This window comes from Benincasa hispida, chromosome 1 (genome assembly GCF_009727055.1).
Source record: "Benincasa hispida cultivar B227 chromosome 1, ASM972705v1, whole genome shotgun sequence".
Classification (NCBI taxonomy): Eukaryota; Viridiplantae; Streptophyta; class Magnoliopsida; order Cucurbitales; family Cucurbitaceae; genus Benincasa; species Benincasa hispida.
This window is the reverse complement of record NC_052349.1, coordinates 47,775,457-47,847,545: the sequence shown is the minus strand read 5'-3', so window position 1 is coordinate 47,847,545 and position 72,089 is coordinate 47,775,457. Positions and strand designations below refer to the sequence as shown.

The following is a 72,089-nucleotide window of genomic DNA, read 5'->3' as shown; positions in this document are numbered from 1 at the left end:
ATTCTCAACTATAATCTTCTCCAAATCTCATTTCCCCATTCAAGACACTTCTTTATTGATAACTTGTAGAAATACAAGTTATTTAGACTGCCTTATCTAGATATTGCAGCCAAAAGTTAGTGAATATGCGTTAATTGTATGAAAATTAGCTCAGAATTACAATAATTATAAATTATCGCAATTACACCCACTAACATTTTTAAGCTGGAAGAAAAGGAGATTTTACTCTGTTTTGCAGGAAACCAAGTCACCGCTTGCGCTTAAGGCTCAAGAAGAACTGATCAACGCATCTCTGTCACATTGCGCCCGCCAATCAACAATGAAGAGACGATTAACGCAATGACGGCGCAATGCGATAGTCGATCCATAGCTGACTTTCAACTGCATGCGGTAATAAAAACAAACACCGCATGTGAACTCATGATCAAAAGATGCAGATGAGCAACGCAAAAGCGGAGGATTAAGACACGTGTACAACTAACGGTTGTGCAGAATTGACGGTCTGATTGCATAAGAGAAAGAATAATATCTCTCCATCTTCGGAATTTCCATAACAACAAGTGGGGACCACAAGGCCCGAGTCAAAGATCCTCACCTATAAATACCCCATAGATTTCAAAGAAAACTTATGCTACTGGATACGGGGCTAATTGCTGCCAAAGTGTTGAGAGAAAAGGCTGAGCTGAGTGCTTAATTAAAGAAATTCAAGAAGAAGACTAGACAAAGCCGAGAGGTGAGTCTCAGTTCTATTCTGCCGAATACCCGCCGAGAAGCTCTGTGTTGAGAACCTTGCTACTGGTTGAGCAAGCCTAAGAGGGAAGCTCATCCATCCATCTGATCCATCCAATCCGGCAAGCAGATCTCCACCAGAATCGGTGGCAAGACGTTGACGCTTGTTTGTATCTACTCTATCTCTTTTCATCATTGTATTTCACTTTCTTTATCTCTTCATTCACACACCATGTATCAAACGCTTAATAGACATATTAAAGGTTTCGATTGCTTTCATATTCCATTTTTTGTCTACTTCCATTCCTCCGTGAATCATTTTCTTCTTCTCTTTCTTCTCTCGCAAATTCTTCTTCAAATTGCTCAGAGGCCAGCAATAGACACTGTTCCTCCTTGTGCTTCTGTATCCCTTCAAGTATGGCAAGCTCATTGTTGCGTCACATTTCTTCAAACTCCAATCTTCTTCTTCTATTCCCCTCTGCGATGATGAGCTTGCCCCTCTCCATTTTTTCTTGTTTCTCCTCCTCTTCTTTTCTTTTTCTCTCTTTCTCTTCCAATGCCAAAATTAATCTCTGAGGGTCAATAGTGGACCCTTGCGGTGCATTCTCCTTGCGACGCCGCATTAGGGGGGTTCCCTCTGCTTCTTCTCCTTCATCGATCGCAACCATTTGCATTATTTCGGGTTGCGTTGGGTTCATCAACTGTGCCTTTTCCCTCTTATCCTCCCTTACGGAGGTTGATTCTCCATCTATCTCCGGGCTCGTAGCCCTTTGCCTCGCTTCCTCTTCTTTTCTCAGGCGCCTCATTCATGCCGGCGCATTTTCTTTTCTTCTTTCTCCTTCTTCTTTCTTTCCTTCCTGGCCTTCATATCTTCATCATCATCCTTTTTCTCTTTATTCTTATCTTCTTTGCGATGATGGGAAGATTCAGCCTCCCCAGCATTTTTTCCCTTGTTGTTGTTGTTCTTCTTCTTTTTCTCTTCAGCCACCTCTGGTTGCGCCTCTCCTACAACCTCCTCCAACGCAACTTCAGCCTCCTTGGCCTCTTCCATCGCAATCTCTTCTTCTTCTCTTCTTGGCGGTCCATCATAGGCTTCTACGTTGGCAATTTCTTCAGGAATCTCTAGGGCCAGAACATCTTTTCCCATTTCTTCTTCAGTCGCCACTGCCTCCGCCACCATTACTCTATCCGCTACCACTACAGTCTCCTCCTCCGTAGGTAGTGGTTGATTTACAACCCCAGCCTCGGGCAGTCCATCTCCTAGCTCCAAGGTACTAAGAATATTGCCAAACACTTCCGTATCGTCATGTCTCTTCCTTTCACTTTCAGTCGAGATGGCAGGTGTTGGTGATGGAAGACTACCATGGTGAATCTTAATCGAAAAGTTAATGAATTTGAAGGAAAACAAAAGGTTGTTTGAAGGTTCGGGAAAAATTGAACAAGGTGAAATGTTGAGCTAATTTTAGGTTGTTGAAAAGGATTTAGGAGCTAAAAAACAAAGGTTAGTTAGTTTAAAGGTTGTTTAAGAAATCTATTTAAGAAACTTGTGTTCAATTTGGTTAGAAATGGTGAAATTTGTACTAGCGAAACAGGGGTGTTAAGTAGAGCTTGTCGGCTAGAAATTGAAGAAGATAAACTCAGTAGGCACATCACTCAACACTCTATGCCTGCGTTCGCACGCCTTATATGTTGCCTTGTGCCCGCGCTAGTCGCGTACACTCCACGCCTACTGTGTGTCTAGCAGTGCCCACCCATGCATCCAACATCACATACACCTACATGCCCAACGCCTAGCAACGCACACCTCACTTGCTAAGTTCGACACCTAGCACACCTTGCATCCAACGCCTAACACACATCTCATAGCGCTTAATGCATAGCTTGTGCGTGTGCTCAGTATCACGGTCATGCTTGTCCAGGGCCTGTTGCCCATGGCCGCATGCCCGATCCAACCCCCTTCTAGCATACTTTCATATCTTGTATTGTATTAGCTTAGTTAGCTTGCTTTCTTTATATTTTCATTGTAAGTGACCACTCGCCCTTTTGCATATGCAAGGGCGCCAGTTGGCTTTTTGTTCAGAATGTACTATATAGGGATAAGACTAATCATCACTTTCCCATACCCGGAGTAGTACTCTATAAAGCTGTTGTAACTTCCATTTAAAAAACAATAAACAAAAAGTTACTTTACCCCTTTTTACTTTTCATGAGAAATTGGCTAAACTAAGGAAAAAGAAAAAAGAAATAGCATTAAAATATATTTTTATTGACCAATCAGAATTGCCTCCTAGGATCTATAATTGCCTCAAAAGGTCCAATATACATACATTATTTGACCTTTTGAATAATAGTCCAGACGAACTTATGAAAATAAAACATTTTCGCATAGAAGACGTAAAACATATATTAGACATTCTCGAAATGGAAAAGAATTTTGCATAAATTGGAAATCCATTGGATTTTTTTGTAGAAAAACTTTATAAAAAAAAACGGAAATCCGTTATACTCATACTCAAAATAAATAAAAAATTTCATTAAATAAATGTTGTGATCTAGGGGTATGCAGCAAGATTCAAATTGAATGGACATAGAGGGAACAGGGTCTAGTTTCCGTTTTCAGGGTGAAAGCTCGTAATCGAAAAAAGGTTGCTTATTGCTTTCTAGCCTACTACAATCTTTCTTTCTTTATTCACACTCACAAAAACTTCTTACGAAAACCTTTTCTCCAAACCCGTTTTCTTAAAACCATTTTCCCTAAACAGGGTGGAGATTGCGAGAGGCACTCGGTGTGCACCGACAGTCCGTATTCGAGTCGGCTGACTTGTTTGTGAGTGGGAACAAGTGCCGCACAAATCGCTAAGAGAAGCTTCCGAAAGAGCGATTGTGACATTCAACGTGGGTGTACGTGAATGGCTGCTCATCCACCTACCTTTGTGCGGGCGCTTAATGCCTATGTGCGTGAGTTGTCGGCAATCAACCTAATTGTGTGTGTGTTCTAACGCCCACACTCTGCCTTGTTGTGTGTCATGGTTATGCTTGTCCAGGGCGTGTTGCTCATGGCTGCATGTCCACCCCACCCCTTTTTTATCATGCTTTCATCCTATGTATTTCCTTTTGCTAGGTAGTTTACTTTCTATGTAGTTTTCTTAGTGTGTGACAGCTCGCCCATTTCCATATACAAGGGCGGCAGATGTGTTTTTGTTCAAAATGCACTATATGGGGATAAGACTAATCATCATATCCTCATACTAGTGAGTTGTATGCTATAAAGTCGTGTTGTTGCTTATTACTTTCTAACTGTATGACTAATGTTCATTGCTTAATCATGCTTTCAAATGTTTGCGAAAACCTTTTCCTCTAAACCTGTTTTCTAAAACATTTTCTCAAGAATGGGGGTGGAGGTTGTGAGAAACGCCCATTGTGCCATTGGCTATTCGGATTTGGATTGGCTGGTTCGAGGATGAGAACAAGTGTCGCACAATCGCCTTGAGACCTTTACGAAACTACGGTTGTGACAGTTAGTATCAGAGCCAAGTCGGCTCGTGGAGTTGAGAAGTTGTGATCATGTCTGCTACGAAACAGTTGGACAAGTCCCATGTTGACCAGTTGGTCAAGATAGAAGAGCAAATGCTCTATCTAATAGAAGTCCCTAATCAGGCTTGGTTCCTAGAAATTCAGTTACAAAAAGTCTCTGACAAGGCTGAGAAATTGACGTGGTGGCTGGCCACTTAGACGGGTGCTCGTTAGGGAGTTGTTGACAAGGGTTGAGACTCTAGAGGCGAAAACTACGAGAACTAACACTTTTGAGCGTGGGGATGGCTCGTCAAATCCTACTACCCTGTGGAAAAGTGTGTCGAAGAACTAGACAACTCGTAGAAAGTGATAATTCAGATGGAGACTGAGTTATCCAAAGACTTTCGAGCCACTCTCGATTTCGTCCGGGTAGAGATTTCGGATATCAGTGCAAGAGTAAACCTCACCATGAGAGCGATGGGAAATCAAGCCCTAGATGGGGGTGCAGTCCAATTCAATAGGGTAAAAATACCCGAGCCTAAGCCCTTTTATGGGGCTTGTGACACGAAAACACTAGAAAATTTTATCTTTGATATGATGCAAAAGAGCTACGAACACAGTGATTGAAGAGACAAAGATCTCCTTAGCGATGATGAATCTAGCAGAGGATGCCAAGTTATGGTGGAGGTCCCGCTTCATGGACATCTAAGAGGGTCGGTGCACCATCGACACGTGGGAGAGACTGAAGCAAGAGTTATATTCTCAGTTCTTCCTCGAGAATGTTGAAATTTTTGCAAGACGTAAGCTACGAGAATTGAAACATACTTGCACTATTAGAGACTATGTGAAACAATTTTTCGGGTTGATGTTGGACATAAGAGATATGTTCGAAAAGGACAGTTTTTTGTTTTGTCGAAAGTCTGAAACCACGGGCAAAAACAAAATTGTATGAACAGAGAATACAGGATATCCTAACTGCGTATGCAGTGGCTGGACGATTGTTTGACTTAACTGATGAACCTCAAGAGATGAGGCAACACTAGAGATCCCCTAATAGAGGAAGAAAGAGAAATGGTTCGAGCCCATCGAGAAATAGTGGGGAAGACTGGGTAGATAGTTGGGGACATAAGGTGCAATAAGAAATTCACTCCTACCCTCTTTTAGGGATAGTAGAGAGGTTGTTCCCTTAAGTGCTAACTTTGGGTCTTGAACAAGGGGCCTCACCCTCTCATTGGCCGAGAGGACTCGGTTTGTTGATTGGATCACAAATCAATTGTTTATTAGAGGATCAGTGGACTTAAGGAACACGAGGTAATCTCGAGGGTAAAACAGACATTTGACCCAATCGTTATTACGAACAACCTGTGAAGGGTTAACTTACTAATCATAGTTATATCGAATGGGGGTTAATTCAAATATGGGCTTTAGTGGAGTGACCCATTAGTTAACGAATGGGGATTAATTCAGGCTAATGAGTTTAACCAATTAGCGATAACTCTACTGATAGATGTTGAGAGAGTCCCCCGTAATGCTTTTCAATCTCCGCGAAAAAATCTATGGAAACACTCTCCCATGGTCTTTGTGATGGATCGTTGGAGCCCATGATCTGTAGGTCCGCAAGGTCCTCCTACTAGCTCGTAAATGGATTAGCTTTAGAGTAGCGTGATAAGTTAATTTGAAACGTTCAAATTAGAATTAAAGTAATTAGTAATTATATGAGATATAATTACACATTTAATTTTTAATAATTAAACAAAATAAGAGAATTAATATTTAAATATGATTTGAATATATGAAGGTGGATTTGTGTAAAATTAATTTAATATTTGAATATTTAAATGATTATAATTATTTAAATTGTTTAAATAATTATTTATTAATTTTATTGAAAGAAAATTAATTTGTAAAATTAATAACATTTTCAATTTTAGAAATCAAATTGATTTTTGAAATCATTTTGGAAAATTGAAAAAGTTTGAAAAACACAAAAATTAGATTTTGGTTTTTTCCATTACACCTTCAAAGTTGCTCACACAAAACCCACTTCATTTTGGCTTCAATAACTCCAAGCATGAGCTGCATCTCATGCAACCATCTTTTTTGCATAATAGTTTGCAATATATTGAGAAGATTGGAGTGGAATTGAGGTATGCAATCTATAGAATTTTTGTTGAGAAATTCATGTTGAAGAAGGTATTCTTCAAGTGGGTTGCTGCTGTGAGCTATTCTCTAAGTTTCCTTCATTCAAGCTTATTTTGAGTTCCACAACTCAATCTAAAGCTCCAAGAGAATAGTGAGGAAGATCTTGAGGTGATCTATAAAATATTTGGAGAAGTTAGCAGCTGAAAATCGAGTTTTGAAGAAGTTCTACAAAGGTATGACTTGAAACTCACTTGTTACTGTGTAAGCATGCTTTAGTTATTGCAAAAATTAAGGAATTAGAGTGCTTATTGATCCTTGTTGCTTCTGCTGCATGCTGATACATTCCAACAATTAGTATCAGAGCATCATTTAAGCATTCAGTTTAGTTTAATTTTGGTGTGATGGGTGTTTTTCATGAGTTATATGAAACTTGTGCATTGATATGGTTTTCTGAGTTCTGGCATTTTATTTCTATTTGATTTCTTGATTAAATTTGTAATTGGCTCTTGTTTGATGAGCTTTTATGTGTTCTCAAGAGTCTGTAATTTATTTGGAGTCATTAGAGTTGAATTTAAGATGTAATTGAAGAAACAAGTGAAGAAGGCCGAGTTGCAGATTCCAGTTTTTCTAGCCTCTGCTCAAATATCATCATTGAGGTTTAAATGCTAGACGATCATCTAGCTACGAGCGCTAAATGATGTGAAGAAAAGCTAGACGATCGTGTAGCTACGAGCGCTGGTCGTTGTAATGTTGTGCGCTAGACAATTGTGTAGTAGCGCATGCTGAACGATGTGTTGAAGTGCTATACGATGACATTACATGATCGTGTAGCTTTGCGTAGGCACTGAACGATGAGTTGAAGTGTTATACGATAGCACTACACGATTGTGTAGCTNGCTATACGATGACATTACATGATCGTGTAGCTTTGCGTAGGCACTGAACGATGAGTTGAAGTGTTATACGATAGCACTACACGATTGTGTAGCTTTGTGTGGGCGCTGAACTTTGCGTTGAGGCACTATATGATAACATTACACGATCGTGTAGCTTTGTCCAGCGCTAGACGATGGCGATACATGATAGTTAGAAGACGCAAGATGATTCCGCTACACGATCAAGCAGACACTAGATGATCGCACTAGATGATAGTCGTCAGCGCTACACGATGAGCCTTAGCGAGATTTCGAGCATGGAGCGAGAGCAGCCGGTTCAACCGGTTTTCTTGAGGTCCTATCCGATTCAGCCTCAAAAGGTTTTTGGTAGGTCTGATTCAGATTGTTTTGGTTCAGTTCAAGCGGTTCGAGCAGTCCAGAAGCGATTTTGAAGCTGTTTTGTAATAATTGTTTATGCCAAAACTAAAACCATATCACTTTGTGTTTAATTATTTATGCATTTGATGTATGTTATAATTAAATAAATCTTGTATGTGCATACAGTATGCCATGTAGATTTAAAACCCCACTATAGGAAGCATGTTACGGTTTCTTGTATTTAATATAATTGTTATATTAAATATTGAATGCCTTTGATGTATATTGTGGATGTTTAACATGTCTAAAATTTTGTAAGCTGTTATAAAATTGGGTTAGACGATTAAAATCCACAACAAAGTACAGCTGCATGCTCACGTAGGTTAACCACTCGTTTTAAAAGTTAAAATAGTTTAACAAACTTGTAAAACTCGATTACAAACTCAACGGATATATAATCCTGTCGAAGGCTAGGAGTACTTAAGTTCGTCTATGGAACACCTCCTACCTGGGGATTATGGCCGAACTATTGAGCGGCGTTAACCGGTTTTATGAGAATATGTGAGCGATGTGAGGTAATAAAACGGTTTATTACCTAGACATCGTAGGTTTAAATGCATTTATAAGTGTTATACTTGGATAAACCACTGAGACTTAAGGCTGTTTTTATTAGCCGAAAAGAACCTAAGTATAAATTCACCCAATTAATAGAACACTTTAGTGGGAGTTCAATAACTTCTATATGATAAAGTTATTAGAACACTTAAGTAGGAGATTAATAACATATATGATATGTTCAACCATCTTCTTTGCATGATAGTCTGCAATATATTGAGAGATTGAAGTGGAATTGAGGCATGCAATCTATAGAATTTTTGCTGAAAAATTCATGTTGAAGAAGGTATTCTTCAAGTGGGTTGCTGCTGTGAGCCCTTTTCTAAGTTCCCTTCATTCAAGCTTATTTTGAGTCCCACAACTCAATCTAAAGCTCCAAGAGAATAGTGAGGAAGATCTTGAGGAGGTGGTCTACAACAAGATTTGGAGAAGTTAGCAACTAAAAATCGAGCTTTGAAGAAGTTCTACAAAGGTATGACTTGAAACCCACTTGTTACTGTGTAAGCATGCTTTAGTTACTGCCATAATTAATGAATTAGAGCGCTTATTGATCCTTGCTGCTTCCGCTGCTTGCTAATATACTTCAACACTCCAAAAGAATATGAGAGAAACAAAGGAATCCCAAAAAGGTGGACTGATGTATGTAGATGCTTGGGTCAACCATAGATCAGCCAAAAGTACCATGGTTGACTCGGGAGCCACTTAATCTGAAATAGAAGCTAGACGGTTGAACCTCCATTTGGAAGGAGGCACAGGTAAAATGAAAGCAGTGCACTCAGTGGCCTTACCTATTACAAGAATGGTAAAGAGAACAGTCGTAAAGTTGGGAGATTGAAGTGGCCTTATCGACTTCTTGATCGTCAAAATGGATGACTTTGACGTAGTGTTAGGGATGGAATTCTTTCTTGAACACAAGGTAATACCGATACCCCTCGCCAAGTGTCTAGTGATCACAGGGTCTCCGCCTACCGCTATATATATCGGGATCAAACAACCGAATGGGATAAAGATGATCTTGGCCCTCCAGTTGGAGAAAGACCTTACCCACGAGTCAATTAAAACCACCGAAGAGAAGACCCCTCAAGACATTCTGTGTGTCTTGGGAAAATGTCGCGTTGTCGAGCCAGACAGTTTACGCAAGTCTCTGCCTCCAAAGAGAAGGAGAAGAAAGTCCAGATGCTGAGAGTTCCTACCAGGGGGACAAATTTCGAGTAAGATTGTGCCTAAGACAGTTTCAATATCGAGGTCAAAGAGAACGTCGCCTCGTGAGCAGCTATAGAGGACCGGTGGAAGTCATCGAAAAGGTTGGGGAAACCTCTTACCTGCAATTACCATCATGGATGGAGATTCATCCTATCATCCATGTAAGTAGATTGAAACCCTATCACTCCGCCCATGCTGATGAGTGATGTAAAGTGGTGACTCGTCCGCCTGCCACGCCAAAGGGAACGACAGAGGAAGAAGTCAATGGGAGACTTGATGGAAGAAACAATAGAATTGGAAGACGTGGACCATGTTTGGAAGAGTTTCTGGAGAGGTGGAAAAGTTTCCAAGACAAAAAAGTTCGTTAGGAGCACGTAGAAGACCTTAAGGCAACTGCTCAACAATTTGCTGAGTTCGAGCAGAGTCGGTTAACAGGGACGTCAGCCAATTGGGTGGGAGAGAATGTCAGGGTCATGCTCTTCTAGGGCGTGTTGCCCATGGCCGCAGTCTGCCTTCACGTCTTTTTACCATACTTTTATTCTATGTATGTCTTTTTTGCTAGGTAGTTTACTTTTTATGTACTTTTCTTGTGTGTGACCACTCCTCCATTTCCATATACAAGGGCAACAAATATGTTTTTTTTAAGAATACAGTATATGAAGGGTAAGACTAATCATCATATCCTCGTATTAGTGAGTTATATGTTTTAAAGCCGTGTTATTGCTTATTGATTTATAGCTGTACGACTAATGTTCATTGCTTAATCATGCTTTCAAACATTTGTGAAAACCTTTTCCTCTAAATCCATTTTCTAAAATCTTTTCTAAAAAATAGGGGTGGAGGTTGTGTAAACATGTTGGGATTGGTGTCTTAATTCTCCCGGAGTCTCGTTTTGTAAAGATACACATTGTTTAATGAATAAAATTAGTGTTATTTAATTATGGCATTTACTCATATCCAATAAACAAAGCTTCTTGGTTAACTTATGTGAACTTAAGCATGTATATGTGATATATAAGTGGATCACGCCTTAAATATTAACCAAAATAGGTCTGTAGTATAAGGATTAATGTGGGATACCTGATCCTGGTGACTCTACGGATACGACCCGCTTTGTAGAGTTTGCAAGTGTTGTAAACTACTACAGATGGTAGATCCTGACCATTCATGTGGAGACGTGGAATGGGGGTGTCCTATACAAAGAGTTTGTATAAGACCTAGACCACGAGATGACTAGACTCTATATATAACGCCGTTGATACTAGAGATTTGCATCTCACCTAAACGACCATAGGTGACACGACCTCAATCCTGAGTGTTTTAGGAACTCCTGCCTTTGAGGGCGATCCTTTGATTAGTATGGGTGAGAGTGGCCAGATTGCCAACTCAACATGCCTACCTTTTTTAGGACTCGTCTGATCTGGGAGCTGGGAACTCAATCCACAATATGGAATTCACTCATTTCCCAAAGCAGGAATAAGTAGAGAGATTGCTCCCTTAAGGGCTGATTCTGGGGCTTGAACATAGTGGTCATAGTTTCTCTTTGGAAGAGAAGACTCAATCATATTAGGACTATGACTTATGTTCATTAGAGGGATCAGTGGTACTTAAAGAAACAGATGTAATTACAAGGGCATAACGGTTATTGGCCCAACTGTACTTACGAGCGATCTGTGAAGGATTGTCGCACTACTGATTGGTTAAGATGAACACATAATATATCTGTGGTAAGGAAAGTTCAACTGTCGGTCTTTAGTGGAATTCCTGACAGTTAACAGATGGTGGATCCCGTGACTAAAGAGTTTAATCAGTTATTCACTTGCCGTTGGAGCTTCGAGCTACAGGTCAATGTGGTCGCATTGGTAGCTCAATGGGTTCAGTTGAGGATCAGTTCTTGGTGTTGATTTGAAATGTTCAAATTGACAAGAAGTATTTTGATTATATGTGATATAATCGGTTTGATGTATGAGATACGTCTAGTGGAGAATTGATGTAAATGAAATTTACATTAAGTACCATGGAATAGGAAAAGAACTATGGCTTATATGTTTCATAAGATAAAATATTAAAACTATAGGTTATAAATATAGTATGATAAGTTGGTTATCATTTATATTTATAATAATATTAATTATTGGATAATTAATTCTTTTTCTTTTAAATAACCAAAGTATTGGGTGGTTATTGAATCATGGTAACCGTAAGTTTAAAAGGAAAATGGTTTTCCTATTTTGAAAATAAGTTTTACAAAAGAGTTTTTACAAAAGATTTGAAAAAGGTTTTGAGTTTTTTCTCTCGGCAAAAAGAAACTTACGAAGTCATGAAGTAAATACGGATTTACTAAACAACGGCTGGACGAGCTAAACGATCGTGCAATATTTACTAAACGATCGTATAGCTTTGCTCTACGATCGCTGGCCCAAAGTAAACGACTGTGTAGAGTCTGTAGGCGACAGACCGAGCTAAACGATGAGCTAAACGATCGCATAGCTTTTGCTAGACAATCGCTTAGCTTTATTTAAACGATTGGGCATCGACCTATATGATAGGTCTTCACCATCTCCCACTTGCCCAGTCATGTACGCGATCGATGTTTCCTTTGTTCGTCTGCTTCATACCAAGTTCGAACAGAGCCTACCCTCTGGATTCTCACACTGAGAATACCAAGGTAGCCTTGTTGGTGCTGTCAGACTCAACTTGACACCGTCGAGGTTTTCTGGAGGCCTTTCGTGGTGCTACGGAGGAGTTCATGACTGAGGAGATCGTTGAGGATGAGCGCGAAGTGTTTGTGCTGTGTTCATTGCTGTGTTATGGTCGTGTAGATCGAGCGTTCGAAGCTGCTGTTGTTCGAGCGGTCGTACACAAGGAGCGTGGAGACGCTTTTGCCTATGTTCGTACAGAGTTTGCTCTCTATACATTACAAGTGGATCTACAATAGAAAAAGAAGTGTAGATGGAAAGGTGCAAACATTTAAGGCGAGATTAGTAGCGAAAGGTTCTAGCCAGGTTGAGGGAGTGGATTATGAGGAAACTTTCTCGCCTGTTGTTATGCTAAAATTTATCCAAATTCTCTCGTTCATTGCCACATATTATGACTATGAAATATGGAAAATGGATGTCAAGATTACCTTTTTGAATGGTAATCTTGATGGGATAATCTACATGTCTTGGCCACATTTGAGTTTGTTCATGCTGTAATTTCTGCATTTGAATTGTATAACCGCTTGTTAGAAGTCGACTGTAAATATATGTTCATTCATTTGAGTTTGTTCATGTTGTAATTTCTGCATTTGAATTGTATAACCGCTTGTTAGAAGTCGACTGTAAATATATGTTCATTCATGATTGTAATTTGGAATAGTCTTGTTTTGCTGCTCATGGAAATCTCGAGTCCAATTTCCTTAAAAACACTCATTGTGCCATCGGCTTTTCGAATTTGGATTCACTGGCTTGTTCGAGGGTGAGAACAAGTGTTGCACAATCGCCTCGAGACCCTTACGAAAGTGCGGTTGTGACACCGTGCGCCCAGCTACCCATTAGCCTACCCATTTACTTGTCTTGATCATTTGATGCTTGGTAAACTAGTTTGAGTCCATTTAAGATTTTCGTGGGTTTTTGGCCATAAAATGAATAAATATGAACTCTAGGATGATTTAAGGGTATTTGAAGATAATTTAGGAATTACTGGAGTTATAGAATTGCTTAGGGAATAACCAAGAGTTATGGTCTAATTTTCAGGCCAAACAGAGATTGGATTGACTTATAAACCACTAGGAGCCAATCACTGACCGTTAGTGACAATTGTTTGAAAAATAAATTCTTTTATGGTTTATGAAATGATTTATTATGAAAATGAGTTTATGAACTTAGAATGATATGGTTTTGAGCATGATTTACCTAGTAAGAGTTTTATGATCTAATCTTAAAATGCTATGTTTTGAACACAATTTACTTGAATTGAGCTTTGATAGCCAATTATGAAATATTGTGTTTACAAAGGAAAAGAACTTGCTCTTCATGACATTATATCTTCTATGGAATGTTTATGAAATTGCCAAAGAGTGTTGTTAACCGTTTCTATTAAAGAAGAACAGTTTCAAACCATTAGGCTTTGTATCCTAGATATGATTGTCAGGCTTTCAGATACTCAAAAATAGAAGAAGGTATCTAGAAAGTTCAATATTTGAGTATGATATACATCTTTGGGACCCACCCTAGCACATATACAGGCTTTGGGCCGTATGAAAGGGTGCTAAGCCCTTTGGGAGCCTTCTATGTGCATGTATGAGAGCCATCGATATTGAATGTATTGAGTTTACTCTACATCAGCTAAGGCTAACGATCTTGAGAGTATTGAGCTTGCTCTACCTCAACTAAGGTTATTAATACAGGTTTAATGTGAGCTTTATAGATGCTGATGATATAAACCCGATTTACTATATTTTCATGGTTTCCTATTCTTAATGATTTTATACATGATTTATGAACTCTAAGTTTATGAGATGTTCTTCCAGATCATGGAAAGTTATCTTAAATCTTATATTGTTTATAAATGATTATACATTTAGCTCTTTTCAAAACCATCACTCACTAGGCTTTCTAACTCATCCTTTGCTATGTTTTCTTCTCCTAGGTAGGGAAAGAGTTCCTGGTGCTTAGCCTACACAAATCCAATTGCTACTGCATCAAGTTGTCAGATAGCTCAAGTTTTCTTAGGTTTTTGTATGTATATAATTTTGGTCTGGTTTGGCATGTATTTATAATCATCTAGAGTGGAGAGATGAGCTATTTGTTTGTACTTGTTGATATGTTTTATGGGATGTGAGAGGAGTTGGTTTTGTTTATATATATATATATTTGTAAATATCCATGTATGTATGGACCCATATGTAGATTATATGAAGTCCTTGATTGCATATGAGACTACGGGTTATGACGTGAATGCATATGCATATGTTGAATATCATGTTAAATAGGAAGTAGATGGACAATAAATGTCATAAGATGGTTGATGTTTACTATCTTCACAATCTTTCTAGGTTAATAAGGTAATTGGGAGGAGGTGTGACAGTTCTTGCTTTCTCATTATTCAAATATAGTATATTGTGCTCAGAAGGTTGGGGAGAAAAATATGTTCCTACTAACTCACTATTCAAATACAGTGTATTTTCAGAACTTGAACCAATAATAGAGACATGCTCAACAACTACACATATATCATTTTGGGGGCAGTCCGATAAAATAGACATCAACCACAAAATATCCTTATTTTCAACAATCTTAATGGAACTAAAATTGTTGGAACCATCCCGATACATTGTCAACCGAGATATAGTTTGCCAGAGGGAAAAAGCTTACCTTGGATAAAATGTTCCACAAATTATTGAAAGGATGAGTTTGATGAAATTTACGCCTCAATAACCCCAAAATCATGATAATGAGAATTTTCATCCCATGTACCATCAAACAAAGCCTACTTCTATAGTAACATTAACTAGAGAAGAAAGCACGTCAAACCAAAATTAAATTCTAAACTTATGTGTCGATAACAAACACTTTTTTTTTTTCAAAATATTGATTAAGAAAGATTTAGATTAATTTAAATTCGAAAAGAATAGGTATAAAATGTGAAGTTAGTAACAACCAAATTGAAAATTCGAAAATATGAAAAAGATAAAATTAATTTTGACAAAAAATATATAGAAAATAATGAAAAAATATTTAAATAAATCATATATGGTAATAAACATTTAAAAATATTAAAAAAATATTTTTGAAAAAGTAAAATTGAAAATTAGTTTGGACAAATCAGACACGATATTAGAATTTAAATTTATATTTTGGAGAAAAAATCAATAAATTTTTGTTAATCATTATTAATTCAAAAAGTAGCTATATAGAATTTAATTTACTAATATAAAATAAATTTCGAATTTAAATTTGGTGAAAAAAAATCAAGAAGGAATTATTAATTGTTATTTATTGAATCAGCTAGACTGCAATTTGATAACTAAAGCCTTAATAATTACAACAAATTTTTAAGAACACGAACCACAAAACCAACAATTCTATTAGGGACAAAACAGGAATTCAAAAAATATCCCACCCGTGATCTACACTTACTTTTTCAAAAATCTTATTATTTTTCAAACGAAACTTAAATCGTGTCTACATCATTCAATTTCTCCAAATTTTTAAAATCTAACCAACACACAATTAATAGTCGAGATCATGGTTAGGTTGCAACCACATCCAATAATAATTTCTCATATTTATTGCCAATGTCTTTATTTGATCCTTGGGCCGGGAAAAAGACAAGTGGAATAATGTGATCCTAGCCGTTGGATCAAGCAGTGGAGCTAAATTTTAGGGTTATGTTATAATTGATCGGACGGTGATTAGTAGTTGGATTGTGTTGAACATCATGGTCATAGCAGGCATGCCAGAGAACCACATATCCATATCCACTCCAACCAATCAACGTTCTTCATACCCCAAAAAAGAAATTATTTTTTTGTTATTGTTATTTATTATTAATTTATCTTCCTTTTTTTTCAATATAAAATATATATAATATTCATTAGGTCTTGCCAGCTTGACCGAAACATAATTTAAATCATTGGCTCTATATCATATTAGAAAAATGTAAAGTTTCATCTCAAAATTATTTGAGAAAATTTATAGTACTATGATAATATAAAAAAATTCAATTCACCGTTTGCCACAAAAGTAACATTGAAGAATTATGTGAGATTGATGAAATAAATGAACAATAAAATATTAAATCATTTAATGACATGTCAAAAAATGAATGGAATAAGTAGTTAGCATTATGATAGTACTAGATATTTTTCTGAATTGGTAATTATTATGAACTTTATTATTATTGTTATTATTATAAATTTATCAATTGAAATAGCTCATGTATCTTATAAAAGATGTGAGGTCGATTAATATAATTAAATTTATCATAACCTATCAATTTAAACTTTTGAGTTAATTAGTAATTTAATAAGATCTTCAATACCTACTTTTATTTAATGATATTATTATTTAATGTCATTTGATTGAATACCAATGCATCCTTTGTTTAGAAAGGATGTCACGAAGGGTTGCTGCCCTCCAAATTCAGGCATATGGTGGTACATGTATAGTGAAAGGGTTATACTTCCATTACCAACACACTTTGGACTCTCATCTAGAATACCTTGGTATTTATACCTTCTAGGCAATTCTCAATCTATTCATGTGAGACAAAACTTCTCACTCGAACTTTTCCTATCGGCCTAAGCCCAAAAGTCATTTCCAACATCCTTGTCATCCTAATCATCTAATAACATTGAGGATTTGATTTTGCATAATCACTTGCCCTGGAAAAAAAGGAAAAAGGAGGAAAAAAAAAACCCTAGTAGTCCATGGACTATATTTGTTGATGGAAAAATATGGACTATCACTTGACCTTCATGTGCCACCATGTTGAATTTGCATTTTGGGAAAGAGGTCACTTGCAAAATAATAATCAGAATAACACATAAGTGTGTTGTTTGCCATAGACACTTTGATGCTTAAGTTGATTTTTAACATAACGGTCAAAGCAAGCAATTTAGAAAAGAACCTGAACTTAATTATCTCAAACTTATCTATATGAAACTATCATGGTATATTGTTGGCGTCCAAAGAAAAGGAGCAGTGGCCTCGACCTCGAAGGTGGAGAGGACCAATGCTTTGTCTTCTTGTCTTTGACATTTGTCACAATGAGAAGGGCGAGTTGGTGTCGGCCTCCAAAGCGGAGGCGAGTCAATTGCTTCACCCACTCTTCATTGGAATCTTTTATAGACCTATTTCCTATCTTTTGCGGGTCCGTTTGATTTCTTCGCACAAGTTTGAAATTACCTACTATTAGATAACATGAGATTTCATCTCAAAATAAATTGAGAATGAGAGTGGTCCATCTATCTTTTAAACATGGTGAGATCCCTTAATTTTTCGAATGTAGATCTTTTATCATCCACAACAATATTTGTCAATATATCAAAATGCTAATTATTACATCTGTTAAAATGTATAAGTTTGAAAGTTCACCCATTTCCATAAACAAATACTAACATGAAAAACGATAAAATAAAATAAAATAGAAACATAACACTATGAGCTAAGTTTACTAGTTAATTAAGAAGATGATCTACTCTCTGAAGTATAAGGAATTCTGATGCTGGGGAGATATTTACAATACTAAAAACATTAATAATTAAAACACAAACAATAAATTTTATTTGAACCAAAATCACAACGAGAACTTGTGAACTTGGAAAGTTTTCCATGAAGTGAGAGATTTTTCTTAGTATTAATTATTAAAGCAGTACATACGGAACTATATGTGATATTGGGTAATTTTACTCTTTATATATTCAAGAGAAATTTAATCGGTCCAGATTAACTTTTGGTCCTTCAACTTTTATGAAATTAATAATTTAGTCCTTAAACTTTAATCAATAACGATTTAATCAATATACTTTCAAATTTATAACAATTTAATCCCTAATTTTAATAAATAACAATTTAGTCTTTGTACTTTATAATTTATAATTATTTAGTCTCTATCATAAATTTTTTTTTATCACAATTAAGGACTTAGTCTGTATAGCTTATAAATAAATTTGATTCCAAATAATCAATTTATCAATTTACACGTATAAGGAATTTTAATAAATCCTATTAATATTTTTCATGATAGGGACTAAATTATTAGAAATTGTAAAGTACTAGGACTAACTTGTTATCAACTCAAGTTGAGGAATTAAATTGTTTCATAAAAGTTCAAGGATCAAAATAGTTTTTTAATCTTGAAATTAGTTAAATATAATAATAATAATAATAATAATAATTTTTTCATGAAAAAGAAATACAATAGTGTAAATATGTTTCTAAAATGTATAGTAAAAATGTTAATAAATAATAAAAAGTTCTTGAAAAAATCTAACAATAAACTTAGGGGCCGTTTGGTCCTCTGAGTGAAGTTAATAAGTCTGGAATTGATAAATCTGTGTTTGGAAAAGTTGGAGTTACTTTCGATAATTGTGAAAAGTAGAGATAGAGGGGAAGATGAAGTTCATTGATAAATGTAAAAGTACAAAAAGAAGAAAAGACAAAGTTACTTGATAAATATGCAAGCTTTAATAGTATTTATTATTGAAATTGAGTTATTGATAGCATCGAAAATGTGCTATCTTCTTATACTTAACTCGGGGTTGTTTAACTACTTAATTTGGTTAAATTGATTATTTTGTAGGATTTGAGTGTACAAACAGTCAAATTAAGCATTCGGAAAAAAATGCATTAAAATAATGAAGTTAGGAGCCAAATTGAACAAATGAAGAAGGAATGACGAATTTTGCCTTGCCGAGCATCGCAATGCTCTTCATATGCTTAAGTCCAACGCTAGCTCAATGCTAGAAGACAAAATGCTCGGATGCAAGGTAGCGTTGTAACGCTCTGGAGATGTCACAACGCCACCGTCACATCGCTCGCTCAATGCTACACTTCAACGCTCTTAGACAGAATAGGCTATGTTGCAACGCTCTTCCAGAGCGAGCGTTGTGACGCTACGTAGTTTGACGGACGATTAACTCAGCGTGCGTGCAATCGAGCGTCAAGACAACGTTATGACACTTAGCACAATTGCGCTACACGTTGCAACACTATCCCTAGTGTTGCGACACTGCGACAAATCTATAAAAGGATCGTAAGGGGTTCAACCGATTACAACACAATTTACACTCGATTTTGAGTGTCGCCACCCTATTCCAGCTCGGTTTTAGCCTCCCTTTTCATCAAAATTCTACAATAATTTCTTCCCCTTTGAGTATTATATCGATTTTGAAGATGATTCGTGACTAAAGGATAAGAACTTAGCTTAGGTTTTGTAGTTTAATTTCGTTCCAATTCGATTCTTGAGACTTTGTTATCTAATTATGTGAGTTTATTTTGAATTTATGAGAATTTATCTTGTGCTTATTCTTCAATTGTCTTGTATGGGATAATCTGACAAATTAGCAATGCATATATAATTGATTGCTTTGATTGGCCCTAATTTGTAATTGTTGGGTAGTCGTCACCTAGAAGCAAGGGTTAAGTAAGTTTGTTGTGTTAAATTGGGATTCTATTTAGCAAACATTTACTTTCTAGCTTAGATAATTCTCGATCAATTAATCGGTTAGACATGGAAATCAATTATTTGGCTTAGTTTTGCCTTTAATCTTAATCCATGTTGATTGATTGATTAACTGAGGATTCTCGCTTTTCCTTTAGTTAACTTGATTTTATAGACTACCGGTTAGGATTCTAATCGAGTAGGCTAAGTTGCAATTCAAATTTCTCATGCATCTTTTGAATAATCTGTAATAGAATTGAAAAGGAATGAATTAAACTAGAACTACCCAAGCTAAGTATTTTGCTCAATTGATAAATTTTCGCATTCTTTCACATCATGCACTTTTCATTTTCTTGCAATTTTTATTCACAATTTTCACCCCTCCCCCCTCCTTTTTTGGTTACTTCATACAAGTATCAACTTTTTAGGAATCCAAATCGGCTCTGTGGTTCGAATCGGACTTGCCGCTTGTACTACTAGTTAGTATAAGTAGTTAGTTCGGTGCATATAAATATTATTTGTGTAGCACAGGTTCATGGACGATGATGAATTCGGCGGCCTATCAGTTATTTACCCTCAACTTAAGAAATTGGTGGACCAAATGATCTGTTATTAATAACTAAACCTCAAATTTATCAATGTACAAACACATTGTAATTGGACATTTAGGATGTATTTGAGGCACAGACTATCCTAAGACTATAATAATTACCTCTTGGTAGTAAATACTATTTTGTATTCTGGAATTAGCTACTGTCAATACTATTTCAAAACTCCTATTTGTCATAATATTTACTATTTGCTACAGTTTTTACTATTTTACATTAATAATTCTTTTTATTATTTGCTATAATGTTTACTATTTCATTCTCAAACTAAAATAGTTTATATCTCAAACACATACTATTATAATCCAAATTAAAATGATCTACACTTCAAACATAAATTATTATAATTAATCTATAATAACCAACTTTTTGCTCAAAACGTCTCTTTGAAATTTAAGGACCAAAATTTAACAATTTCAATAAAGTCTAGAGATAAAAATAGTATTTTAAGAATATATCAAGCCAAAGTCTTCCAATTATATTATAAAAAGATCACACACATGAAGAACTCGTACTTTAATTATCTCTCTTTTTTCGCAGTCTTATAATATATATATATATATATTATATATATTCCTAATTTCCGAATCGCATACTATCACCATTTCATGGGTATCATCATCTCTCTCTTCTCCATCTCTATTTTCGTCCTTTTCTTCTTCAGATTCCGGGCACTGTCCGGCGACCTTTCTACCCACTCTTCCCCGCCGACGTACCCTCTCGTCGGCTGTCTCCTCTCCTTCTACATTAACCGCAATCGCCTCCTGGATTGGTACACTGAACTCTTGTCGGAATCCACCACCGGCACTATCGTCATCTGCCGTCTCGGCTGCCGTCGGACGGTGGTGACCGTGAACCCGGTTAACGTGGAGTATATTTTGACGACCCATTTCCTTAATTTCCCTAAAGGGAAGCCTTTCACTGAGATCTTGGGCGACTTTCTTGGCTGCGGCATTTTCAACGTCGACGGCGATCAATGGCGAACGCAGCGGAAGCTGGCCAGTCACGAGTTTAGTGCCAAGTCGCTTCAGGAATTTATCGTCGAGACGTTAAAGTTGGAGGTCGAGATGCGGTTGCTGCCTGCCCTTGAGGCGTCGGCCCACGACGCTGCAGTCGTGGACTTGCAGGTAAGGGCGGAGCAAAGAAGGAAAAGTAGGGAGAGATGAAGTATACCACAATTATTTTGCTTTTTTTCGTCGTTTGATTTTTAGTTTTTTATTTTTAAAATTAATACTATTCTTTATCCATATTTTCTTTTAGTTTTTATTTTTAAAATCAATACTATTCTTTATCCATATATTTTTTTTAAAGCAAAAGAGTTTAAATTATTAGACAAATTTTAAAGACAAAAATACATTTTTACTATATTTTAATTTTTAAATTTTGACTTAATTTTTAAAAATATTTGTAAAAGATAAATAGCAAAATGAATTAGAATAAATGTTTATACGGTTTATTTTCAAAAAAAAAAATAAAAAAATCACATTCACATAATTATTTATTATTTATTTTGTACATTTTTAATCAATGTATCATTTTTAATAATTAAGGTCTCGTTTAATAATCATTTTGTTTTTTAAAATTAGCACTATTTCTATCTCTAAATTTCTTTTTTGTTATCTATTTTTTATCAATGGTTTAAAAAACTAAGTCAAATTTTGAAAACTAAAAAAAAGTAGCTTTCAAAGAGTTATTTTTATTTTTGAAATTTGGCTAAGAATTCAACCATTGTAAGAAATGTGGATGAAATAACCTTACTTTTCAAAAACAAAAACAAAAAGCCAAATTATTAATAAACGAGGCCTAAGTTCATTGTCCGCATACATAAATCAATTAGGGAATATATTATTGACATAGATTTGGTAGTGAATTAAGTTACTTTGAGAGGAAAATATGAAATGGTCTGGCATTTTCCTAAAAAGTTGGAGGAAGAGAACAAAAGAAAATTCTCTTTTTTAAATGGCTTATTCTTCTTCTTCAAGATTCTATTTCGATTTACAAAAATATCATGTCATATAAATACATCTGAATAACATAATTGACATAGTTAAAAATATATCGTTAATATGTGGGAGAGAATTAAAACTTTTTAAACGACAAAATTTAATTTCTAAAAAAACGATATGCTTTAAAAAAAAAAAAAAGAAAGAAATTATATAATTAAAAATTTACTCTTTTCCTCTTATTCTTTCCCTAAATCAAAACATCAAGTAAAAACATGAAAGTTTGCATCTAATTTTATAAAAGAAAATTACTTGATAGATCTTATATTACATTTATCTTTGTGTATTTTATCTTATTATCTAATTATAACTTGTCATACGCTAACTTTTCTCATTTTTTTTTTAAAATATTTTTAACTTTTTTATGTGTGATTAGAATAGGATGCACCAAGATTAGTGTATGTAGACGTTCCAATAAGTGAAAATCAACTTCATGAATACAAGACCTTTCATATCCGATCATTATGATTTACGTTAAATAAGTTGATGAATGAAGATAAATTTAATATTACATCTAATATGAACTTACATCATTGCAGGATTTATTGAGAGGATTTGCATTTCGAGTCATTTGTAAGATTGTTTTAGGGAGTGAAGAAGAGACGATTTTCACACTTGAAAAAAGCTTCGACATAGCGTCGGAGGTGAGCGCCGGGCGGGCAATGGAGCCGGTTTACGTGATATGGAAAATGAAGAGATGGTTTGGGGTTGGATCGGAGCGACGGCTGAAGACGGCAGTGGCGGAGGTTCACCGGAAAGTGATGAACATAATTGAGAAAAAAAGGAAGAAGATGAAGATCCATGATATCCATCACAGCGAAGATCTCTTGTCCAGGTAACCAACTACACGATCTTCAAATCATATATTAAAAATATTATTTCACACATGCAATTAATATATATTTCAAACAGAATATTTTACATTTTTGTGTGTACTTCTACTGCCTACTTTTTTAATTTAAAAAAAATTATAAAATGTTTTGAAATCTTGCTCATTTCTTTTTTATAATTTTTAAAAAGTTGATTTGATGGGCATTTTTATTGATGACTATAGGTTTCATTTTTATTGACTTTAGGTTTGATTTTAGTCTTTGATTTATTTTTTTTTCAATCTCTCTCTTTTTTTTTTTGGCTTGTGTTTGTTAATAGCCTTTTTTCTGTAAATGTTTCCAATAAGTAACTTTTGATTGTGTTTAAATTATACATTTTGTTGATTAACTTTGGAATTATATTTGGTCCCAAAATTTTACAACCACAAAAATTACACTCTAAATTGTGATATTTTTTAAATTTGATAAATTTACTAAACACAAAATTGAAAGTCTCTAGTTTTATTACACATAAAAAGATCATATTCATATATGTTAGATCAATTAATTTTTAAAAGTATTGAATTTGTTAAAACTTATTCGACACATATTGGATATTTAAAGACATTAAATACTTTTGAAAGTCTATGAACCAAATAGACACGACTTCAAAGTTCAAAAATTTTTTAAAATAATAATAACAATTTTAATATATTAGTTGATATTTAAAAAAGTAACTGATTATTTATTTATTTGTTCGACAACATAAAAGGAGCACATAACATGATAATAAGTTATTATTCTGCAAACTTCTATTGGTTTTTAGATATTATTTTAGTACCTATACTTTTAGTTTCAGTTTACTTTAGTTACTTTCAAAATGTTGTTTTTATACTTTTGATTTTTGTTCATTTTGATTATTGTTTATCAAATTTGGTTCATTTTGATATTTGAACTTTCAAAAAGTGATCATTTTGATCTTTTAAAAATGAAACAAAAAATGAAAATGAAGAGACAAAAAAATCACTTTTTAAAATAACAAAGATTGAATTATAAGGACTAAAATGAATATTTTAAAAATATAGGGACCAAAATGAACAAAAATTGAAAATATAGAAAACCAAAATAAAAATACAGTGACCAAAATAGTATTCAAACCACTTCTTTTCATTTCTCAAATAGAAAATTAAAATTAAAAATGTTATCGAATAAAAAAGAAGGGGCAAAAAACTTTCAAGTGAGGAAAGAGGCATAACTGCTCTAGGTCAAATTCCCTAAAATTTATTTGTCAAATTCATTTTCATCATTAAAATTGAAAATAAATTTTTGATTAAAAGACCATTTTAATCCATATTGATAATGAAACTTGTTTTTGCTTCAAAATTCAAAATGTGACTAATAGTTATACTTCTCTTCAATAAAAAGAACTTTTCATTGCCAACTTGTTGTCTGTCAATATTAAGCATGATGAACAAAATCTGCATTACGACAGGTTGATCTCGATCGGGCATGACGATGAGGTAATCCGAGACATGACCATTAGCTTCATCATGGCGGGTCGAGACACGACTTCAGCTGCAATGACATGGCTGTTTTGGCTACTCTCCCATCATCCCAACATTGAGAATCAATTAGTAGAAGAGATAGACTTGGAATCGGCATCATCAGTTGAAAAAAAATTGGACTACCAATCTCTTAAGGAGCTCAAATTTCTCAAGGCATGCCTCTGTGAAACCATGAGAATGTATCCACCAGTCCCATGGGATTCCAAGCATGCCATTGCCAACGACTACTTGCCCGACGGGACTCTCATCCGATCCGGAGATAGAGTGACATATTTCCCCTACGGGATGGGTAGAATGGAGGCTTTGTGGGGGAAGGACCAGTTCGAGTTCAAGCCCAGCCGATGGCTTCTCGAACAAGACGCGCATGGTGGCAGCCGGAGAAGAGGGGTGAAATTGGTCAGTCCATACAAGTTTCCAATATTTCAAGCTGGGCCAAGGGTGTGTTTGGGGAAGGAGATGGCTTTCCTTCAGATGAAGTATGTGGTGGCTTCAATTCTTGGCCAATTCAGAATCAAACCTATTGCAGGCGACCGCCCTGTGTTTGTGCCGCTGTTGACGGCACACATGGCCGGCGGCTTCAAGGTTTTGATTCAAAAGAGAGAGAAAGATGACAGACAAAGACGCAATTCAAGACAAACAAACAAAATTTTGAGAAAAATATAAACAATCAGAAGAGTCAACGATTCCAACACAGAATTGACAGACCAGAGTTGAAAAATATAGATTCCAAGTGTCAACAATTGATTGCCTGAATTCAGAGACCAAGAATACAAGATAGAATCAGAGGAACTCTTAATTTCACCATTTCTATTTACTTTGAAACAAAATTTGAGTATTTATATTCCTAATATTCACAGTAATTATGAAACGAATAAAAACTCTATTAACAAAGAAAAAAAAAGGATCATTCAAATCAATTAGATTAATCTCTTCTTTTTTATTTTTGAAGATTCCTTGCTGATTTTAATACATAAAAAGATAATCAATTGGCCTGAACTCACTGCAGGGAGACATCAGAACCACCCCTCATATGGGTCCCTCCAATTTCCACTTTCAAAAAAGATCTCAGCATTTAAATAATCTGGAGAAAATCTTCTCAACAAATAAAAAAGTCTTGGCTATACATCTATGTCAGCAAAACACTGACTGATTTCTATAAGATAATAGTATTAAATCGTTTCAACCTAATCGAGAAATAGATCGACAAGCTCGAATTACCTCAGTTGCACCTTTAAATATCAAGAAACATGATATTTGGTAAAGATAACAAACTACATGTCCAAGGAATGATTGTAAAAGTTCCAAGTGGAATTAACAAATCATGAACTTTCATCTTCACAAAGCTTTACCAGGGAGGAAAAAAAAAAAAAAAAAAAAATCTCAACTTTATATGGTTGCAGATTCTACTACAAGAAATATTCCATACTACAATAAAGGATGGTCTAAGAAAATGACTATGAAGAAACCATATGTTGTTCATGAAGCATTGGCATCACCAGCTAATTGATGATTAATGCTTGGCTTGGACTAAAGAGCATGTTTTGTGTTCACATACCATCTGCGCTAATGAAGCATTTGCACGGCATTGAAATGATCCGGTGTTTGCCACTAAACTAAAGGGTGTCATACATGAATCTTAGCATGCTAATCCAATGAAGCTCCCAACAAAAAATGGCAATCCATAGCAACTCAACAAGATCCCAGTCATGTACTTCCAGGCGCATCGCTCCCTGTGGCTGGTTTTCGATTTATGTACCGGATGACAGCATCTTCAACCCTGTTCAATCAACCATGAATTTAATCAAGCTCAAAATGATTAAAGGAATAAATAGGAAATCCCTAGCCCAATGAAAATTGTGTGAGGGCGCCAGCTAAAAACTTAAAAGAATAATCTCTTTTATTGAAAAAAGAAAAGAAAGAACAATATACAGTATAACTTTTATCAATGATGCAAAAACAGAACAGCTACAGAGGAGGGAAAGTTAGGAATATTCTTTCTGGGTTGAATTCACACACAGAAGCCGGTGAGAAACAAAAAAAAAAAAAAAAAAAGATAGTTGTTAAGAAAAAGAAAAAATAGAAAATTTCAAATCCACTGACATAACCTATGAATTGCAAATGATTAAATACGATGATAAGAAACATAGAGAACAGGTGAAATAGAGAACAAACATACCATGGTTGATTGAAGAAATCTGATCGTCGCTCCTTTTCAGCATTTCGACTAGCTTCTCCTGCAAGAAGTTTCAGATCCTTGCTTTGAGATTCAATCAAGGCATCAATAAACTCCACTGGTGACTGACTGAACCCAAGGAAAAATGCACGTCTCCGTCGATGCTCGTGAATTTTCCTTATAGCGGTACAAATTGCTTCATCACATGCATCAATCTCCTTGTTCTTCTCTGCATTGGCTAATAGAGCAGACAATTCCCTGTGAATTGGGAAAGGCACATCGACCAACACATCGTAACATGCTGTACCTACTGGACTATTCCCCGAAAGCTTAATCTTATGCTCCAGATGTATAGGCTGTGGAGGAAACAAGTGTTGTGATATTCTCTGTGAAACCATTGTGAATTTCAATTTGTCTTCCCCAAATACCTTCTGGAGAGGTGGATCACAATGAAAGAAAGATGGATCATTGGGATTCTGAAGTTTCCTAGCCTTTACATAATGCCAGATTGCAGCTATAATTCTTGGGCGAGTATCAACTTCAATACCAAGAACTTCCATCAAAGCAGGCGACAACTTGAATTTCTCTGGAATATAATTCATTTCTAACCGAATATTAACTGAAAATTCTTTATCCCCTTTTCTCTTTACCTCAAAGCCCTCATGAGGTGCAGGTGATCGAGCATTCTCCCATACTATGATGTGACTATCTGGATATAACCTCTGGTCCAAGGAAATTGTTACTCTCTTGAAGAAAGATGAAAATTTAGGGTACAAAGGGTTTGATCTTTGTACCAACCCAGGATGATCGGGATCTATCCCATCTTCCAAGATCCTACCTATTATCTTAAGAGTCCAGGTAGGAGGATCGGCATTTGGTTTTTTGGGTACTGTGTTAACTTGATTTGCAAATGTGTTGAAGACATAAATTCGAAGAGTTTTCTGAATGCAAGGTGGGTTTTTAAGCGCCTCATGGATGTCAACTTTCTTTCTTGCGAGAGCAGCATCAACACGAGACTCAAACTCAAGCAGCTGAGTGTAGAGAGCAGATTCGGGCAAAATTGCAGCAACTTTATCTTGAAGCTGCTTCTCAGGCAACTTCTGCTTCTTTTTGCGAGCAGCGGGCGTGATTTCCATTGTTTTCAACGGCGAAAATGTGGTACCAGGAGAAAGAATAGGAGGCCGAACTGGCGGCTTTTGAGGAATTCGCTTCACACCAGCAAGACCCGGTGTGGAAAATCCTGGTGAAGGCGAACCCATGTTCCCACCACCAACATTCTGGCTCTGAGTTAGGGACAGCCCTTGAGCTTGTAATTGAGCTTGAAACTGAGCGTGAGCTGCCTGTGCTTGAGCTTGGGCATGAGCGTGAGCCTTTAATTGAGCTTGAGCAAGAACCTGAGCAGTGCACAGCGGAAATGGATTTTGAAACCCAGCTCCTAATTGAGCTTGAGCTTGCGGCTGAGAAAACGATGTGGAATTTGCTGCCATAGATGGCGGAACCATCCCAGAATTTCCAAAAGGCGATGAAGAAGCCCCCCCAAGGCTCTTCGGTGGGTTATTATTGTTAATAGACATTACTATCTAACCAATTACTCCAACCAGAACAGTTGCAAACCAACAAAATCTCAAACCTCTACTATAACATTGCCCCCTCAAGTCCAGCCAGAAGAACCTCAAAACCCCCTAAACAATCAAGCGTATCTCGAACTTTTGATCCAATACACAAAACAACAGGAAGAAGAAAAATACCTACCAGTACAAAATTCCCGCTTCTTCGAAGAAATAGACCAGCAGCAGCAGAACCCAAACCTCAAAATTCCAGCAAATGGAGTCGAGCGTAGCGAAAACCCTAACATTACATCGAGACGTCAAAAACCCTAACCCAAAACAAACAGTCCGCAAGAGGAGAAATGATGCCAATCATGAAGGAAATCGATCAAATTACAAGACCCACATTACAAAAACGAAAGGGGAGGTTGGATTGAAGGGTTTGGGGATGAAATTCAAGAAAAAAAGAAAAAAAAAAAAAAAAAAAACAGAATGGGTCAAAATTAAAATTGAGAAAAAACATAGAGAGGGAAGTGGAGTGAATAGAAGGGCTTACAGTGAGAGATGAAGGAAGTAACTGGAAGTACAAGACCCACATTACAAAAACGAAAGGGGAGGTTGGATTGAAGGGTTTGGGGATGAAATTCAAGAAAAAAAGAAAAAAAAAAAAAAAAAAACAGAATGGGTCAAAATTAAAATTGAGAAAAAACATAGAGAGGGAAGTGGAGTGAATAGAAGGGCTTACAGTGAGAGATGAAGGAAGTAACTGGAAGTAGAGCTTTCTTCTCTTAACTAAGAACAGAAACAGAATGAAAATGGCGGAAAGGTGAGAGAAGCGAGAGAAGAAAGAGAAGGCGCTTTCTCAATGGCTTCCCTCTTCTCACAGTCTTTCTCTGTTTTTCTTTACAACCAAAATTGATTTTTTTTTTTTTTTTTTTTTAATTTTCTCACTGAAATAAATTAAAGAAAAATGGAAACTTAAAGGGTAAAATTGTCCACCGACTCGGGTTCCGACCCACTCGAGTAATAAACTGAACCGATTATTTAAAACTTTTAAAATAAGAATAATCACTATCATTTAGACAAATAATAAAAAAGATACTTTTGAATTATAGCAAAATATATGAATGTTATGTAAATCCAATTTTCTGAAATTTTAAAATATCCTCATCGTCTCTTTTAATTATAGTGTACTTAATTTGATATATTTATTAATAAGACTGTAATTAATTGTTCAACTATATATCCCAATAGATTTTCAAGATTACCAAGATCATCATTCCAAGTAGATAATTTGTCATAAATCTCGTGATTTAATAGTTGTTTTAAATTTTTGTTATTCTTGTACGTCAACTAATTTTAAAATCTTATTTCAAAATTTAAAATATCATATTATATTAATTATTCTAAATGTGATTTGTTATTTTTATTATAATTTCTATTAATTTTAATTAAGATGAACGGGTGTTAATTTATTTTCAACATTATAATTATTATTCTTTTATTTTAAATATAAAATATTAGAATACAGCATGTAGCCCTAGCTTCCTTCATTCTAGTACGCTCTCCATAAATCCCAGTAGACTTTCAACGTCAACTAAGATATCATTTCAAGCGGATAATTTGCCATAAATTTCATGATTTAATAGTTATTTTGAATTTTTGAATAAGATTTAATAGTTGTTTTGAATTTTTTATTTTTATATATCAACTAATTTTCAAATCTTGTTTCAAAATATAAAATATCATATTATATTAATCATTCTAATTGAGATTCGTTATTTTTATTATACTTTCTATTAATCTTAATTAAGATTCACTAGTGTTAAATTATTTTGAAAGTTATATTTATTGTCCTTTTGTTTCAAACATAAAATATTATAATACAATACGTAGCCCTAGCTTTCTTCATCCACGTACTAAACTCTTTCTTGTCATGGCTGTTCAACGATTAAGAGCTTTGTTCAAGGGTGATTGGGATGAAAACAATCACTATCATGACTTCCGATTTATTGAAGTTTCTAGTGCTTCAAACACATCTTTTTCAATTTTCATCTTTTTTTATTGATTTCATTTTTTATTCTCAATCGACGATAAGTCTATTTTAGAGGCTTGACTTAATCAATCAAATTCACGGGTGCATAGAGAAAATGCTCGACTTAATCATCCATCGACCAAGAGTTCAAGTTGCAAAGTCTCTTCTTTTCAAAGTGATTCCTATCAAGCCATTATAAAAATGTAGTCCAAGCATATGGACAGTGTTGATATTAATCCGTTTGTCTTAGGGTTGACCCCAACTTGATAGATTCAATTAAGGAATGATGTATCATCGTCGAATATTATTTGTTTCTTTTCTGTCCATGAGATCTCCACGATTGACATCAACACCATATCATAATTGGTTAGTAATTTCATGATTTTTAATTGAGATTTTGATACTTCAATCTAAATCCGTTTCTTTTTTCATGAATGCAATTATTTAGATAAAGTTTTTATCAGTCTAGCCCTCACTTTCTAAACTGATATTTTAGGTCTAGATAAAGAAAAAGTCATTGTTACTAATTTTGGGTAAGTTCAAAAGCGATTTAGATAGATTTGGTTAATTGATTTTTTTCAAAAGCGATTAGATAGATTTGGTTAATTGATTTTTTTCAAAAGCGATTAGATAGATTTGGTTAATTGATTTTTGATTGTAGTGTATTTGTAGTTTAGTGTATTTGTTGGGTGTAGTTTGGACAGTTTATTTGCAAGTCACGTAAATATCTTATCGAAAGTATCCAAAACTTTCAAAAGACTTTTATGACTACAAAACCTTCATTCGAATTACAGTGTAACTATTTTTTTCCTTTGCACGTTTCTTTTATCATACATCTTTATTTTCTCCTAAAATATTTTCCCTCCTTTAAATCATCAAATCATGTTGTTATTTTTTGTTCAAATATCATTTTAATTATTTGTTGGTTTTTTAAAACTTTTTTCAGCTTATTTTATATTTCTGCATTTTGATTTTTTAATTAGTTTGAAAATTTTATACAATCAAATATTAGGTTTTCTTAATTAGTTTGAAAAATTTAGAGCGAAGAGTGAAGACAGACCAATCGCATTTAAAGTACGATGGAGGAAATTATGTTTGCAATGATAGATTCAGAGACGGTAATTCTACTCACAACATCACCATTGTTAGGAGTTGAGATCGACGACGGAGCATGTGTTTATAGGAGTTGAGATAGAAGGAGATGGAACTGGAGTGGTCACTAGTGGTTCTCAATGAGCAATAAATGAAGTCAATGGAGAAGGAGTCGAAGTCGAAGCTGATGTGAAGTATTGGTGGAAGGAGAGGGGGCCATGCCTGACGGAGCAAGAGATGAAGAGAAAATTCAAGTTAAAGGTCTCACCATTGTTAGTGGAGAAGTCGATTTCATAGAGAAAAATGGCGGCAACTTGGTTGGAGAAGAGGTCGGTGCGAGCATGGCCAACTGATGGTATTTAGATGTTTGTTTTAATTACAGTGTAATTACGAATATTTCTAATAAGTCAATTGCAATATCATCTGTATGGCTAAGGATAGTTTAGCCTTTTATAAATTCGTTTATTTTTTTTTAATTTTTATTTCGTTATAATTTTTACGAATGAAATGTTAATTTGGTATTTTTACAAATGAAAAATTAAAATCTGTCATCCTTCTTGTTAGCCCTTTAAAATATTTTTTGCAAAACTAAAGATCCCTATCATTTTTTTTTTTTTTAAAAAAAACAAAATAAAAAAAGCTAACTTATGCCATTGGTTTCTATTTTAATTGCAACATTTTGAAAGTTGATTTTTGCTCTTAAATTTTAACGAGGTTGCTAAAAAATTTAAGGGGTGTTTGGAGCGTTGAATTGGTTATTATAGTTAGTGAGTTATATTAATATGTATTTGGAGTCTAAACTATTTTAGTCTACATTATAATAGTTTATGTTTGGAATGCAAACTATTTTAGTTTGGGTAAGAAATAGAAACATTATAACAAAGGGAAATAGATGATGAGTAAGAATGGTAAACAAGATAGATTTAAAATAGTAATACTATAGTAATTGTAACTTATAATAGTTGAAAATACCAACTATTGTGAATAGTGCCCCAATCGTAGAGTGAGCTATATTTGAAGTTGGAGTCTAAATACTCTCTAAACTTTTCATAAATAAATTAAGAGATTGAGAATAAGATTAAGACTATGGTCCATTAAAAAGCCGTTATAGATATAAGGACACCTATTCCGATATGAAAAGTCGATAAAAATCCCTCCCACTCTCACAATTGTTCAACTAAAGAAAGCTATTGAAATGTCAAGGACAAAATTCAAACTAACCAAAAGCTTTTTTTTTTATGGCCAAAAGATATATACATATATTTCTTTTAGAGTATTTTACATCACAAATTTGAGGGTGAGATTCAAACTTGAATTTAAATTTTTTTTATAGCAAAATAGAATCCTCTCACTCAACATTTAATCTCATTTGCCAACATGAGTTTGCTCCCCTAATTAAGGTTACCTTCAACTAAGAAGTGAGATGTTGGAATTTCTTATCTTATTTGTCTAACTAAAAAAAATTAATATCATTTGATATTTATTTTAAAAAGTAGTTTGATAATATATTATATAATATAAATTCGTTGTAATAGATATATTATGTATGTCTCTTTTTATTTCAAGTTGAATTTCATAAGAGATGCAAACGATCTATCCCAACATTCTTTGATTATGGAGATTTGAAGTTAATTAGTTTCTATTTTATTATCTAGTGATATTTTTGATCTATGAGAATTGATTAAGATTTTAATTAGTCTCCAAAATTTAAAATTAATTTCTCGAATTGACTGATTATTAATCTAGTGGAATGATAATGTAAAAGCTTAAATATGTACTTTTTAGAGATCAATTCAAAATCTTATAAATCAAAGCATCACTGTTGAAATCTTAAAAGTGAAATAGAAAGTGAATTTAAATCTCAGAGACATGAATATTAGTCTTGAAACTAACCAAATAGAGAACCTAACTTCAAAATTTAGTGTGTTTTACCAACATGGATATATGTTTCAAAATGATTTTTATTCATTTAGGACCATAAGTTCATTTATACACATTTTTAAAGATATCAGCACCATTTTAAAACAAAATGATAGCAGAAAAAAATATCCAAAAATTTGTAGCATAAAAATTTAAAATGACTATGACTCCATTTGGGATTGTTGTAGTTTTTAAAATAATTGTTGTCAATTGTACTTTTTGTAAATTTAACTTTAATATGAAATGTAGCAGTGTTTGGTAAATTTCAACTTTATATTTGAATAAGTTTGTTACATGTGTTTGGTAAATAAATATTAAATTATCGTGTTTTAGATATAATGATTAAAATGAATTTAATATTATTATTTTTTATAATTTATAATTATTAAGTAATTGTTTAAAATAGATGTATAAAATAAGATTTAATTTTAAGCGCTAAATTTAAAATAAATAACAGATTTTAAGAAGTGTGTGAAATAAACATGTGATTTAAATGTAATATTAATGTAATATTAGTAGATTTAATCATATTTTGTTTTATGAAACACAAAAAATTAAGATTTTATTATAATCACTTCTCTTCCTCTCAAAATCAATCCCCAAGTCCATGACAGGTTTGAAAATTATTTTGAAATTGTCAAAAACACTTTTGACATAATTAAAATCGTTCTAAAACATGTATCTAATAATTTAAAATCAATATTATGTTTGGTTTTATACTTTTAAATGTGAATTTCATATTAAAAATTGATTTTGAATGATTAAAGATATATTTAATAATGGTTTTCGTATAGCCAAATCCACTTTTGCCAATACCACCCTCACTTTTCTTCATAAATTTGTTGGTTGTCAAATTTTGAAATTAATTCTAGAAAAATATAAATTTATTTAGAATTGATTTTTGAAGAGCTAGTTGAAATGCGCTTTTAGTGTGATGATGAGGATAATCACCCCCATAAAATTTGTCCCACTTTTTTTAAGTAAAATTTGCCCTCCTCATGTATTGATCATTTTTTAAATAAAAAAATACTTTTTAAAAAGTAATTCTAAAATCACTTAAACCAAACATAATAATTCAAAATTATTTTTAAATATATGAAAATTACTTCTAAAATTTAAAATCAAACATCAATATGATTATAACAAATATAATAATTCAAAATCATTTCTAAACATAATAGTTCTAAATCATTCCTAAATATATGAAAATCGCTTCTAAAGTTTGAAGTCAATATGATTGTAATAAATATAATAATTCAAAATCACTTCTAAATATATAAAAATCACTTCTAGAAGTTGGAATAAAAGATCAATATGATTTTTATCATATTTGAAAAGCACTCACAAACATCCCCTACAACTTTTATCACATAATTTTGTTTCCCAAAAAAAAAGAAAAAGAAAAATCTTCTATAACATAATCAATCAAACACCAAACAATGATCACCCTCTGCCCTGGCGCAGAAGCTTCTTCCCTTACTTTACCTTAGTTAACATGTTCCATTCACAAACATATAGCAAGCTCCCCATCAGTATATTTCAACATTACTTTTCACATTAGAGTTTCCATAGTCTTATCAACAACAACTCTATTTTGGACTCGGCCAATCCCAAAGGATACCAGCAACACACTCAAACCACTGCGGGCCAACACAGCAATAATACTTCTAAATACAATCTGTAGTGTCAACTTTCCACACAAAGGATCTTCCACAAAATAATAATATTAATAACAACCTTCTTGAAAATTTTGACCAAGAAAGGCCACATAACTCAAGAAACAAGAAACCAGAGGAAAAGCTCCTTGAAGGGCTAGAGCCCTAAAACCCAACATCTCTTCTCCTTGGACTCGTGCAAGAGTTGCAACAACCAATGGAGGACCGCCATATTTACAGCTTCTCTATCCGTAAATGGACGACTGAAATCCAAAGAGACCGAAGATGAAGCCGAAAGGAGAGTCTAAAGAGAACACATAGCAAATAGGGTAATCTTCCACCCAACAGTCCTCACTTCCATGCCTAATGCAATTGATGTCGTCCCCAAATGATTCTTCACATCAAACAATTTCTCTTAGACAGAGGGCTTAAACCCTATCAACATCAGTTTTGATAAACGCACCAAATTGTAATAGAATTCGTCAATTTGGGTACATATTGAAAGAAATCCCAAACTATAGTGAAACATTGCAACAACAATGAAGACTGTTGATTCACTGTTGTAATGCAAGCATGAGCAATACAAGTAATAATATGTCAACGAGGTTAATTCGACCAACTATTGTAGAATGATTCTTATTAAATAAATGTGACCTTAATTCCTTCTATAACTAATTTCACAGGAATCCTCTCTCACTATTTTAAAACAAAAAGAAAAGAGATGGACCATTTCCAAAATCCAAGCATCAATATGCCAATTCTGTTGACTTCCATGACATTATCACCTTGCAACAAAATGTTGACTTCCATGATATTATCAACAACATGTTCTATCAGATAGGTCGATTATTTCAATATACCTATGATTCCACTCTTGGTGAAGTTCCAAATAGGATTTGAGGTTATGAATATCAAATGGTTCTTCTATTAAACAATTTCTCTCAATGAGATGGGTTAACAATGACTTCCTCAACAATGCTCAGTAGGTAGGATTGGTTTTACCATATCCCTTAAATCTAAGAACTATATTGCAATCCTTCTATGTTTTATCTACTAGATAGAGAACTAATGGAACAAAATGGGGCAAGGGGGACTATACTTCTCTAGAAAGAAGAAAGTGATACTTGCAAACCTGTGTCCTGTGACAGCCAAAAAGGTGGAGTTTCTTCTTCCGTGCTGTCAAAAGTACGAGATGTAGCAAGTTAGTGCTATTTGAGATCCTACTTGACTTCTTCATATCTAGCATTAATGATGCAAAGGCAAAAAGATGCTAGACAGAGAACACGATTAAATAATCTACGAGTTTATTACTTGAACAGCTGAACTTATAGAGCAGATCCTATTCAAGTAAATGTCAGGGCCCCACATGCTCATACTCAACATCTTCATAAATATCAAAGACATCCATGGATACATGAAAGATGTAGAATGTGCGTCACAATTCAGTTTGGGGTGGGAGAGGGAGGGTCCCTCCGACCGCCAGCAGCGGACATCCCTCTGCATTTTCCTTTAAAGAAAAAGAGTATCATGAAAAAGAGGTACCATGCAGAAGTGTTTGGAAGACATCAAATCTCATACTAGCACAAATATGCTTAAATAAAATATTGAGAACAAAATTACAAACAGTGAGTTTTCTCTTTTATCTCAAAGTTATGATGCAAGTTTACAAATATCTTCATATTCAACAGTCTTAAGCATCCTGCCATCATACACACCCTTCTCTATTTGCACTTTAGCACAAAACTTATCAGTGTCAACGCCTAACAACCTAGCATTTGATCCGCGATATGCCCCATTTACTATCCTTACTAAGCCACCAATTTGAGGTATCACTGTTTCTAATTCTTCTTGATCAACTCTCAACACATGCTTGCCATCAAGCATTTCGATCTCTCCAACATATTTATCAATCACTTTTCGCACAACTCCCTTCTGTTTATAGTATCCCTTCTCAGCCAAATCCTTGCTCATAATCTTTACAATTATTCCCTCACAAAGCCAGTAATCCTTCCTATTAAGCTTCTCCTTCTTCATCTCTTCTTCTCTCATCAATGCCTCCAAAGCTGACAGACCACCACCACCCATCCTATTTTTGGAAGTCTCTTTAGGTTTCCCCTTGGCAGTCTCATATGTCTCATCCTCATCAAAAACCACCCTGGAACTCTCTCCTTTCTCCTTCAATTTTGATGATGTTCCCAAAGCAAATCCTAGCTTAACCCCACTCTCCAATTTCAACTCTCTCGTTTGTTCAGCCTCCAAAGGCTCAGCAGATACAGAAGCCAAAGGTGTTAATTGCTCAGCCCTCTCAATTTGCCTCTTTATCTCTCTCTCTTGCTTCTCTTCTTCAGCTAAATCAGCCCGCATCCTCTTATTCTTCATTCTCTCTTTGAAAAGCGTCTCTGAATCTCTATCTATGTAAGTAATGAACCAACCCTTTGGAGTCTCCTCTACTTTACATTGACCAGTTCGACCCAGATGTTTAACAAACTCAGTAAGAGTAGCCCATTGCGTTGCATTCATATGAATATGATGTCTGTCGTTAATGTATTCATTATAGACCACTGTAGCTGCCACGCGACTGAACCGATGGCTACGCTTAATATGCTCCATGAAAGAACTCTCAAACTCTTCAGAGTAGCCTTCAACAATACGATGAGGATTTTGGCCAAAGATTTGCATCTGGCGCTGGTGGCTTTCACTCATACAGTGACATTTAAAGCCATTCTCATCCCGGCACTGCTTTTGACACATCTGGCAATACCATCTCAGCTTCTGTAGCCCTTTTGCCTTGATTCTGTTCGCGATGGCTTTAGGGGTTAGAAATTCGTTCTTCCCCATTGAAATTTCCTTTGAGAATTAGGGTTTTTTTGTATCTGAAAGGTTGAAGACAATCCGATCCTCCACCAAATCGACCCTGATATCAAAGATTCCAAAGAGGGGAGGGGGGAAGAAAAAGGAAACCTCGGGGGCGAGCGACTGGGAGATGGGGCTCGGCGTCGAGCAGCTGGTGTTGAAGGCAGTGGGCAGTGACGCAGCTGCAGCTGCCGCTGCGGCTGCGGCAGAAGATAGAGTAGCGTGGCGAAGTATGTTGCAGCAGAGAGGGATTAAGAAGGAAAAGGGGGCGTTGGCAGCGTTCCGGCGAGCCGGCGGAGGAGGGAGACTAGCAGAGAAGAAAAGACTCCAGAGAAGGGGACGGGCGACAAATTGACGAAGAAAGTTCAGAATCTCGGATATGGAAACGGGAAATTATTATAATCTCGGCTCGAATACAATTATCTCGCCCGAGATTATATGCGTAGTGCCCCGAGATTGATCATAAAGGGTTTAATCTCGGATGAGAAATTGATAATTTTTTTTATCGTGATTCGCTATCCCTCTAAGATTTTGACGATTTTTTAGTAACTTTTATCTGTTTGACTTTTTTTTTTTTTTTTTTTTTTTTCTTCCAGATACCTTGCATATTTGTTAGTTTCGAGGGCAAATGAAATGAGAACAACAAAGAATATATAAGAGGTCAGTTTAAAATTTTGATTGTAGACAAAGAAATAAAAAGAATTTTTATGGCAAATATATAAAATAAGTGGGATAAATTTTACTGAGTTTGAGTTGGTTACAAGGTATATATAATATTAGGTTGGATGTCTCTACTTTTGTGATTATCAATAATACCTTCATTTTTTCCTTAACCAATGACGATGTGTCTTCAATAGCTCTTGTAAATTAACAATAGGAGCGCAAAACACTAGAAGTACGATACCGTCATTTTCAATCTCAATGGCCCAAAATGTACTCTTACTTCTCTCTCACCTTGATTTTATTCTTGAATACCACATGAATTTCAAATTATGTGTGATCATTAAGTCCATTGAATGATAATGTGGTTTAACTAGAATTGGGAGACAATATAGATGTTTTGTTGAATAGGGAGTTTGTCTTCAATGTAGATATGTCTAAAATAAAGGTATTCGACCACACAATACAACAATGTCACACATGATGTGTCTACAATTCAAAAACAATTAGAAAGTAAAGAGATAAACCAAGAAAGATAAAACGCACAGTTTGGTAACTCAATTCGGTGAAATACCACATATGTCTAGGGAATAATATTCTCGTGGAAAGATACTTTTACCAATATGGAGTTAAACAATTTCAACATTGTACTTATCTATGGACTACACACGAATAGCTCAACTCAATAGACGAACACTTAGGTTCTTCCTAAATGTGAGACATTCTCCCCAGGAAACTTAGGCTCCCCCTAAGTATGTGAATATTAGTAAGCAATTAGTTAGGCTCTTCCTAGGTGTGAGAATACCTCTCAATTGTAATCTTCCCACCTTGTTGTGAAGACCTCCTCACTTAATGAACTTAAGCTCCCCCTAAGTTAGAGAATCAGTTCTTAATCAATAAGGAAATCTAAGACTCACCCTCAGATCAAGAATAACCTTCCCAGCAGATTCCATTTCAATAAGCACTGCTTCACGAACAATAGAAGTCCATAATCTCTTTTCTCACGTTCGGTCGTCATAGAACTCTTCAAACACTGAAGTTGCTCAATCAGAATCGACAACCCTAGCAAGATAGCAACTTATCCTTTAGATGAAACGGAAAAAGGAAACTTGGTCCATTTAATTATCGATAGAAACATAAATAAGGAAAGAATCCTCAAGAGCAAAGAATCACAGGAAAATAAATAAGGAAAAAATAATTCTACAAAAATGGTAACTCAAGAGACATCTTGCAAGACATTTTCAGACTACTATATGACGTTGTTGTCGTAACTTCCATTATTGGTCTACATAGCTTCCAAAGACGCCCCTCTTCCTTGTAGTCCTTTCTTTTTCAACTTCTACTAGGTCGGACTATGGGATGACGTCATCGTTGAAGTCCATAGGGTGCATAATAAGAAAAACTAGTAACCAAACTATTGATGTGTTAAAAAGTATGCATATTTACGACTCAAATTATATCTCGAGCTTTAGGACAATCAATATACCATTGGATGGACTAGTCGTTTCTTCCCCACCTGATGATATATCAACTGGGATATGGGCATCTTGATCATTCCCCTTTGTATCCTCCCTACTTGAATGAATCCAGTCATTGATATTAGCTTTGTTAGGGTAGATGCTCTAAATCTCGTAGAGACGTGTAGTTTGTAATTGTATTGTACAAACATTTTATTTATTTAATAAAATATGAGATGTTTTATTTGACATTTAGTAGCATTAAACTCACAAACCAATAAACTAACATCCAAGGTTATCATCTGTAGCTTAAACATGTATGTAGATGTTGGGATTGGTGTCCTAATTCTCCCGGAGTCTCATTGTTCGTAATGATACACATTGTTTTATGAATAAAATAACTGTTATTTCATTCTGACATTTACTCATATCCAATAAACAATGTTTCATGGTTATCTTATGTAAATTTAAGCATATATATGTGATATACAAATGGATCATGCCTTAAGTGATAACCTAAATAGGTCTGTAGTATAAGGATTAAGATGAGATACTTGATCCTGGTGACTCTATGGATACGACCCGCTTTATAGAGGTTTGCAAGTGTTGTAAACTACTACAGATGGTAGATCCTGACCATTCATGTGGAGATGTGGAGCGGGAGTGTCCTATACAAAGAGTTTGTATAAGACTTAGACCACGAGATGACTAGACTCTGTATATAATGCCGTTGATACTAGAGACTTGCATTTCACCTAAACGACCATAGGTGACACGACCTCAATCCTGAGTGTTTTGGGAACTCCTGCCTTTGAGGGCGGTCCTTTGATTCGTATGGGTGAAAGTAGCCAGATTTCCAACTCAACATGCCTATCTTTTTTAGGACTTGTCTGATCTGGGAGTTGGGAACTCAATCCACAATATGGAATTCACTTCTTTCCCGAAGCAGGGATAAGTAGAGAGATTGCTCTCTTAAGGGCTGATTCCGGGGCTTGAACATAGTGGCCACAGTTTCTCTTTGGAAGAGAAGACTCAGTCATAGTAGGACTATGACTTATGTTCATTAGAGGGATCAGTGATACTTAAAGAGACAGATGTAACTACAGGGGCATAACGGTTATTGGCCCAACTGTGCTTACGAGCGATTTGTGAAGGGTTGTCACACTGCTGATTGGTTAAGATGGATACATAATATATCTGTGGTAAGGAGAGTTCAGCTGTCGGTCTTCAATGGAGTGTCTGACAGTTAACAGATAGTGGATCCTATGACTAAAGAGTTTAGTTAGTTATTCACGTACCATTGGAGCTTCGAGCTACAGGTTCATAAGGTACCCTTGGTAGCTTAATGAATTCAGTTGAGGATCAGTTCTTGGTGTTGATTTGAAATATTCAAATTGACAAGAGGTATTTGATTATATATAATATAATCAGCATGGTGTATGAGATACATCTAGTGGAGGATTAAGTGTCATGGAATAGAAAAATAACTATGGTTTGTATGTTTCATGAGATGAAATATTAAAACTATAGGTTATAAATATATTATGATAAGTTAGTTTCATTTAATTTATAATGATATTAACTATTGGATAATTATCTCTTTTTCTCTAATAACCAATTGAGTGGGAGGTTATTGGTGGTTTCATGGTAACCATGAGATAAAAAGGAAAAATGTTTTCCTAATTTGGGTAATCAAGAATTTGTTGTTTTGAGATTTCCTCTCTCGGAAAAATCTCATGGAAAGTTGTCAAGTAAATTGGATTTACTAAGCGACAGCTTGGAGTTAGCTAAATGATCATGGAGTGTTAGTAGGTGATAGACACTCAGCTAAGCGATGAGCTAAATGATCGCATAGCTTTTACTAGACGATCTCTTAGCTTTTCCTAAACGATTGGGCATCGACCCATACGATAGGTTCTTCCATCTCCCACTTGTTCAATCATTTACACGATTGTGTTTCCTCCGGTCTTCTGCCTCAAACCAAGTCTACACAGAGCCCACCCTCTAGATTCTCACACCGAGAATACCAAGGTAGCCTTCTTGGTAGTGTCATACTCAACTCGACACTGTCGAGGTTCTGTGGAGGCCATTGTTGTGTTCGGGGTGTTCCTGACCTTGGCGATCATTGAGTTTGAGTGCGCAATGTTCGCGCAGTGTAGTAGTCATGTTGTACGAGTGTTCATGTGTAGCTGTGTTGTTGTGATCGAGCATTCGTGATCAAGGAGCTTTGGGATAAGTCGACAAAAGTGTGTTAATCTTGTCCTTGATCATATGTATTACATGTAGTAGTTCTGTATTTAAATGCATGGCCGTATATTTCTATTTGAGATTGTAATTGTAAAGTTCTTATACGATTGTAATTTGGAATGATCTTTCTGCTGCTCATGGAAATCCTCGTGTTTGATTTCCTTCAGTAGAGACATACAGGTGGATCATATTTAAGTGATAACCTAAATGGTTTATAGTAGATGGATAAGGTTGGATACCTTATCCTTGTGACACTATGAATACGACCCACTTTGTAGATGTTACAATTGCATAAAGTGCTACAAATAATTTAATCCTGATCATTCATATAAAGACATGTGAGCGAGGTATTTTATACGAGGGAGTTTGTATAAGACCGAACCACAAAATGATTGGTCTCATTATATACTGCCGTTTATGATTGAGATTTACATTTCACCAAGATGACCATAAGCGTGACTTGAAACCTATGAAGGCGGTCCTTTGATTTGTATGGGTGAGAGTGGCCAAATCTTCGGCTCAATAAGCCTACCCTTTTGAGGATTCGTTTGATTGAGAGTTGGGAACACAACTACACAAGACAAAATTCACTCTTTCTCGAGGTCGGGGTAAGTAGATAAATTGCTCCCTTAAGGACTGATTCCAGGACTTGAACAATGTGGCCGCCAACCCTCTCCTAGGCTGAGAGGGGTTTGGGTCATAGTTAGACTATTACTTATTGTTCATTAGATGGATCATGTTGAATCGATATGGCAACCCTAGAGAGGGGGGGGGGGGTGAATAGGGTTTAATTAAACTTTTTTTCTAAATTAACCCAATTAAACTAATTAATACACTTTTTATAAATAATAAGAAAAATTCAATTTTTGCAACAAATAAGATGACAAAAATATGATAATTTAGTTCTATCAAATTTTAGCAAATATATAAGAACAAACTAAAACATACAATAAATTGCTTAAGCTAATTGCAAAAATAAAAAGGAAAGAGTTAGAGAAGAAGACACCGTAATTTTTATAGTGGTTCGGTCAAACTCGACCTATTCCACTCCCCAAGCTCCTCTTGGGAATTTGAATAAAATCTTTCCTACTCTTTCCACAGATTAGAGCCCAACCGTTACACCATTGCTCATTTTATGGGTTCAAGAGTAAATCCGATCCTTTCCACGGTTTAGGATCAAACCGTTACAAATGTTGGAATTTTTGAAGAACACAATACAACTCTCACTAGAGTGAATTTACAAGTTTAAGCACTTAACAAGTTTATCCTCACAATACAATAACACTCTCTCAGGAATAAGATGAAAAGAAAAAAAATTGGGAACTTAGAGAGAGCAACAATGGAACTTTTGAGTTTTGGAGGATTATGAAAAATAAAATTTGTTGGTTTAAAATTTGGAGAGGAAGATGGTTTATATAGAGATGAAATTTTTTTTAGAAAGCACAATTAATTTGGACCATTGGATTTTGGAAAAGAAAAATCAATGGTGGAGATTTTAAACTAAACTAGTCGTTAGATACAAACAAAATATAATATTAAATTCCTTTTCTTTTGAAATTCATTTTCTTTTTAAAATTAATCCAAAAAAAAAAAAATATATCATGTGTCAAAAACTAGCCGTTAGACACAAACATAAACTAATATTAAATTCATTTTCCTTTTAATTCATTTTCTTTTAAATTTCAATTCTTTTTATTTTAAATCAATCCAAAAATAAAAAGTCCATCATATGTCAATTTCTTAATGATCCACCATTCAACCAATATGTTGCCACGTGTCTACATGCAAATGGTCTGGTTATGCCACGTCATCCACCATGATATTTTCTTCTTAGACTTGTTTCGGTCATATCGTCTTCATTTTAGCTCCAATTTGAGTGATTCAAGAGGTGTTGGAATCGTTGTTCCGAGCTCTACGCTATGGATATATTAAAACACTAAGATTTTCAGTAATTAAAAATTGAGTTTGTTATCATCAAAACATTGATTAATTGATTAATTTGATATTAAGGGCCAAAAAGCCAATAGATCAGTGGTACTTACGGAGTTAAATGAAGCTACAAGGACAAAACGTTAATTTTGGTATAGTTGTACTTACGAGCCACTTGTGAAGGGTTATCCCATTATTGACTGGTTATATTCAATGGACATAAAAATATATCTGTAGTGCGAAGAGTGCAGCTGTTGGTCTTTAGTGAAGTGCCCGACAGTTAATAGATGTTGAATAATTTAATTAAGAGAGTTTAATTAATTATTCAAGTACCATTGGAGTTTCAAGCTATAGGTCCATAAGGTCTCATCTGTAGCTCAACAAGGATTTAATGGGAATCAATTTTGGATTAATTTGAATGGTTCAAATTAATTGAGAGAATTAATTATATGTGATACAATTAATTTAATTTAATTATATATGATATAATTACTATAATGTATTTGATACATTATAATATAAAGTTTATATGAGAGGAAATAAATATTTGAATATGATTCAAATATTAATTATGTGAATGGATTCATATAATTAAATTTAATATAAATGGGATTTATATTTAATATCGTGCATTAATGAGAGAATGGAAACTTTAGGTTATGTTGTATTTGATACAATATTAAACTATAGGTTATATATTATATTTGATATAACATATAGTTTAATGTATATTATATGATAAAGTGGTTATCATATAACTATATATTAAATGGTTTATTAAAATAAAATTTTAATCTATTTAAAAAAACAATGTTTTTGGGAGGGAGTTATAACTTCTTACCCATTTTCTCTCTACTACATGCATGTGTGGGTGAGAATGCTGAATGGTCCGTTTCTTTTTCTTCCTTGAGTTTTTATAAAAAATAGAAGAAGTTTTTTGTTTTTCTCTATGAAAAAGATATTTGCAAGAAATATTTACCAGTGGTTCTTTTCTCTTAATTCCTCTCAATTCCCCTTTCTTCTCCAAAATTCACAGAGCCCATAAACTCTTGTGATTCTCATCCCAGAGAATATAGAAGGCTCTAATTGATGGTGGTCATTAAGGTTTCAAGACTGTTGCAATTCGTGATCAGTTTCGGAGAAGGGGAAATACGCGAAGAAGGTTATTCTTCAAAGGTATCATTTCCTTATCTTTTTTCCCCTTCAAATTGCATGTTGTAAAATTAATTTTAGTTTGATTGCATAATGTTTATTCTATAAAATTCGCTGTTCTAATAAAATTGGATTTGGGAGCGATCTCCGCTTCCGCACTAGACCTTCACCGATTCCTTCAAGCTTCACATTGTTCCTCAGCAGGTGGACCCATATGTATGTGTTATGTAACCTCTGGATCCTTAGTAGGTAGACCCTTTGTAACTCGTGGATCCTCAACAAGTGGATCTATAGGCGACTAGTGTAAAGTATCGTCCCTTATCGCCAGAATACTGTTGAGGATCAACTAATTTACCCTGTAAGATAACAACAAATATAGATCTTAAACCCTAAGATAACAATATATATATATATGTGTGTGTGTGTATAACCTAAACCTTACAAATATAAAGCAACACAGATATAGATCATAAATTAGAGGTGAGCATGATAGACCGAAAAATTTAGTCGACTGATCGAATTGAAGTCAATCGATTGAAAAAGGAGAGGGTTCAATCGGTGTCGATTCGGGAAAACTACAAATGAAAAAATTAAAAAAGAATAAAAGAATAAAATAGATCGATTGATCGACTTTTACTCCTTGATGGTCAAGGTTGATTTGAACATTTAATAAATCGACTATAGTCGGTCCGGTGGTAGTTTGGTCGAAAAACCGACTCTGACCGATCGATGCTCACCCCTATCATAAATTACCTTCAAAAGGTGTTGAGTTTTATGTCGTAAAACTTGAGAAAAAATCAATAAGGTGTTATTGAATAGAAATCCAATAAACCTGAAAATATTTTGACTATGGGATGAGTACTTGAACTTTATGTGAAGACATAAAGGTGAACCAGGTTCGAGTAAATAGTCAAAATGATCTATAGTATATGAATAAGGTTGAGTACCTTATTCTAGTAACACTATTGGATACGACCTGCTCTATAGTTGTTACAAGGAGTTGTAAAGTAATACAAACGAAGTGATCCTAATTCGTTCATATTGGATATGAGGAGTGTGGGTGTCCTTGTGCAAAAGGGTTTGTACAAGATCAGACCACGAAATCAGTCACTCTTACTTTATAATGTTGTTTACTGTTTAAGACTGACTATTTCAAAAGGATGACCTAGGTAACTTGACCTTAATCCTAAGCTAACTATGAACTCCTGTTTATTTGGAATTATCCTTAGATTTTTATAGGTGAGGGTTGGCTCAACAACATCGGCTCAATAAACCTCCCATTTCAGGGGTAAGACTGGATAGATAGTTGGGGATATAGGGTACAAGATGGAATTCACTCCTACCCGCTTTAGGGATAGTAGAGAGGTCGTTCCCTTAAGTGCTGATTCTGGATTTTGAACAAGGGGCCTCACCCTCTCATTGACCTGAGAGGGACTTGGTTTTGTTGATTGGATTACAAAACAATTGTTCATTAGGTGATTAGTAGAGACTTAAGGAACAAAAGGTAATTTCTGAGATAAAATAGAGATTTGACCCAGCCGTTATTACTAATAACCTGTGAAGGGTTGACTTACTAATCATGGTTATATCGAGAGGACATAATATATCTACAGTGAGAGGAGTACAATTATGGGCTTTAGTGGAGTGACCCATTAGTTAATGAATGAGGGTTAGATTGGTCTAATGAGTTTAGTCGATTAATCTCGAATCGTTGGAGCCTAAGATCTGTAGGTCCACGAGGTCCCCCTACTAGCTCGAAAATGGATTAGCCCTAGAGTAGTGTGATAAGTTAATTTGAAACGTTCAAATTAGAATCAAACGAAATTGGAGAAATTTAAATATATGAAGATGGATTTGTGTAAAAATTAATTTAATATTGGATATTAGATTATTTAGAATTGTTTAAATTGTTTAAATAATTATTTATTAATTTTATTAGAAAATTAATTTGTGAAATTAATAAATTTTTATTTTAGAAATAAAATATGATTTTAAAATCATTTTTGGATTTTGGAAATAGAAAAACATAAAATGAAAAAATCGGTTTTTTCATCTTCATCTTCAAACTAGCTCACAAAGAACTCATTATCTTCAACCTTTAATAACTCCAAACATGAGCTGCATCCCATGCAGTAAAATCTCTTTGCATGATAGTCTGCAATATATTGAAGAGAATGGAGTGAAGTTGAAGGGATGACAACCGACTGAATTTTTCTGAAAAATTCGGGTTGAAGAAAGTGTTCTTCATTTTGGGTTGTTGTAGTGAGCATTCTCCAAATTCCCTTTGATTATAGCTTATGAGTCCCACAACTCAATCTAGAGTACCAAGAGAATAGTAGGGAAGATCTTGTGGTGGTCTGCACAAAGATTTGAAAATTTTAGCAGCTGGAAATTAAGATTTCAACGGTTCTTCAAAGGTAGGTCTTAAAACCCATTAAATTCTGTTTAAGCATGCTTTCGTTTTACCAAAATTAATCAATTAGAATGCTTATCAATCCTCGTTGCTTCCGCCGGGTGCTGGTACTTGTCTAACAAAAGGATCATTAGTATGTCCTTGATCGACTTCAACACAGTCGTGACCAATGAATTTAGGTGATCTAATCGATCCTTGAGGTGTTGCAAGTGTTGGCTGCATTCGCACGTCCTCTATTGTCCACTAACTAGAATCATCACAAATGGACCCCTTAGTTGGATGATAAACCCTCTTGGGTGGACCCTTCACAAGTTTTTCCACTATTTTGATGCCCTCACCACTCAATGATAAATTGAAGGAATCAAATTCCTCGCGGAAGTGTATGAATGTAGTGCCTTTGGAGTTCAATTTTGAAAATATAAAATATAGAGAAGAAATAACTGAATAAGCATCGATACAAGAATTCTTTGAGAAGGAAACAAGAAGAGATCATGAGGAAACTCACCCTTGAAGAAAACCTCTTCTTGATTTTCCTCTCCGAAGTGCACGAACACGGAACTGCCCAAACACTGAAAAATCTTTAACACAGGACACCACCACTCGAAGCCTCTGTTATTCTTTGGCAAGGGAAGGGATTGTGGTCTCCTTTAGTGTTTTTGGAAGAAGGGAAAGGTAGAGAGTTTGAGACTGAGTGAGAGACCTTGAGAGGACTTCCCATAAGTTTTCACGTTTCTTCTTCTTCTGTGTTCTCTGTATACTCAATACAATGATGAAGAAGAAAATAGTGGGAGTTACATAACTCCCTCATGTGAGAAACAAAATAACTCTCCTAAAGTGGGGAATTATTAATATTATATTTAAATAATATAATTAATTAATTAATTAACCTTTACTTAATTTGTTATATATTATGTATCTTAATCATATTAAAAGGCAATTCTCTCTTATAACCTATAGTTTTAATATGAATCATATTCACATTAATTTTAACCTATAATATTTATCTGAATCTAATTCATATGAATAATATTTGGATCTTATTCAAATATTTATCTCTCACATATTTTATAGTTTTAATTATAAACATATTTATAATTAGCTATATACTATAATGTATCAACATACATTATACTTTATAATCACATTAATATAATTAACATATTTAATTCCTTCAAATAATTTAAACATTTCAAATTATTCAAAAAATAATTATCTCTTGTTTTATCTTTAGTGAGCTACTAGCAAGGGGGTTTTATGAACCTAAAAATTAAAAGCTCCAACAATACGAGATTAATTAATTAACCAACAATCATTAATTACTGGTCACTCCACTAAAGACCAACAGCTTCACTCTTTGAACTATAGATATATTTTTGTGTCCATGGATATAACCAACGAATAGTAAGTTGACCCTTCATGAATTGCTCGTAAATATAGTTGGATCAAATTACTGTTTTACCCCTTAGTGATATCTAACTCTTTAAGTATCATTGATCCCTCTAATGAACAATTAGTTATAGTCTAACTATAAATTAGATCACTTTTTGGCCAGTGAGAAGGTGAGGGCCCTCATTGCTCAAGACCCCAAATCAACCTTTAAGTGAGTAATTCATCTACTTACCCTAGAATTGGAAATGAGTGAATTCCATCTTGAGCAGCTATGTTCCTAACTCCTTACTCGGACAAATCCCTAAAGTAGGCATATTTTATAGGGCGAAACTTACGTCGTTAATAAGCCTCACGTATGGTCAAAAGAAAATTTTTTAAATCATCAAACTCCTATTACTACTAAAACGTAGCAATAGTGGTAAGTGCGGGGTCGAACAATAGAGAAGCGAAAAATTAATTTCTTTTTTTGGTTAGATATGACCGTGGAAAAAAACAGTAAAAATGGGTTTTTGGTTTTAAATTGAAAACATGCAAGTAAAAGTTGTTGGGTTTTATGTCCTAAAACTCGTGGTTTGCAATGAAACTTATTCTGAAAATTCAATAAGTTGTTATTGAATATTTGTATTGCTTATTAGAAATCCAATAAACCTAAATGACCCATGACTATTACATGAGTACTTGAACTTTATGTGGAGACATAAAAGTGGATCAGGTTTGAATAAATAGTCAAAATGATCTATAGTATATGAATAAGGTTGGGTGCCTTATTCTGGTAACACTATTGGATGCGGCCTACTCTGTGGTTGTTACAAAGAGTTGTAAAGTGCTATAAACGAAGTGATCCTAATTCTTACATGTTATGGCATGAGGAGTGGGAGCATCCTATGCAAAAGGGTTTGTACAAGATCAGACCACAAATTAGTCACTCTTACTTTATAACGTTGTTTACTGTTTAAGACTTATTATTTCAAAGCGATGACCTAGGTAACTTGACTTTAATCCTGAGCTAACTTTGAATTCCTGTTTATTCGGGATTATCCTTATATTTGCATAGGTTAGGGTTGGCTCAATAAACTCCCATTTCAGGGGTAAGACCGGGTAGATAGTTGGGGACATAGGGTGCAAGAAGGACTTCACTCCTACCCGCTTTTAAGGATAGTAGAGAGGTTGTTCCCTTAAGCGCTGACTTTGGGTCTTGAACAAGGGAGCCCACCCTCTCATTGGCTCGAGAGGGATTCAGTTTGTTGATTGGATCACAAATCAATTGTTCATTAGAGGATCAGTGGGACTTAAGGAATAAGAGGTAATCTTGGGGATAAAACAGACATTTAACCCAATCATTATTACGAACAACCTGTGAAAGGTTAACTTACTAGTCATGATTATATCGAGTGGACATAATATATCGACTAGCTCGTAAATGGATTAGCTTTAGAGTAGCGTGATAAGTTAATTTGAAACATTCAAATTATAATTAAAGAAATTAGTAATTGTATGAGATATAATTACACGTTTAATTTTAAGAATTAAACATAATTGGAGAATTAATATTTAAATATGATTTAAATATATGAAGGTGGATTTATGTAAAATTAATTTAATATTTGATATTAAATTTATTAGAATTATTTAAATTGTTTAAATAATTAATCATTAATTTATTAGAAAAATTAATTTAGTGAAATTAATAATATTTTAAAATCAAATTTATTTTTGAAATCAATCTGGAAAAATTAAAAAATTAGAAAAACACAAAAATGGAATTGTGACTTTTTTCGTTATCACCTTCAAGTAGCTCACACAAAATCCCCAAACTTTGGCTTCAATAACTCCAAGCATGAGCTACATCTCATGCAACCATCTTCTTTGCATGATAATCTGCAATATATGGAGTAGATTTGAGTGAAATTGAGGAATGCAATCTATAGAATTTTTGCTAAAAAATTCGTGTTGAAGAAGGAGTTCTTCAAGTGGGTTGCTGCTATGAGTTCTTCTTCAAGTTCCCTTCATTCAAGCTTATTTTGAGTCTCACAACTCAATCTAGAGCTCCAAGAAGATAGTAGAGAAGATCTTGAGGTAGTCTACAACAAGATTTGGAGAAATTTGCAGCTGGAAATCGATATTTGAAGAAGTTCTACAAATGTATGACTTGAAACCCACTTGTTTCTGCAATAGATGCTTTAATTTTTGCCAAAATTAATGAATTAGAGTGTGTATGATCCTTGTTACTTCCGTTGCTTGTTGATACACTCCAACAAATGTAAAGTGCAATGGATATATGAAACGATAATGGATTTGTGTGGCTCTCAGATCAAATAGCCAATCAATGCAATTTAAATCATTGTTTTAAGCCAACATATCATATATTCAAATTATGCATGCATAGCTACCCAATCGATGCGAATTAACTAATCTCTATAAGCCAAAAAATCAATTAATTTGAACCAATCGAGCATCCTAATTTGTAATTAAGGCTGGAAAGACCGTGCCTCAACTAACCTACATGTTCCTAAATGCAATTAGGTCCCCAACGGCTATAAAGACTAGAAACACATGCATTAAGATTCAGGATTCAACTGTATTGATTAAGTGTCAGGACAACCATGTTCAAATAGTCAATTTATTCTTTAAATCTGGATTAAACGTACAATACAAAGATTCAAGACCAACCTATAAACCTAAGCATGCTTATCTAATCTGTGCTACAAGGGTAAATTCAAAACATGGACGATTACAAGGATGCGTGTAAGCTTGAATTTAACTAGCGAAGACATGCGATCATGATAGGGCCGTCAATCCAACACATAAAAGTAAGTCTAAATTAAAAAAGATTAAAGAAAAACATAATTATGAATCTAAGCACATTATTGGATAGAAAACTCATCAAAATACAAAGAACACTTGATCTAAGAACTAAACGAAAGATTACCCCATCGATTCATAGACAAGCCAATGAGATACAATCCAAAACACGTCCATAATCCGAAAATAAAATAAAAACTAACCTAAAGATACTAAAAATTGAAGGAAAAGGAAGAAGGATGAAGTTTTACTTTGGCCTCCATCAATTTGGCCTCCTAAATTTGGCATGTTTTGACCTAGGGTCGAGGAGTAGTATTTATAGGAAAAATCGTAGCATTGCAATGCTGAAAGCGTTGTGCAACTTCGATGTGTTGCAACACTGCAAATAGCGTTGCAATGCTGTACATTTTTCCTTAGAGCATCAGGGTAGAGCGTTAGGGTAGCGTTGCAACCCTGAAGAGTGGCAGTTTTGTAATTTTTACTCTTTTGAAGCCTGACTGCTCAAATCACCTCCAAATTGCTTCAAATTAGTCTCGTTTGACTCCAATTTCTTGGTTTTACCTCCTCGGTGCATGATACCTACAAAATAAGAGAATAAACACATAAAATTCATTAACGAACCTAAATTAAGCTAAGAATATTAGCTCTTTTTGAGAGCTAACAAACACCTCAACTTAATTCTTGCTCGTCCCGAGCAAGGTAGAAACACACAATCAAGTAGAAAATAATTAAAAACATGCTAGCTTAATTTGCAACGTTGTTACTCTAGTTTCAACAATCGAATCGAATGAAATTTGTAATCAAGAACGAAATCAATTACAATCAATTAATGAAGCACAAGTTTAAAAATGGTTCTTGATACATGCATGAGTGAGCCTAGAGTCTTGCAAGTTAAACTCACACAGCCTAGAGTTTCCTAACTGATTCAATGATCTGAGCGATGTGGTCACTCAGACTCTGAAGGTCAACTCTAACCTCATGTTCGAAATAGAGGTCATCCTACTGGAAACTGATGGGTTCTTGATAATCATAGAGGCACTCCTGCACAAACTCACCAGAGCGATTAGAAAATTTCCTAACTATATCCTCTAAAGAAATACCTGGATTGGCAGACTGATACGACATCAACAACGACATTTGGCTAGGCTACTCCCAATGAGGATAATACTCGTACTCCGGATCATGCGAATTCTGCATCTGCTTATTAGCCATAACTTAAACAATAGAGGTAAATTCAGAAATTTGACTCTAAGCTCATGAATCTCTCTTACCTTTGGTGTTTCCCGTCATCTCGCATAGCTCGCTTGAAGCACATAAATGTTTATATTTTCTGCCATTGAAAAACAAGTAGACACGAAAGAAAGAAAATATGTTTTGGTTTTTAAAGTTTAACATTCAATTCTAACTAAAAGATATTAATTGGGTCGCTTCCCCGACAACAATGCCATTTTTTACGGGCCCGAAACTTTCGTCGTTAATAAGCCCCGAGTCTGGTCAAAAGAAAATTTATAAAATCACCGAACTACTCCTATTACTACTAAAACGTAGCAACAATGGTAAGTGCAGGGTCGAACCACAGAGAAGCGAAGAATTAATTTCTTTTTGGGTTAGATTTGACCGTGGAAAAAACAGTAAAAATGGATTTTTGGTTTTAAATTGAAAACATGCAAGTAAAATGAAAGTGCAATGGATATATGAAACAGTAATGGATTTGTGTAGTTCTTGGATCAAGTAGCCATTCAATGTAATTTAAATCATTGTTTTAAGCCAACATATCAAATATTTTAATTATGCATGCATAGCTACCCAATCGATGTGAATTAACTAATCTTTACAAGGCCGAAAATCAGTTAATCTGAACCAATCGAGCATCTTTAAATCTGGATTAAACGTGCATACAAAGATTCAAGACTAGCCTATAAATTTAAGCATGCTCATCTAATCTGTGCTACAAGGGTAAATTCAAAGCATGGATGATTACAAGGATGCATGCGAACTTGAATTTAACTAGCGAAGACATGTGATCATGATAGGTGCGTCAATCCAACATATAAAAGCAAGTCTAAATTAAAAAAGATTCAAGAAAAACATAATTTTGAATTAAAGCACAAAATTAGACAGAAAACTCATCAAAATACAAAGAACGCTTGATCCAAGAACTAAACGAAAGATTACCTCATCGATTCATAGAAAAACCAATGGGATATAATCCAAAACACGTCTATAATCCGAAAATAAAATAAAAACTAACCTAAAGATACTGAAAAATTGAAGGAAAAGGAAGAAGGATGAAGGTTTACTTTGGTCTCCATCAATTTGGCCTCCTAAATTCAACATGTTTTAACCTAGGGTCGAGAGGGAGTATTTATAGGAAAACTCGTAGCATCGCAATGCTGAAAACAGCGTTGCAACGCTAGCGTTGTGCAACTTCGGAGCGTTGTAATGCTGCACATTCTGCCTTAGAGCATCAGGGTAGAGCGTTAGGCTAGTGTTGCAACCCTGTGACAGTGGCAGTTTCTTAATTTTCACTTTTTTGAAGCCTGGCTGCTCCACCTCCAAATTACTTCAAATTAGTCCCACTTGACTCCGATTTCTTGGTTTTACCTCCTCAGTGCATGATATCTACAAAATAAGACAATAAACATATAAAGCCCATTAACGAGCCTAAATTAAGCTAAGAATAATAACTTTTTTTTTAAAGCTAACACATATTGAGTCGGCGTATTTGACCACTCACCCATACAGATCAAAGGATTGCTCTCATAGATAGGAGTCCACAACTCACTCAAGATTAAGGTCAAGTCACCTATGGTTATCCTATTGAAATGTTAATCTCTTCAAGTAATGGTGTTATGAAGAGAGGTTAATCATTTCGCGGTCCGGTCTTATACAAACTATTTGTATAGGATACCTCCACTCACATGTCTCTATATGAACGATTAAGATCAAATTGTTTGTAACATTTTACAACAATTGTAATAATTACAAAGTGGTACATATCCGCAGTGTCACTAGAAGAACGCACCCAATCTTATCTATATACTATAGACCATTTAGGTTATTTCTTAAACATGATCTATCTGTATATCAACCACACACATGTTTAAGTTACATAAAATAACCTTGGATCTTAGTTTATTCGATCGAGTTAATGCATAAATAAATAATTTTTATTTTATTAATTACAAATTTTTTTTATACAAGTTTACAAACTAGAGAATAAAGAGATTTAGGATATCAATCCCAATAACACCAATCACCTCCTTTGAAGTAGGAGGTTTCTCGTACTCATCTGCACTTAGTTGGTTAGGAAACCAACTCAAGTAAGCCCTCTTCTCATCCATCGACATAAGGTTGTTTGTCCAAGCCTACATGCAAAAATGATGAAAAATATATTAATCAAATAACAATGTAAACCTTAAACCGTAAAGCATGGCTTACCACTTGAGACTCGAACACCTGGGTATGAATCGCCTTAAATCCAGGTGATTACGTGCAACTCCATCGCATGATGCGTGATATGACATTATTAAAGAGCCAACTCGTAACTTGTCTATTGAGCGATGATATGGTTTCATACAACCAGATCTCTTATAATTCAATCGGCCAAGCACAACTTCCTAAGCTTATATAGACTATGCGGATCAGCCTAAACGACATGCCTAGAGCGATATCTTAACCCCGTTACTAGATCCAAATGTTCCTGCCCAAAAAGACACCTTCTTCTCCAATAACTTAAAGTTTGGCATATTCTCTAGTCTTCTCAACCTCTCTAAGAAGAATATAATGACACAGAAACCTAGTAAAAACTAGCTTCATATTAAAAAAAAGTTCAAAACAAATTTGCATAAATATATATAATTGTTTAGGCATTAACTTACTCTTAATGTTGGAAATTATTTTTCCTATAAGGGAATAACAAGTTAGATTAACCAAAAAATAATTAGAATTGTGATTTTTTTGGACCAATGCCATCTACAAAACAAAGAAAACTACTTTATACCTCGGTACAAATCCTGTGAGATCGCGGTCTGAGATTGGAACGTATAGGTGAATCTTGGGCTTGTATGCCTCGAGTTAGAAGGTTTTAGGTCATTAATGTTTTTGGTCTCGGTCCTCATCTTGGGCGAGATGGCCCTAAGGCAAAAAATAGGAATGCCTTAAAACCCTCAACATCCAGAAAAATCTCAAGGGAGATTGAATGCATCTCATGCGAGATTCATCCAATCCTGATTGAGAATTAACCTGCCTTTGGATGATATCATGCTTATTTCCCACAACAAATCAATATAAACAAACACATGAAAGCGAACCAACAAAAACATGTTAAAATCATAAAAAAAAATGCAAAGATTTTGCCGGTTTTCCAAAATTTTTTTAAACCTAACCAACTTAAAAATCCAACCTTTAACTTAACCAACAATAAAAAGAACCACAGAATACCTCAATAACTATTCTATGGAAAATACAAACGAAGTGTATGGATATGGTTCACCTATTTCGAACCGGATGGATATTGTTGGGGTTGATGCCCTAAATCTCGTAGAGTCCTATAGTTTATAATTGTAATGTACAAACATCTTATTTATTTAATAAAATATATGATGTTTTATTTCAATTTTGGTTGCATTAACCACAAACCAATAAACTAATATCCAAGGTTGTCTTGTAGCTTAAACATGTACGTAGAGACATACGGGTGGATCATGTTTAAGTGAAAACCTAAATAGCCTGTAGTAGATGAATAAGGCTGGATACCTTATCTTGGTGACACTACGAGTACGACTCGCTTTGTAGATCTTACAATTGTTGTAAAGTGCTACAAATGATCTGATCCTAATCATTCATGTGGAAACATATGAATGGGAATATTCTATACAAAGGAGTTTGTATCAGACTGTACTATGAAATGTTTAATCTCATTATATAACACTGTTCATAATAGAGACTTACATTTCACCAGGATGACCATAGGTAACATGATCTGAATCCTGAGTGAGTTGTGAACTTCTACCTATGAAGGCGGTTCTTTGATTTGTATGGGTGAGAATGGTTAAATTTCCAACTCAATAAGTCTACCATTGTGGAGATTCGTCTGATTAGGGAGCTGGGAACACAACTATACAAGAAGGAATTCACTCATTCCCCAATGTCGGGGTAAGTAGATAAATTGCTCCCTTAAGGACCGATTCCGGGGGCTTGAACAATGTGACGTCACACCCTCTCCTGGCTCGAGAAAGGTTTGGTCATAGTTGGATTATGATTTATTGTTCATTAGAGGGATCAGTGGTACTTAAGGAGTTAGATGTAACTACAAGGGCAAAATGGGTGATTTTGGCCCAGTTGTACTTACGAGCAATTTGTAAAGGGTCATCGTGTTGTTGATTGGTTACATTCAATGGACACAGAAATATATCTGTAGTGCAAAAAATGCAATTGTCGGTCTTTAGTGAAGTGTCCGACAGTTAACGGATGGTGAATAATTTAGTTAAAGAGTTTAATTAATTATTCACGTATCATTGGAGCTTCAAGCTACAGGTCCACAAGGTCCCATCTGTAGCTCAATGGGAATTAATGAGAATCAATTTTGGATTAATTTGAATTGTTTAAATTAATTGAGAGAATTAATTATATATGATATAATTACTATAATGTATTTGATACATTATAATATAAAGTTTATTTGAGAGGAGATAAATATTTGAATGTGATTCCAATATTAATTATGTGAATTAGATTCATATAATTAAATTTAAAATAAATGAGATTTATATTAAATGCATTGATGGGAGAATTAAAACTATAGGTTATATTGTATATGATACAATATAGAAACTATAGGTTATATGTTATATTTGATATAACATATAGTTTAATATATATTATATGATAAGATAGTTATCGTATAAATTTATATATTAAATGATTTATTAAATAAATAAATTATTTTATTTATTTTATTTAAAACCATTTTCTGGGAGGGAGTTGTAACTACCTCTTCCTCTTTCTCTCCATTACGTATTAGTGGGAGTTTCAGTTTTGGTTGCTTCCTCTCCCTTTTAGTGAATATACAGAAAAAAAAAGTTCTGCTTCTTCATTTTTCTCTCTTGCTTCTCAAATTCTCTCTCTCCAAAATAGCCAGAGCACACACTCCTCTGAATTCTCACTCAAAGAATACTGAGATTTCCATCTGATAGTGTTCATCGATTCGAGGGACTTCATTGAAGAATGGCCTTCAAAGGTAAGGGTTCTCAAACCCTCTTATTCTTCTATTTTATTTTGTATTTGAGCATGTTGTAAATTCTATTCTAAATGCATAATTTTTGTTCTTCCGTTGTAAAATCTAAATTTGTGAAAATTGGAAAATTGGGACAATCCGCTTCCACTTAAGGACCTTTCACCGGGTTCCTTCAGTGTACCGATCTAATGAAAATTGGAGATTGTAGAAATTGTAATGGAAAGTTGAAACTGTTCGCTGAGAAAGAAAAGAATGTTTCAGTTTTGGGCATCGGGGTAATTTGGTTTGTTCACGCGGATCCAAAATATAAGTTGTAACGTCCCGCTTAATTTTTGGTCTCAATCTCAGCAGAAATGATCCAAGAAAAACTATTTGGACAAGATTTGAAAGACAATGCTAATTTTGAAATGTAGAAACTTGAAACGATTATTTTTTACAATTTCCCTTTAGAAATGATTTGTTTAAAAAACATTGTTGAATTTTCTAAAATAAATAATACTTTAAACTCTAAAAAATTAAAATTATTTTTTTACCATTTTTTATTTTAATGAAGATAGTTAGTATTCTGTTCCAGGTTCTTTAAATTTTCAAAAGTTTCATTAATGCCATTTTTTTTAAAAAAAAAAAAACACCGACGGTTAATATATTGACATAAATCGTCAATATCACATTAAAAAAAAATACTTATATACAACCCCTGAACTTTTCACAAATTTCTGTCAAAATAATGGTAAGAGTATTTTGAGAAGTAGATATTGCATGTGTTTGTTGGGCAAGGTTGACTGACTTTTGGAGTTGTGTTGTAGAGGTCTTGAATTATTATTATTATTATTATTATTTTGTGTATGTAACTTGGCCATCTGTTAATCCCATATTATACATATATATTTTGTGCACCTTGTAAAGAGGTAGGAGAATACAACCCTTGTATAAGTTAGTATTTACTTTTTGAGCAATAAGTATAATGACCTGTCTAAACTTCACAAATCTAATGGATATCAAACTTCTAAAATAATTGCTTTTGTTTAAAAGTAAAACCTAGGTCATAATACAGGATTATTAAAAATATGTCTACTTAATAAAAATTCAATCACATTTTATTCAAACAAGTTGTAGGTAGAATTATTTAATAAAAAAATTTCAAAACAAAAAAGTAGATAATTTGAACGATTATTTTATAGTTAAAAAAACTACCATAGATATCTCTGACATCCTATATCAACTATGTACCCTAAATATAGACATATGAAGTCAGACAAAATAACTATGCCTCTCCAAACATCGATATATAAACTCCATAGACATAAACTCTCCCGACATATGAATTCCAAATATCTTATATCAACATCCTAATAATCCTATTTCCAAATGATGAAATTTAGGTTATAGAAAAACTTATTACATCTCTTTAATCCACAAACTTTGAAGAATTTCAATAATATCTTAAAATTTTGGGTAATCTCTGTTTAATTCTTACTATTAACACCAAACATGAAAGGTTAATATAATCCAAGTTTAATATGTCAAAAGTCTCAATTTTATAAAAATTTTAATAAAAACATATTGATGTAGATAGAACTTTCTAGAAAAAATATTAAAACAAAATAAAAAAAAGTATATATTTAAATTAATAAACAAATATTTTACATTTTTTTTAACTAGTTAAAATATCTATTATTTATTTTATATTCACATTAGTGACATTTTGTTATTTATTTTATATGACTCATAGATACTTTATACGATATAATAGAAATATCGGTTAATCCCTTATGCGAATGTCAAATTCATGGATATATGTAAATATCACATAAAATACCCATTAATCCATTTTCCAACCATCACCCAACCTAAACAAACGTTTATCCTATCAACAAAGCATATACACAAGCAAATTTAAACTTCAAAAGAAAATCAAAGGTTCTTCAATGCTCAGCTAAAACTACAATTAGAACAGAGAAGATGAGAAGAGAAGAGCAGTTGGCCTAGATAACTGGCTAGGCTTCTAGAAGCACATAATCAGGTGATCAATATGACCATTAGAAGCTACTGATATGAGTTACCACTGAGTTGAATTTAAAGGTCTACCTGAATCCATTCTGATCTTCTTTCCCAAATTTTTGAACTACAGAAGAATATATTGAGGCGATAACTGTTCATATATTTGGACACACGATTAGAAGCCTACGTAGAAGCGTCTCGTCCTAGACAAGATCACAAAACCAAGCAACCAACCAAATACGGAAGCAGATAGGTCTCAATCATAAAGTTTGTAGTCCTATTTCCTTTTGTGTTGCTTAGTTTTGGGGGGTGGGGATAAAAGTTGAGTCAAAGAGATGAAAGCATGGAGATCAATGAAAAATAACGACAGAAAAGATAAATTCAGCAAGTTTTTCTTGTAGAATACCAGAACATAAATCTAGAATAGCCACTGTGTGAGTACCGAATGAGATATTCGTTTTATTTATTCGAATACTTAAGACAACCAACATGATTTGATGAGAGAGCTTATTCAAGCAACCATGACACAGCAATTGAGAATGAATGGACTGAGATGGTTCGTGCCGGAATCGAGACGCCTCCACTGCAATCGGTTGGCCCTTGGATCTGGGGTGCATGTGTATATGCTCATGGAATTGTTTGTAGATGATTCAACTGATGCACCGATCACCAGAAGTTCATCCCCCAATGACTTGAATGCAACTCCCCAACCATTGTTAACAACAGCAAGGACTGGAACCGGACCCAAGTTCTTCCACTCATTTCTCCCTTTCAAATACACTTTCAGCTCATTTGAAGATGGTTCGAGTGAGTAGAGCTCGTTGTTCGCAACTGCAACAAGAGGAGGCGATTGAGAAGTCGAAATTGGAGCGTCTTCCAGCATATTTTCAATCAAACTCCACGAGTTTTTCTCCTTGTCAAAGACTTCGCCACAGGTGAGATGGTTTCCATCTTTGTCTCTTCCTCCAATAACATAGAACTTATTATCCATGAAACAGCCTGAGCACTTTTTCCTCGACCGGTGCATGTTCGGCAGAGGCTCCCACAATAAGCTTTCAGGATTATACTTTTCTACAGCGTTCAAGACAGTTTGTCCATATTCCAACCCCATACCGAAGGCGCCTTCCGTGCTGAACTCAAGAGCAATCCCTCCTGCAACATATGCATCAGAACCACAAGAGGCAGACGCAAATAAACACCTTGGACTAATCATAGAAGGGCCTTTAATCCATTTGTTCTCTGCCAGCTGATACCTCCAAATGGCACCTCCTGTAAGTTCTCGACCAGTAACGATAAGATCTGTGCCTGCACAAAGTGATTCCTTATCTGCATCCAAAAAACAAGTATCCGATGGCAGGACCGGAAGCCTACGACACGACTGGAAAGTCCGATCGAACATCATCCAGCTACTCTCCCCACTTGCTAACATGAAAACAGATGACTCTTGGTATCCAATTTCTTTCCTGATCCTATATAGTTCACCACTCTTCACAAGAGCAAAATATCTCTTGCTCACACAAGACAACTTCCATTGCTCGGATTGGGGAAACCTAGCCAAGATTGAGAGCTCCAACTCGTCACCAAATAAAGGAATGGAATAATCTGCATCCTGAGGTTTTAAACCAGAGGATTCACCAACACCAGAGTCCCTGGTGAATCGTGGTCCGGAACTACGGGGAACTAATTCCCCAAAGAGCATATTTTTATTCGTCCTTAAACCACACTCACACCCACACAACTTCCCTTTTCCTTCTTCTCTACCCTCTAAACCTTTATCCTTATACATTGATCTAACACTGCAAAACAAAATCAACAAACACAAGCATATGCACTTCAGACAAGTAACAGAACAAAAAAAAAAGTTCCCAAATCAAATATTTAATTAATTCATCAGTTTCCAACCATTCCCTCTCAAGGAAAACAACTCCCAAATGCTAAACATCCAAGAGGCACTTTTACAAAAACCAAATAACAAACTCTACCACGAAAAATCCCAAATCACTTTTCAGTCAAGCAAAGACACAAACACCTTAAGGGCCAGTCTAACAACCTAGATCCAACGGCCAAAAACAGATGGAAAATCCACCCCCAAAACCACAGAAATCAAACACTTCAGACAGTTCCAGGCTATCCCAAACATCAAATCAACCATTAGAGAAGAAACCCAGATAAAAACTCGTACCAAAACCAAATAAAAAAAAAAATCAGTGAGTGAAACGTGCAAAAGGGGTTTACCAGAAAAGTCAACAGAGCGCAAACCGTGGAGAAAGGGCCAAAAGGGTATCTGAAACGAAGATGAAAAATCAAAGAACCGAACCGTGAGAGACGGTAGGGATTGAGAACGGAAGTGGGGGGAGAAGAAGAAGGAGAAGAAGAAGGAGAAGAAGAAGAAAAAAAGGCGTGAAGAGAGATGGAAATGGAGGGAAAGAGGAGGCCATTAAAGCAAAGAGAAGAATGAGAAGGAAGAGAGCAGGTGATGGTGGTACTAATAATGGTGGCAGAGGAACAGTATAGAACTCAAAGAGCACACAGAGTTGAAGGGCAAAATACAATACAAATTACAAAGGCTACTTTTAGGAAGGAAGCGAGTGAGAGGAGAGATTGATTCTTTTTTGGGTTTGAAAAAGGTAAATTAGTATTAAAAGTGGGCACTAATTGAAAGGGTCAATTGGAATGGGTGGAATTTGGACACCTCTAAACTCCACTTCCATTGTTAAAACAAACAATATGATATTGGGTTTTGGGTTGAGTTGAGATCTTGGGAGAGAGAAAAAGGGGAGATTCTGATTCTGATTGGCTGTTTGTTCTTCAGTATATTTGACGGGAGAGACAATCGAGGAGAAAAGAAGGGAAGACAATGGCCTTCTCTAAATGGGCGTGAGACAAATCAATCAAAGCAATTCAAACAAACCTTCATCCTCAAAAACCCTCAACTTTTTCATTCCGTTCGATGATTTGGGGAAAGAGAGGAATGGGTTCCTACTCATTCCTACGATGGATTTCCATTTCTTTCCTCCAATTACTCTTGCCATCGCCATCGCCATCGCCATGCACAATATGACAAAAAGCTTCCATTTTTATGAGGGATTTTTTTTTTAGTGACATGTGTGAGTGTTCGAATCATTTTATACATACCTCAATTAAAAGAGATGGTCATCATGGATTAAACCTATGATCTTTTAACTCTTTATCAAGTTTTTTTTTATATTGATATAATTAAATTTATTATAATTCATCGAGTTAATTTTTTGGATTGATTGAAGATTTAACATGATATGATATCAGAGCAGAAAATCTCAAGTGAAGAAGAGTGTAGAAATATTGATGTAATTAAATTTACATCTTCCTATTGAGTTGCCAAAACAAAAAAGTGGAGGCTTAACTAAAGATGTATCAATAGATACCTTTTTGCCTCAAACACTTCTCTAGTGACTTTACTAGTCATTGGTTTATCATTCTCAGTGTCTAAAACTATAAACTATAGACATAACATCGACTTACCAATCACCTATCATGTCTCCACTATTTTTGGACTTCACTTTTCTTTGCTTCGACATCGTGTTTTGGCTTTACTTCTTAAAAAAATTGATTTTGAGATCTTTTAATAATCCACAGTACAAATTAGACCGATGTTCATTTTGATTAATAGATAGGAGCTTATATAGATTTGTGTGCACGAACTCTATCTAAGAAATTAGCTTGAAAGTTGTATCGTACACAATTTTTGTTATGAACAAGTGTTTTTTGTGGAGGGCTATAAAATCGTCACTTAGTCCCTGGAAAAGAACTCACTGAGCCTTAGTTGGAAGCTAATCCAAAGCTAAGCTTGTAGGCTCATAGAGACAACAATTTTGAAACTTTTTGGATTGATTTATGATAACATGGTACCAATAGGAGGTCATAAGTGAGGATTGTTGAAGTATTGATGTAAATAAATTTATCGTAACCCATCAACTTAAGCTTGGTGATTTAACATTAATTGATGTCTTAATGATGATCAGATTGATTTTCAAAATTACCCTTAACTATGCGGTCTTTACAAGCAATTGACTCAATGAAGCAATTTTTTTTTATTATTATTATTATTTAGTTCAATAACAAGTGAAAGTAGAGATTCAAACCTTTGAACTTTTAGTTGAGAATACTATGTCTAGCTAGAGTTATGTTTAAATTGACACTCATTGTATGATTACATTTTAAAAAAAGGCAACTTAGAGTTTGAGATGATTATCTAAACGAGAATAGGTCATTAAATACATTAAAAAAGTACTTAAAGTGCTTTTTACTAGAGCTATTACAATTAAATATCCAACCATAGGATAACCACTCTAAATTGTTGTAACTATACCTTCAAATTCATGAATTACAAAGTTATAACGTTAGTAACTTAATTATAGCCATAGTTGGTAACATCTAATAAGATTGCAAGTTTATCCATTTATTCGAAGTGATTTTTTTAAAGAAAAAAATAGTACAAAAGAAAAAGAATCAAAGACAATCACGGTGAAGGAAAATTCCTTGAAATAGATTATGATACCCACTATAGGTGTTTCTCAAATCAAATTGTCAATTGATCGTTCCATTGTGATTAGTTAGATTATGCATAATTTTGTATTAAGTTTTCAAATCAAAAGTAATAAATTTGAGAAAAAAAATTATGTAACAGGTTTGTGGGATTTCATTCTTGTTTTCTTCCATCAACAAAAAGATTCAAACAAACAAAGATACAAAAATTCGAGGACTAATGATCTATCCGCAAGAGGTCTCAATTTTATGAAAATTTCGATGAACATAATGACAAAATGTCGGTTTCTATGGACATCTCTAGAAGAATTATAAAAACAGAAGATTAAAAAAAAATTAAATTAGTGAATGAATATAATTTTTTATTTTTGTACTTATTATATTTAATTTTATTTTTTTGTATGTTTAATAAATTTTTTTAGAATATAATAAAAATATTGATTCATTTTTTATTTCGATATTAAATTCATAAAATATGAAAATATCAGTATGTTGATAAAAATTTTATGTCTATGAGTTACCCGCCTTACATAGTTTATAGAAAAAGAGAAAAGTAAAGAATACGAAGAAAATTTGATTGATTAATTAATTAATTATTATTATTATTATTATTATTATTTTGCCTTCAAAGTGATATGACTACTAAATGACATGAATTCTGACCATGATAATTATACTGTCAAAATAGCTGCAAACCACAATTTATAATTGAGGCTTTCTTTTTTCTTTTTCACTTTATTGGAAGGAGAATAAAATCATTCTTTTGACCAATAATTTATTGCCATCTTATAAAAAGAGAAAAAAAAAATATTAGAATTTACAATTTTTTTTGTTGATTTATTGTCATTATTATTTTTAGGCAAATCGTTGGTTTATTTTTAAATTCACTTTATATTGGGAAAATATCAATGAATTATGAAGTTGCTCTTGTTTCAACTCTTCCAGGAAGTTATTTAAAGAAGCATTTGGAATAAGAAATAGAACTGCAAACTTCTAAATCTTGGAAAAATTTGATCTTCAAAGGGTATATTTTCAAAAATGTCTCAAATAACTTTATTTATTATTAATTTAATTTCACCATTTTTTCCTTATTTTTTTATCTTACCAAAATACCCTTATGGACAATTAGTTATTATTATTACTAATTAATTTAGTACTTTTGAATGTTTGAGAAACAACATAGAAGGGTTTTTTTAAATTAAAAAATCAGTTGGAAATTTCAAACACATTATTTCCTTTCAAATTTTATATTTTGGTAGAAAAATTACAAATTTATCACTTTTTTGTTAAGTTTTTTATTCTATTGTTTTAAAAATAAATAAAAACGATAAAATAAAATTTTCGTCATACTTGTCTTTTTCATTTTGTTTTTCATTTTTTAAAAAAGTTCAACATAATTATTTTTATTTTTTATTTTTCAGATTAATGTTTTTACACATAATTTCTTTTTTAGATTTTGTTTTTAAACCATCAACTATATACGTGTTTTTAATTTTTTTTTTAAGTTTTGACAGCATTAGTTGGATTTTTTTTTTTAAAAAATATTTTTTTAATAAATAATGACAAAAATAGGGTTGGGGGAAGTAATTTAAAAAATAGATGTTTTAGGAAAGTATTGACAGATTTAGGGTAGTGAAATCGTGTACCCAGTACACGATTTCCATGTGGCATACTCGTGTACTAGGTATACGAGTACCATTTAATCCAGTCACCTGACCACGTCAGCTGACTGGTTGACCGGTCAAGCGAACTCGTATACCCGGTACACGAGTTTGCTTATAATTTTTTTTTTTCTAAAAGTTAATTATCAAAACTTAATTCCTTCATTGTTGCTTATAATTTTTTTTAATTGTTAAACTTAATTATATATTTAATCTACAATGAAAACATCTTGCACTCATATTAAAAAAAAAAAAACCAGATATTAAATAATATTTACAATTAGTTTTTTTGAGATTTGCAATTTGAAAATGATACAATATGAGATTTAAAAACGACCCCCCCGACCCTTATTCCTCATGAGAGTTGTCTTCGTGCCCCTCTAAATTAGGTTCACCCCGTTGTTGCTGTCTTCTACAAAGAATACGTCTTCAATTGGTGTCAGCAACATTGAGTCGTCTTGTTTGTTGAATAATACTTTCTACGTTCATCAATGTTTGCTGACACATTGAACTCAATTCTGGAAGGTTGTTCTGCACTAAATATTGTTGAACTTCGCTGATAAAATTATTCTGTAGAATAGAAAAATATTAAACAATATTCATATTAAATATATATGGAAAATGTATGATTTGAAATATCCTATCATGCAGTAATAGTAAGCGCCGTCTGGTGAGATAAATCGCCTCGTGATCAAATTGTACCAGGGAAAGTAGTCGTCCGATATAGCTGGCCCATTTGTTAATTCTCTCTGTGCACAACGATCACGTCGTCCATGCCAGTAGGATAAATACTCCGCATGGATTCGATGCCAGTCTTGGTCGTGCTTACCTCTTAAATCGATCTAGTGTAGTTCTGGGAGTGTATAGGACAACGGAAGTATCGTTTGTCGCATCCCGAACTGTCTCAGCACACGATCTGGATGATGCCACTCTACTATATGGAAGTATATAAGAGGGCTAACAGTCAACCAAATGTCTTCACCATCACAACAATAATCAGGTAAGGATGACCAAATCTGTGAGTATGGCGTCCAAATAACCTGACAAAATAATAATAATAATAAGAAGAATACATATAAAATTTTTTAAATATTCATTTATATACATATGTACTACTTGATTGAGCGTCAGCATGTCGAATATTTTCTTGTACACGAGCAACATATTTGCTGACTGTTCATAGGAAGCTAATACACCACTCCATCTAAAATTATAAAAAAATACAATTAATTTATATTCTTACATAAAATGGTAACGAAATAAATATATAAATAAAATAATACCTGGCACTAAGTGGCCAATGATCTGGGACCTGTAGTTAGACTTGTGGTGCTACGATTAGAAATCGATTATAAGTCCATATTTATAATAGTATCATGGCCTCGCTATTTCCAACGCTTGTGCATTGGAAGCCCGACAAAGTTCTCTGTACAACCATGCAAGACATGCACCACCCCACGAGTACATACCAACGTGCTCAAAATCAGACAATAATGGGAGGAACATGAGATGCACCAAAGTATTTGACTTGCCGAAAAATAAAAATCCTCCAATAAGCTGTAGGGTGTATGCTCGTGCGTACCTACGTACGCTGATGTTGTCGGCATCGGAAGGTAATTCAGGAAACTGGGACGCCAACTAAGGGATACTTAATTTTGATCCCTTCAGATCCTCTGGTAGAACGCCTAAGAGCTCTTCACAGATGTTCTTCCAGTCATACTGTAGTGATCTTGTCAGTGGTTGCCCGTCCACTCTTAACACAAATTGTACGGCAATATCCTGCAGCGTAATAGTGCATTCCCCATAGGACAGGTGAAATGTGTGGGTCTCTAGTCTCCAGTGCTCAACTAGAGCAGTAATCAGGTGCCAATTAAGCTGGATGAAACCAATCTGTGTAACCAAAAGAAAACCCGCCTTCTAAACGTATGGAATAATGTGATGATCAAATGGGATAGTACTTTGTGCAGTCGCCTCCCTTCTTTGACAACTCAACACTATAGTGGACGAACTATCCCATACTGTTGTGAACGATGCGTGTTTTGTTGCTACAATTGGATAGGATTAGAAGAACCAGACTCTTGGACAATTTGTAGCATTCATCAATAAGTGGTAGGTATGTCATACGCATGTAATTACAAACTGCAATTACATGAGAGAATGAAATCTTGAATGATTGTCACTTATTGCAAGAACATGTCCCTTCTTTCAAGCTTAAAACTTGGGTATATTGTCCTTTGAAGGGAGAAATCATACTTATGCCAGTTTGTACTTCGAAAGTTTGACTTTCCCTGTCAATGGATGTCACCGTATGTGTTGATGCTCGTTTTTTCCACCTCTTCAGTTTCTTTAGGGCATATTTTGTATATATATCCCCACGATCGAGTGCTTCACTGATTTCTTGTCTCCGACGTTCAAAATACAATATTGTGCGATAGAATGTTAGCCTAACCAAAGAAGTAATGGGTAACATTCTAGCACCTTTAAAAACGTTGTTCATGCATTCAGCTGCATTGCTAGTCATCCACCCATAGCGATACCCACCGTTATGTGACTGTGTCCATTTTTCTAAGTCAATGTCTGAAAAAAATTCAAGATATTCAAGGTGCAATTGTTTCAATTCTTTCATGCACCGAATGAACTTACGCCTTTGGTGTTGATTTCCAGCCTTAAACACCAAATTTTTTAGTTGCTTCTATTTGTATTTTGTATTGAAATTACTGGCAACATGGCGAAGACAATATCGGTGGTACGCTCTGGGTTCACTCCAACCAATTTCTTCATTATTAATTGCAGCAAGAATGCCCTTATGTCTGTCAGAAATCAAGCAAATACCCTCTTTTTGGGTAACATATTCACGCAATGCCCACAAAAACCATGATCAACTAGACGAATTCTCACCTTCTACGATAGCAAAAGCAAGAGGAAATATATGTCCGTTTGCATCAACAGATAAGGCTGTCAATAATTTTCCCTTATACTTTCCGTACAGATGAGTTCCATCAATCTGGATTAATGGCCTACAATGGTTGAACCCTTCTCTTGTAGGACCAAAAGACCAAAAAAACTCATCCAAAAATAGTCGTACCTGGCACATTAGAGGGAAGGAAAAACCAGTCTGTTCGTGTTCCTGGGTTGTAATGAACAACAACACTCAGCCAATACGGAAGCTCCGAATATGATTTCTCTCAGTCACCAAACACAACAATTAACGCTTTTCTCTTGGCTTGCCACACCTGTCTATAATTGACATTATAGCCATATTGTCTTTTAATGGCTTCTTGAAGTAGGGCCATAGATACTCCAGGATCAGCTCTAACCAAATTCTGAATTTCGATACTCATGAAATTTGAATCCAATTGTGAATGATCCTGTGTCAACTCTAAAAACAAACATGAGTGTTCTCCTTGAAGTTTTTTATTTCGAACATCCCATGACTTTTGTGCCGATATGCCCGTAGCCTCCAAGCACACCCTTCACTCCAGGATTTACATTTAACATACCAAAGGTCCTAATTTGATTCCATTACGACAATTTCGTAGTGTTCCGTCACACAATATTTTTTTACAGCAAGCTGTAAATCTTCTTTGGTATTAAACAACATTCCCTTATGTATTAAACTACAATTATCTACTTCCACATTCCTTTCTTCCAAAGTAGACCCTAGTTCAAACGTTGAATTTATCATTTCCCAATCTATTTGGTTGAACATTTCCGACGGTACCAACTCAAGATCTTGTTCACCACTACCGTCGTTTCCAAATAATTCATCCACTTCAACGTCGTTGTCACTATCTCCATCATTTCCAGGTTCAAGAATTACTAAATCTTCAGGACGCATCGTAATATTTATTATGTTTTTTTTCAATTATTATAGTTGACAAAAAAATATGTTAATATGTCAACCCAACAAACTCTAATTTCTAAGTTTTCTAAGTTTAAATCAATCATATATAAACTAAAAGGCATCTCTTCCTGCGCTAAGGCATGTAATGCCAACGAACTTGGCAAATCATACATAAGCTATACATATAAGATTTCTAAGTTTAAATCAATCATATATAAACTAAAAGGCATCTCTTCCTGCGCTAAGGCATGTAATGCCAACGAACTTGGCAAATCATACATAAGCTATACATATAAGATTTCTAAGTTTAAATCAATCATATATAAACTAAAAGGCATCTCTTCCTGCGCTAAGGCATGTAATGCCAACGAACTTGGCAAATCATACATAAGCTATACATATAAGATTTCTAAGTTTAAATCAATCCAAACAAATAAAAAAATGTAAGATCAGCCAAAATCATACATAAGCTAAATCATACATAAACTAAATAATACATAAATTAAATCATACATAAATTATACATAAACTAAATCATACACAAACTATATATAAATTAAATCATACACAAACTATATATAAACTAAATCATACACAAAACTATACAATATAAACTATATAATACACTATACATAAACTATACATAAACTATACATACATAAACTATACACAAATTATACATACATAAACTATAACTATACATAAACTACATAAATTATAACTATTTATACATACATAAACTATAACTATACATAAACTAACTATACATAAATTATACAAAAAGGTAGGAATATACCAAGCAAAATTCAGCCCAAAAACATGCAAAAACATACATATAAATACAGATCAGCCCAACTAGAGAAAGAAATATACCAAGCAAAATTCGGCAGCAAAAAATGTAGGAAAATCAAGCAACATGACTGCTAGATTCGGTGAAGATCAAATGGAGGACTGAAAATCGAGAAAAATCAAAATTTTGGAAGATTTCGGTAAAATAGAGGCTTCAGTGAGGAAAATCAATGATGGTTTCGGTGAGGGAAAACGACGGTAGGGAATAAGAATCGTCATTTCGGTGAGGAAGAAGAAGGGTTGGGCGGACGTTTTAATGCGAGGGAATCGTGTACCCAGTACACTACTTAGGGTAATCATGTACCCGGTACACGATTTCCTCAGTCAAACCTGTATGACTGCCACGCCAGACTGGGTATGCCAGGTGGGCAGGAAATCGTGTATCCGGTACACGATTTAAGCCTTATCGTGTACTCGGTACACGATTTAGGTGTAATCGTATACCCGGTATACGATTTAAACACCTATTTTTTGGAATACTTTCCCCCCAACCCTATTTTTGTCATTAGTTATTAAAAAAACATTATTTCAAAAAAAAATTCCATTAGTTGCATATATGAAAATTATTCTATTGATGTTTTTTTTTCTTCAGTATTTTTAATAGGAAAATCATTTCAAACTATTTTAAAAACAGTCGTTTTTAATATTATTTTTTAAAATAATAAAGAGTGCAATATTGAAAGGTTATCATAGTAATTGATATATGAAAAATTACAATAGGTGACAATTTGAATATGCTATTTTGTAAGTATGTCACCCATATTTGATATTTTGCAAATATGGCAAAACCTTCAAACAAAGATTTCTAACTATTTTTTAATTCTATATTTGTCTTAAACAATCAATAAATAGAAAGAAAGAAAAGTCGTGACTGATGCGTTATTTTATTGAATGGAAATATGGATTATATGCGTTGATGGAATTACGTTGTGCGCTCAAGTTTCCCCAGCAGAATCTAAATGTAAATTCCTCTGAGTTTTCTGGTAAGTCCAGGGTCGATCACAAGGACTTATGAAAATGGTTTGCGTTGATAATTTTCTTATGAAAACTTTGCGGTAA

The 72,089-nt window shown here is 34.3% G+C and overlaps 4 protein-coding genes across 5 annotated transcripts; 1 reads left to right on the top strand and 3 right to left on the bottom strand.

Annotated features, from left to right (window-relative positions):
• The first annotated feature begins 20,680 nt into the window (after positions 1-20,680).
• LOC120084009 (cytochrome P450 94B3-like) lies at positions 20,681-25,967 on the top strand. The gene is made up of 3 exons (XM_039039915.1): positions 20,681-21,339; positions 22,755-23,050; positions 24,517-25,967. The coding sequence occupies exons 1-3, from the start codon at positions 20,821-20,823 to the stop codon at positions 25,250-25,252; spliced, it is 1,551 nt and encodes a 516-aa protein (XP_038895843.1). The 5' UTR covers positions 20,681-20,820; the 3' UTR covers positions 25,253-25,967.
• On the bottom strand, positions 25,813-29,248 carry LOC120084001 (SWI/SNF complex component SNF12 homolog). 2 transcript variants are annotated; one of them, XM_039039908.1, is made up of 3 exons: positions 29,055-29,248; positions 26,766-28,638; positions 25,813-26,366 (listed from the first exon to the last, which is right to left on the bottom strand). In XM_039039908.1, exons 2-3 carry the CDS (start codon positions 28,334-28,336, stop codon positions 26,294-26,296), a joined length of 1,644 nt encoding a protein of 547 aa, XP_038895836.1. In that variant the 5' UTR covers positions 28,337-28,638; positions 29,055-29,248; the 3' UTR covers positions 25,813-26,293. The 2 variants fall into 2 exon arrangements, with proteins under 2 accessions (XP_038895836.1, XP_038895835.1); XM_039039907.1 differs by having other exon boundaries at positions 26,766-28,610.
• A 7,338-nt stretch (positions 29,249-36,586) lies between these two features.
• Positions 36,587-38,446, bottom strand: LOC120092048 (KIN17-like protein). Its single transcript, XM_039050245.1, has one exon. The coding sequence runs from the start codon at positions 37,847-37,849 to the stop codon at positions 36,662-36,664; it is 1,188 nt and encodes a 395-aa protein (XP_038906173.1). The 5' UTR covers positions 37,850-38,446; the 3' UTR covers positions 36,587-36,661.
• Positions 38,447-60,485: 22,039 nt separating this feature from the next.
• On the bottom strand, positions 60,486-63,119 carry LOC120092874 (F-box/kelch-repeat protein At3g27150). The gene is made up of 2 exons (XM_039051121.1): positions 62,388-63,119; positions 60,486-61,948 (listed from the first exon to the last, which is right to left on the bottom strand). Exon 2 carries the CDS (start codon positions 61,936-61,938, stop codon positions 60,664-60,666), a length of 1,275 nt encoding a protein of 424 aa, XP_038907049.1. The 5' UTR covers positions 61,939-61,948; positions 62,388-63,119; the 3' UTR covers positions 60,486-60,663.
• Positions 63,120-72,089: the final 8,970 nt, after the last annotated feature.

What these genes read in the sequence shown, in the direction of transcription:
- LOC120084009 (XM_039039915.1), top strand. Translation starts at nt 20,821, where the DNA reads ATGGGTATCATCATCTCTCTCTTCTCCATCTCTATTTTCGTCCTTTTC. An exon ending in CTGCAGTCGTGGACTTGCAG is followed by an intron (nt 21,340 to 22,754) that starts GTAAGGGCGGAG and finishes ACATCATTGCAG; the next exon opens with GATTTATTGAGAGGATTTGC. An exon ending in AGCGAAGATCTCTTGTCCAG is followed by an intron (nt 23,051 to 24,516) that starts GTAACCAACTAC and finishes GCATTACGACAG; the next exon opens with GTTGATCTCGATCGGGCATG.
- LOC120084001 (XM_039039908.1), bottom strand. Translation starts at nt 28,336, where the DNA reads ATGTCTATTAACAATAATAACCCACCGAAGAGCCTTGGGGGGGCTTCT. An exon ending in GATTTCTTCAATCAACCATG is followed by an intron (nt 26,367 to 26,765) that starts GTATGTTTGTTC and finishes TTGATTGAACAG; the next exon opens with GGTTGAAGATGCTGTCATCC.
- LOC120092048 (XM_039050245.1), bottom strand. Translation starts at nt 37,849, where the DNA reads ATGGGGAAGAACGAATTTCTAACCCCTAAAGCCATCGCGAACAGAATC.
- LOC120092874 (XM_039051121.1), bottom strand. Translation starts at nt 61,938, where the DNA reads ATGTATAAGGATAAAGGTTTAGAGGGTAGAGAAGAAGGAAAAGGGAAG.